Genomic DNA, 72,089 nt, shown 5'->3' with positions numbered 1-72,089 from the left:
GTGCCCATATGCACCCACTTGTGCTTCTTACCTTGGGAGGGTTAAATCTCTTCCATGAAGTGTCTGTCTGATTAGACTCCAAGACCCAGAAGATGGTTCACTTTCAGTTCAGAGGAATGTCTTTGCCTCTTACTAACTATAAGCCTATTCATCACTTGATTTTCCTTAGCTAATACTAATATTTGTGTTTTTGGTCAATAACTTTATTTTCTCAACTATATTGTAGGCCCCCTGAGAGTAGAAGTTATACGTCCCCTACGTCCCCTACAGCATTCAGAAGTAGGTCTGGACACTGTCAGTGACATTGAGAGCCAACATTTGATTTGGCCATTTTTGATGTTATCACTGAGAGGACGCATTTTGATGCAAACTATTAAATCATTAAAGTTTCAGCTTGTGAAAATGATTGTAATTGGCAATCCCATGGGATCAGGAATACAGTGAAGGAGGAGAAACCAAGTCAATAATGTTTTCATATTCTGTTTTTTCTAGGTCAGTCCTATTCTGCCAAAGGTCCCCTGGGGACAAGCACTAGAAGGTTCTGCCTAGAAAGAATGATACTATTGACTATTGGATCATCTAGCAGGAAGATCCTGGCCTGTAACAGAGCACCGGGTCCACCACAGTAGTGGTATGACAATGAGTGTCACATAACATCTGTGAGTGGAGACAAAGTAAGGAAGACACCTCTCTCCCCGCAAGCACTGTGGTGAGGGTTCAGTGGCATTGTGTGCATGGAAACCATTTACAAGTCACAAAGCACTCTAAAAATATTTTGTGGGACTCAAGCACAAAACAGAAATTTTGCAATTACATGCACAAAAGAAAACAACACTGAACCCTGGTTGGTGTGGCTCAGTGGACTGAGTGCTGGCCTGTGAACCAAAAGTTTGCTGGTTCGATTCCCAGTCAGGGCACATGCCTGGGTTGCAGGCCAGGTCCCAGGTAGGGGCACGTGAGAAGCAACCACAAATTGATGTTTCTTTCTTTTCCTTCTCATTTGTCTAAAGATAAATAAATATAGTCTTTTTTTAAAAGAAAGCTTTTGAAATTTTTTAAAAATAAATAAAACAACACTGAAATTGGTAGAGGGGTTACAGAATGGTGTTGCAGAAACAGCACAGGATTAGAAATCCGAGATATTTGTATCTTGTTCTGCCAGTGACTTGCTTTGTAGTTAGCAAGTCTGGTGACAACTCTCTGCCTCAGCTACCCTCCTCTCAGATCACAGGGTTCAGATGAAAGGTCTCAGGTCTCTTATACTAACCCCCTATTCTTCTGTTTTACAGTTGACTTGATGACACCAGGGAAAGAGGATAGATCTCTCCTGAGAAGAGGACATAGCCAGAAATTACAAATAAAATGGCTTAGCTTAATTCACATTCTAACTGCCTTTGAAAAAGGTGTTTTAGAGTCAATACCAATCCATGGCTGTGACTACCTAGGGACAGGAGTTCTCTACTCCGGGTTGTTCTAGGACATGATTTATGGGCTTCTTCAGATCTGCCTTTCCGGGAAAACAGGGGACAACCACATTGTGTTTTAAGTAACTCCTTTCAACCTAGTCACCGCATGAACTGAGCAGAGGAATAATGTGTCCACAGTCAGAATGTGTCTGGATTAAAAACCGTGCCCAGAGGTATGTTCTGGTCACCACACCCCTCCCCACCAACTCCAGAAAATGCTGTAGGCCGCACACCCCACTTGGAGCACACTTTTACCTTCCACACCACAGAGACCCAATATTTGCTTTCCCAAGCCTGGTGAGAATTACAATGCAATGCCATTGTGTGTGTTTTGCACACACTTGTGCACTTTGCAGGTGCTCAGCAGCAGGGTGACACGGGAGACCTGACATTCAAGCCTCCATGGATAGCATGAACCTCTGGGGTTAAGTTTCCTTAAATCTTATTCTATTAAAAAAGAGGAATCTTTTAATGCTTTTTCTCAGACTCAAGAAACAAGTCGTCGTTTCTTGTTTCCTTAAAAGAACACATGAAAAGAAACCCACATACCCTCTAGCTTAATGTTTAAATAAATGAACTCTACTTGGGAGAGTAGAATAGAAGGATTTTCTTTGTATATGAATAAAAGAATTTTCTTTGTAACAAATGGTTAACAATACCTACATATGTGTATATGTATGTTTTTTATTTCTAAGAATAGGGTGGATGAATGCATTCTCATTCAGTCAGGATTTCCTGCTTTACGGAGATCCCTCGCTGGCTGCCCTGCTGACTGCTCTCTGCTCTTTGAGCCTCACTTGTCCTCTTCAATTTATTGGAAAGAATTCCTGTTTGGAGACAGGAGATTTTCTTGAGACATTCGAAATGTTCTGCTCACTCCCACGAGTGTGCATTTCAGAGCCGCTCGTGGAGGTCCCGCAGCTGCAGAGGCCAGAGAAACCTGAAACCAGCTTCGAGTCTCTCTGCTGCTGTGTGAACTGGAAAGAGATGGTGAGAATATCGGGTCCTGGGTAGCAAACTGAGGCCTTTTGGGGCATGGCATGGGTAAGGTGCAGACATCACCCTGGAGATGCTCAGAGTGTGTTAAAGAGGCACGACAGAAACATCTCTGCGGTAAGGGCTCACATGGACATTATTTGCAGAGAGGGAAAAGTGGAAGTGTGAATTTGGATGAGAATGGCTGTGACTGAGGTGGAGGAGAGAGAACAGGCAAGTTCTTGGGGAGCAAGAGGCCCAGATGGAGGAGGAGTCAGCAGAGATATAGGAGGAGAGAGAAGAAGACAGAATGGAGAGAGGAGAGTGTAATAGGTCAGGCTGCAGTCTGCTTGTCCCAGCTAGTCTGTTTCTTTCTTTCTTTTTAAAAAAATATATTTTATTAATTATGCTATTACAGTTGTCCCATTTCTCCACCTTCATTCCCCTCCACCCTGCACACCCCCTCTCCCACCATTCCCCCCTTTAGTTCATGTCCATGGGTCATACGTACGAGTTCTTTGGCTTCTACGTTTTCTATACCATTCTTACCCTCCCCGTCTATTTTCTACCTACCATTTGTGCTACTTATTCTCTGTACTTTTTCCCCTTTCTCTCCCCCTCCAATTCCCCTGTTGATAACCCTCCATGTAACCTCCATTTCTGTGGTTCTCTTCCTGTTCTAGTTGTTCACTTAGTTTGCTTTTGTTTTTGTTTTAGCTGTGGTTGTTAATAACTGTGAGTTTGCTGTCCTTTCACTGTTCATATTTTTGATCTTCTTTTTCTTAGATAAGTCCCTTTAACATTTCATATAATAAGGGCTTGGTGATGATGAACTCCTTGAATTTGATCTTATCTGAGAAGCACTTTATCTGTCCTTCCATTCTAAATGAAAGCTTTGCTGGATAGAGCAATCTTGGATGTAGGTCCTTGCCTTTTATGACTTCAAATACTTCTTTCCAGCCCCTCCTTGCCTACAACATCTCTTTTGAGAAATCAGCTGACAGTCTTATGGGAACCCCTTTGTAGGTAACTGTCCTCTTTTCTCTTGCTGACTCTAAGATTCTCTCCTTATCTTTAATCTTGGGTAATGTAATTACGATGTACCTTGGTGTGTTCCTCCTTGGGTCCAACTTTTTAGGGACTCCCTGATCTTCCTGGACTTCTTGGAAGTCTATTTCCTTTGCCAGATTGGGGAAGTTCTCCTTCATTATTTGTTCAAATAAGTTTTCAATTTGTTGCTCTTCCTCTTCTCCTTCTGGTACCCCTAAAATTTGGATGCTGGAACATTTAAAGATGTTCTGGAGGTTCCTAAGTCTCTCCTCATTTTTTGGAATTTTTTCTTCATTCTTTTCTGGTTGGATGTTTCTTTCTTCCTCCTGGTCCACTCCATTGATTAGAGTCCCAGTCTTCTTCCTATCACTATTGGTTCTCTGTACATTTTTCTTTGTTTTACTCAGCATTGCCTTCATTTTTTTTCATCTAATTTTTGACCAAATTCAACCAATCCTGGGAGCATCCTGAGTACTAGTTTTTTGAACTGTGCATCTGATAGGTTGGCTATCTCTTCATCGCTTAGTTGTATTTTTTTCTGGAACTTTGATCTGTTCTTTTATTTGGGCCTTTTTTTTGTCTCAATGTGCCCGCTATATATAGGGGGCAAAGCCTTAGGTATTCACTAGGGTAGGGAAATCCAGTTGTTGCATTGTGACACTGTATGTGGGGAAGGGGTGGAGAGCGAACAATGCCACTTCCTCTGCTCTCTGCTGGATTTCAGTCACTTCCCCTGATCCCCACAAGCAAAGTGGGCTTTTCTGGTGCTGATTCCCAGGTGGATGGGCTTGTGTATGTTCTAGGACCCTGTGGATCTCTCCAATGAGCTCTCCTGTGAGGCTGGGAGTTTCTCTCACTGCTGTCTCAACCCTCACAGGTGTTTTTAATCAGTGGTTTGAAGCTTTATTTCCCTGCACTGGGACCCCGGGTTGTGAGATCTGTCTCACTCCCCAGGTGTTCCTCCCAGTTTATCTGCACGTGAGTGTGGGACTGCCTGCTCCACTAGCCACTGCCTTGCTGGTCTGCCAGCTGCTGCCTTGCCAGCCAGCCACCACCTTGCCTGTCCCGGTCCTCTACCACCACCTTGCTGTGAGTCCTCTCCACCTGGCTGCCGGTCTCCACAACTCCTACTGGTCTGGATGGATGTTTCTTCTTTAACTCCTTGGTTGTCGGACTTCCATACAGTCCAATTTTCTGTCAGTTCTGTATTTTTTTAATTGTTGTTGTCCTTCTTTTGGTTGTGTAAGGAGGCACAGTGTGTCTACCTATGCTTCCACATTCGCCAGAAGTCAGTCTGTTTCTTTTGATGTCTCATTTCCACTGCATTCTGCCTCAAACCCCAGTTAGGGCCTTCTCTGAGTTTGAGGCACTGGGTGGTCCCCTCCTCCGTTTTCCTGTCTATGCATTGCTTAGTCCCCAAGCCCTGTATGTCTGCAGTGTCATTCAAGGAACTAACATTGCCTGTCCCAAAACATATAGGTGTCGGGGCAACTTACAGGAGCTTCATCAAATGGAGAGGCCCCTGACTGTAGTCATATGGGTTATGGAGAGTTTATTGTTCTTACTTCAGAACACTCAAATCCCAGACAAGTGAGAATCTGACAAAGTCTATCTTGAAACCTGCACCAAAGCAGCAGAAACTGGCTGGATGACAGTACAGTTGGTCAGTCTGCAGCAGGTCGACCACCAGCAACCTCCCTGTCTACCTCTGGTTGTGATGGGCTGGTCCTGCTGTGGGATGGCGTGCAGACCATGAGGCCTGGTGCTTTGTGGCCCCAGGACTGGCTCCGGCCCTGTGAAGTCAGAGGTGGGGAGAGTCCCACTTCAGAGCAGCTCCAGGCCTGTGCCTGATGACAACTTGTACGAGGGAGAGGTCTTCGGTGATGTGCCCAAGACTCCATCCTCAGTGGAGGATGGAGGATTTAAAGGATGAGATGGCAGGCTGGCCACATTGAAGGTGGTCAGGGGCTTGGAGGGGCCACTGATAGGAAGAGTCAGGACCCTGGAATTTCCCAAAGCTGGAGTGATGAGACACATCTGACCCTCCCTACAATGTGAGCTCCACGAGGGCAGAGGTTCCTGTGTCTGTGATGATGAATCCTAAGAACTTAGAACAGTGCCTGGTATGTGGTAGGTGCTCAATAAACATTGAAGGTTGAATGAAGATGACCAAGTTTAAATGTTTGGTCCTGCACTTGGATCTACAAAAAGCCAACTGCATGTGTCTTAGCAACAGCCCATTTCCCAAATCTGTAGAAGTTTTCATTAACATAAGCTTGAAATTAATTGTGTGATGTGTCCCCAGAACCAATGCAGTCTTAGGGCATGTGGACAGGTGTGTGGGATGTAGAATGCTGGAGGTTTTGAACGATCACTGTGACTGCAAAGTCTACCTCAGAGAGCCTGGGAGGACAGGAGAACTGGCCTGGAGAAGAGGCTTGGAGGTGTTCTGGAAAGTTCTGGGGAGAAACATGGAGCCAGGGGCAAAAGCCACAGGGGAAATGCAAGGACTAACATCAACAGCTAGGAATCAGTATTTGAAAAGGCAGTGGAGAAGGGTGAGAGGTAAGGGGCCCCCACTGATTTGAGACTCAGCCCCAGGTAGGAGGCCACCCATATGGAGAGGCTGGTGTGACAGTTGGTTTGGGGACCTTTCTGAGCCTGGTTACAAGGAGCAGGCAACCACCACAGTGTGGGTGTGGGACAGCAGCTTCACATGTATCATTTATTCCTGGGAAAGAAGAACAACCTCTTGCTCAGTTTGGCTAAGAAGGAGAGGAGACACCCATGCATGGCCCATGACTCCTTGAATCTGGTTGTGATGGGCCAGGTGTCCCCACACTGACAACCTGGAAACTCCTGTGGGGCTTATAGCTGCTCCACCCGGGGACTGAGTCACCTGCTCTTGCAGAGAGCTGCTCAGAAGAAGTGGGTATCTATTGAGTAGATGCTCTACTGTTCTCCATACCAGTAAAGTAACCCCAGAACCAGGAGCCACTTATTTATTATTCTAGTTTACCTGAATATTTTCTAATATTTTCAAGGATTTTGTCCAGAACTGATAAATTTTCATTATGATCATTTTTTGAGTTCTTTGATTCTGTGGAAAAAAATAAGTACAATGATCAAGCTTTGGTAAATAATTAAAGCATAATTCCAAACATCTTTTCTTTTCAACTTTAGAAAACCATTAACTCTGAGAAAGCAGTGTCCTGTTCACAGAATACTTGATGGTGGCACAGCCTCAGGGGAGGCCCTGCAAACGTCTTTTCCTTCCAGGAGCCCAGAACCAAGAAAGTGTGGCCTGTGCTCAAGCACTGGGTGGAGACAGGCGTCTTCATACTGTCTCTCTGCTCTGTGAGGATATGCTAGCCTGCAGCTACTTTATTCGTCAGTTGTGGGCAGAGTCCCTCATTCCTAGTGGTGAGCACTGGTTCCTCCTGTGGAAGTAATATTAGCTCTTGATCACTTGTTTGGACCCCATCCTTGGACCTGGACACATTTCACAAGGCATTACACTCTTCAAAAATAGGTAATGTCCCATCCTTCCTCCTGTCAAGTTGTTTATACCAATAATTGTGTGGGACAAATCCTGCCACCAGGGAAAGTGTGCAGAGTGTGGGGTTGCACGGAGCTGGGCAAGGTTCTGCGTGCAGCCTGGCCCCAGGGCTGACTCCAGTTGGGCAGAGTCGGGGTGGAGGGGGGACCACTTCAGAGTCAGAACCACTCCTTCTCCTGTACTTGGTACGACCTTCACTCTGCCCTGCACTGCTCTCTCATCCTTCTCCTTCCCTCCCCTCCTGCTCTCAAAGGGTATGCAGAAGACCCACTTTCCTTCAGTCTTCCACAGCTCCATGTCAGTACAACTTGGAACCCCTAGGGAAAACCTTTAAGTTTAGCACATTTGTATTTGTTGAACACATGAATAATAACTAGTGGGTCTTCCACTGGCCTGTGGGTTCTTGGAACATAACAACCCATTGTTTACCTGTCAGCACTTAGGTGCTCAGTAGGTATTGAGTGAGTGAATAAATGAATCTTTTGTTAAAGCTAATGTTAACAGGAAATTAATGATTATGGCATAAAATTATATATGCCTCATGGGACACTTAGATTTTAACAGAGCCCAAAGTCTTGAGCTGAAGTTTTGGCACAGTCCAGATATCAGGAATGGTGTTGCAGGTGACGAGGACTTTCAGTCACACCAGAAACTACATAGGGCAGGCTGGCTATCCTGGCAACAATAAAGGGAAGCTGTCTGCAGATGTATTTTCCAAACTGTTTCAGGCTTCTAAGGTATTAATATAACTTATTTTAAGGTATCAAATTTATATTTTTTAAAAGTATTATAAGCCTATGATACATTTTTTAAGTTAAAAAAACCCAAAAACCATCTGTGAAAAGCAAAGCTATTGCCAATTATTGACCCCTCATTTCCAGTTTCCTCTTGGAGGTCACATTTGTTACTATTTCTGGTGCATTCTTTCAGGTATAATCTATACCATAGTGAGAGCTGTCAACATCATACTTTCACTGAATATTTAGAGACATACATATATGGCTCTATATGTCTAAATATGGCTATATATATATGTATTTATACACACACACACACAAATATATATATATATTTAAATAGCTTAGAAGATTTTGGTAGATAATTCAGACACGTAAATTATCAGATGAAACAAATAATTGATTTATGGAAACGTAATTCATCAGTAAATATAAAAAATTTGTATCTTAAGTTTGCTAATTTGTGGACTCTACTCTTTGGCCTTTGAGAGTCCCCAGTAAGCACACATCATGATAACATTTACATGGTCCGTATGTAGGTGTGGCTCCATGTGAGCTTATGACTAATGTTTACTTTCTACTTATAGATGAGACCCCTGCGAGGCAAAGAAGCCTTTGCCTAAGGTCACTGAGGCGGCACTTGGCTCAGCTGGGAGAGACCCCAGGGCTTTAGGGTCTCTGGGACCTGCTTCCTCCAGGTCCCCCTGAAGCTTCTCCCAAGATTGAAATGCAGCTATTTTATAGCTACAGAATCTCAGTAGAACTACATGGGCAAGAGTCTAATATTTGAACTTTTATGTCTGAACAAAATGAAGTAACAAGGACCAGATTTATCCTCCCAAGTTAATTGAAATACTAGAAAAAATATAGGAAACGATGACTCCCCATACATCAGACAACAGTCTTTACGCTGAACACTTAAAGACACTGATGAGAATCAAAGCAGACCTAAATATAAATAGAGTCATTCATAGGTTAGAAGACTGAATATTGTTAGGGTATCAGTTCCTGCCAAATTGATCTATGGATTCATAGTGATCCAAATAGAGTTCCATCAAATTTTTTGGTAGAAATTAACAAGTTATTTCTTAAATTTATATTGGAAGGAAAAGGAACCAGAATAACCAAAGTGAATTTGAAAAGCAAGAGCCACATGGCAGGATTCATCCCTGCCTGGTTTCAACCTGATTTCAAATCTCATTATCAACATACAATAACCAAGACAATGGTACTTGAAAATGAGTAGGTCTTAGATCAATGAGACAAAACAAACAGTTCAGAAATAGACTTAAACATGTACGATCAACTTATCGTCAACATCTGTGCAAAGGCAACAACAGAGAAACGAGAGTTGTTTTTTTTTAACAAATGGTGTTGAAACACTACAAGTCAATATGCAAGAAACCAAACCCAGACAAAATAATCCATACCTTTCACCATATACACAAATAAGCTCAAAATAGATGATGGTCCTAAATGTAAACTTTCAACTTCAAGACTATTAGAAGCCCTGGCTGGTGTAGCTCAGTGGATTGAGCACGGGCCTGCGAACCAGAGGATTGTGGTTCAATTCCCAGTCAGGGCACATGCCTGGGTTGCAGGCCAGTTCCCAGCAGGGGACACACGATACATTGTGTGTCCTCGGCAGAGGCAACCATACATTGATATTTCTCTCCCTCTCTCCTTCCCTTCCCCTCTAAAGATAAATAAATAAATAGAGGGGAAGGAAAGAGGGAGAGAAACATCAATGTATGGTTGCCTTTCGTGTGTCCCCTGCTTGGAGTTGGACTGCAGGGAACCAGCCTGCAATCCAGGCATGTGCCCTGACTGGGAATCGAACTGCGATCCTCTGGCCTGTGCTCAATCCACTGAGCTACATCAGCCAGGGCTAAATAAAATATTTTTTAAAAAAGGGAAAAAAAAAGACTACTAGAAAAAAAACATAAAAATATTTGCGATTTTGAATTGGGCAAAGATTTATTCTATTTGATACTAAAAGCATGGTCCATAAAATAAAAATTTATAAATTTGGCTTAATTAATATTAAGAATTTCTGACATTGGAGAGACACTGTTATGCAAATGAAAAAGCAAGCCATAGACTACTAGAAAATATTTTCCAATTAGATATATGAGAGAGGACTCACATCTGGAGTATATTTAATGCCTCTAATAAAAAGTGGGCAAAACATTTGAATAAACACTTGACTAAGGATGATATACAGGTGGCAAATAAAATAAATGAAAAGATGCTTGACATTATCACTCATTAGAAAAATGAAAAATAATACTACAATAAAATATTGCTGCAAACCTATTAGAATGGCTTAAATAAACAAACAAAAACCAAGAAAATATCAAGTTTTGAGGAGGACCCAGGTCAATTTTAATGGTGCTAGTGGAAATGCAAAAATCTGTTTGATAGTTTCTTATAAAGTAAAACACAATTACATACCTCTAGCCATTTACCTAAGTAAAATGAAAACTTATATTCATCCAAAAACTTTTATGTAAATGTTTATGAGGGCTTTGTTTGCAATTTTCAACCTGGAAACAAGTGAAATGTCATTCAAATGGTGAGTGAATAAACTGGTTACAGTGGAATACTACTGAGCAATAAATGGAAATGATCTACTGACAGACACAACATGGAAAAATCTCAAACTTAGTTATGCTACTTGAGGAAAGCAGACTCAAAAGTCGACATAGTTGACAATACCCCTTAAATAGCATTCTGGAAAAAGCAAAATTGTAGGCACAGGAAGTATGTTTAGGACTGGGGATGGTGGAAGAAACTGACCGCAGAGAGGCATGGAACTTTGGGCATGATGGGCCTTGCTACCTCTTGTTTGTGGCAATGGTGGCACAAGTCTGTGCATTTGTCAAAACTTGCAGAACTGCAGAACTAAAAAGGGTGAATTTCACTATATGTAAGTTATACCTTAATAAAAACAGAAAGTCTAGTAATAATAGTTAATACTTCTTATGAATCAAGCTCTGCCCCAAGTTCTTTATCTATATCAATTCGTTTAATCCTCATAATAATCCCACATGTTAAGGTACCATTATCCCCAGCTTACAGATGATGGAAGAGGTTCAGAGAGGTGAAGTAACTTGACCAAGACCACACAGTTAGCAAGGAGTGGAGCCAGGGTCTACCCTGGACTGGTTTTACCCTGCACTGTTTCCCACATCCCCATGTCCTGTAGAAGATTTTCCATTTGCACTTCCCTTCATCTGAGGAAGATATCAGGAGGGTTAATTGAATTTCCATCGGACTATGACAAGTACTATTAATAAGCCAGTTCAGATTAAACTAAAAATGACCAAGCATTAGGAAAAGGTGGTATTGCATGATCAGTGGCGTCTTGTCACTAGGCAGTGTAAAAGAACTAGCCCAGCCCAGAAAATACTCTGAGTGGTTTCCAAGAGGTTCTCCTGCTGTGTTGGCTGGAATTTCACATTAAAGATGAATTCCTTGGCTTCCTACTTTAAAACCTCTCCGCCTCATGAATCCAGGGAAAGTCTCATAAGAACAATGTTATGGAGCCAATACTTTTATATCTTTGGGGAAGTCAGTGGCAGAGAGCTCAGTGTAGTCCTGAACAATGAGTCCAAAAAACCTCGGGATGCCTGCTTGTGGAGCAAATGAACACAAACTGTCATGAGCTGGCCTGTGTTGGGTGTTTTGTGTGTCCATTTGGGGAGAAATGGTTCTAGGGATTGTGTTAGACCAATGAAATAATAGGTAGTGGACCATCTTTGAACTGCACAAGCAGTAATTTTAATGGTTCAACCTACTACATTGGTCCTCAAGGATGTTATAATCTACTCATTTCTTCCAATTTTGAGGACCCTAAATCCCTGAAACCATTGCTGGCCAGAGACAAATAGGATGACTGTCTTCAAAAGTGATAATTTGTCTACAAAGGATGTGGGTTTAACTTCTAATTTAGACCAATCACTGCAAACTTTGGGGGTCTTAGATGATGAAGGAGCAAAAGTCCATTTTGCACGTCACCCTGTACATTGAGGCTATCTCCTGGAAGAGAAAAGTCAGGAGAATTGAGAACCCAAGAGCACTGTAGCAGAGATGATTTTATCTTTGGCGATTTGAAAAAGTTCTAGATTAATCTGCTCACAAAGGCTGGTGGGAGTGCCTGTTCCAGGGAAGCCAAGCTCTGGGGGAGGGACTGGGGCCAAATGGGGAGCAGGGTGCATGGGGATGGGGTGCGGGGGCACAAATGCTGGTGGTCTCTTCCTCCTCACAACCGGGAGGCAGAAAGTGCTGCCTGCAGGCTTCATAGATGGAAATCATTTCACGCAGAGAGCACTTGAAAGATAAAATACCACCGCATTGTTCTCTGGGGGCGACGTTTCTCGCATGTTAACAGCAGCACAGGTGGAATCTCTGGCAGAAAGACAGTAAGGATGCAGGTAGACGTGCTGGGGGCCAAGGGAGTTAGAAAAACCAAGGACCCATTCTCAGAGCTGCTCCTTACAGCTCTGGGTGGCCTCTTGGGAACTCTGGTGCGGGATTCCCAGGTGCCTTGAAAGGGGCCTGAGTCACACAGTTTATCCCAGGTCCCTACCCTCTGACTCCAGGGCCCAATGGGGCAAATCACTGAGCTCTCTGCCTCAGATCCTGCATCTGTAAAATAGGCATAGCATTGCCGAGGGGCTGGCTCCACGGGCTAATTCAAACACAACAGTGCTGGGCATGTAGAGAGAGCTTCAAGGTGGTAGCTTTATCATTATAAATGGTTACTGCTGTTACAAAAGAACAATTGTTCATTATTCTTCCTAATTATGCATTATTGAGAATTATGCATTCTTTGTTCATCTGCTCACTCATTTATTTAACAGTTTTATTTAACAATTTTATCTGTGCCAGATACAAATATCTAGGCCTGAGGGGGCAACATTAAATTAATGCTTCCTGGTGTCTCTCCTGGAGGGGTTTACAGTCCAGTGGTTAAGTTGCAGATATTAAGTGTTGCTGTTTACTTTATGTCCACTTCTATTTACGTATGTGGAGGGGGATTAAGGGCAAATATAGAGAGGAAAATGGACAACCTTAAGTAAGATGATACTTTGAATGAAAAAGTTTGTAAAAAACCATGGGCTCTGGTTCCTCCCAAAGGAAGAGTAAGAATTACTCACTGGAAGAAACAGCTTTTCAAGTAAAAAGTTGTCTTAGACAATAAGCATTTTTTTCTCCTAAATTAAATCTATATTTATAGCCATGTCTATATCTATATAGTTATTATCTAACGATCTCATCTGTCTATCTGGATGTATGGCACATAAGTTCCAGTGGTGGATTTCTTAGTATGAACCTGCTAGAAGGGTATATATACACCCCTCTTTGGAGACGGGTATGTTTCCATAGGTCCTCAGGAGAAAGAAGGAAACACGGCAGTTGTTGGTTTTATCATCACTGATTTTCTCCCACTCACTTGAGAAGCCTTTATGGAGGAGTGCCTGCTGTGTGAAGCCACACTGGGCGCAGCACAGCACGTTCCTGAGCAGCGCTTGTCTTGGGTCCTACTTATGGCCCTTCAGACCTCTGGAGAGTGTGGGCTTTGCAGCTTTTCTAGAAGTTGTCATGCTCATCGTAGTCTGACTTTCTGAGTTCTCATGAAGGAGTCACCTTCTAGGATATGGCTGTTCTCTCAGGGACTGTCATGTGGATGCAAAACCTGTACTTTTGTAGAATAGAGAAGACTTGAAACAATGAGCTACTTGAATCTATGTATATTTTTCTGTCTAGAACAGTCAGGCTCAATGCAAATTAAATAGATGAATAAATAAAAACAACACTTTCAGCCCACGAATAGGAAAACTGAATGCTCTTGTGTTACAGCATAGAAGCAATCTGACAAAATCGAACAGGCATCAATCTTGGCTCAGAGTGAGAAGAGTCTGAAATGTCACTTTCTCTACCAGACCACAGCCTCTTCAGAGAAATGCTGGGGTGATGGATTTGATGCTGTAATGGGCTCTGGACATGGGTCACTCAAAAATGACCTTCTGACCAACTAGGTGGGTCTTTCTTGTGGTGGCAGCAGCTGCCATCTCTGCGGAAACCATATTTTCAATCTCCTCAAAGATGTGGGCACCACCCACATTGAGCAGGACTGGGATGTCAGGGGCACATCCGACCACAAGAAGAGATAATACAGGAAAGAAGATAAGGCTGCCTTGATCCTCACTCCATTTCTTAATTAAATAAAATGTGAAAGTATTTACTTTTACTTATTTTGTTAATGCCGTCAACATTTAGCAGGGAAGGTCCCAACTCTTTCCCAGGAGGGCAAAGGGTGTTATAGGCCGCCCTAAAGTTCCTTCGTGTGTTGAAGTCCTGACCTCTGGTACCTGAGAATGTGACCTAATTTGAAAAGAGGGTCATTGCAGATGTGACTGAGATGAGATTACACTGGAGTAGGATGGTTGTAATCCAATATGACTGGTGTCCTCGTTAAAAGGGAAAATTTAGACACAGAGACAGATACGCACAGAGAGGACACCGTATGATGACAGGGAGAGAGATCAGATGGTACAGCTACAGCCAAGGAATGTCAGGGACTATGGGGGAGCCTCAGAAGCCAGGGAAGAGCATGGAACAGATTCTCCCTCATAGTCTTGGAGGAACCAACCTGCCGACACCTTGATCTCAGACTTGTGCCTCCAGAGCTGGGAGATAATCAATCGATTCCTACTGTTTAGCCACCCAGTCTGAGGTACTTTGTTATGGTAGCCCCAGGAGCAAACACAGATGGATAAACTGGTTACTGCTGCAGGTGATAGGTCTAATTTTTGCTGAAAGCTAACAGTTCCCCGGGAGCACTGATCAGCTGGCAAGGAAGGGGGCTTTCTGTGGGGGTGGAACACCATGGGCTGTGCCCGCTGTTATGTCAGCCCCAGCTCCAATGCCAGTGCAAGAAGACCAGCTATGCACACAGGTGACCTGCAGCAAACTGCAGGGTTACTTTCCCAGATCTCAGAGACTTTCAGAGATGAGTGAGTCACCTGAAGCAGCAGCTCCATATCCTTTAGCTCTCCAGCCTTTGGAAGGGAGTTACATTATGTTGTAACCAAGTTTGTCTCTGGATCTCTCTCAACAAAAATTTCATCAACACACTCTATTTTTGCTGATCTTCTGTTTTAAATGTTGGTGCCAATCCAATAAACTTATTTGACAACTTGCTCACGGGTAGCCAACCACAGCATTGTTAAAAGCCACAGCCTTGCTGAAGCCCCTCCTTCCTTTGGAAAGGTGCCTAACTAACCAAGCCAGCCTGAGGGCAAGCCAGCTGATGTCCAGACTCCCAAGAAGAGGATGAGCTTCTTTCTAGTTGTAGTCATTTCATCCTCTGATATTTTCTCTGTTTCTGCCAGAGTTTATCTTTGCTAATTGCCTTCCATAGACATTGAGAAAACATGTCCTTATGTTTCCTTCAAACATTTTTTCAGTTCAGTTTCTCCATAACCATACTTCTCTTGCTAGTGTATTATTTTCCTGGCTTGTTTTCCAACAAGATTCTGTGCACCTCAGGGTGAGGTGTGGACCCCAGATCCCAGCACCTTTTGTGACATACAATAACCCTGTCAAATTGCATTTCAGCTGCTTGTCAATTTAGGACAACGTTATGGAAGTTTGCCTTTTCTCCATGTTAATGAATTTGAGTTTTCTCCACACAGTTCCATAGAAATATCTTCACCAGTGTTTTGCTCATATGAGTGCCAAGGTTTCATGTTCGCCTTTAGTTGTGAAACTTCATTCCTTTGTCCATCCATTTACTCATTCATTCAGTTAACAAAAGTCCTGCTCTGGACAAAATGTTGGGTGGCATAAAGGACACAGTATTCCCAGGAGGCCACATTCTACTGGGGGTGGCAGTGGACATGCAAAAGGACTTTTGCAACCCAGTGTGATAGGCACTAAAGCAAAGCACCGGCAGTGCTGCTTCCCTCAGGAAACTAAGGCCCCCACCAGCTCCATCTTACATCTTTCCCTTAATTTTTAGGAACACTTCTATTTAGTTTTTTCTAAAAATCAAAAGGTCTGATTCAGGCTGTTGGAGGAAGTAAGAGGAAGCAAAGTAGTAATTGTAGATAAGGCCCGTAGGGGGGCCTCTGGTCAAGACTCAGCCTCTGTTTCTTTGACCAGTCCCCCAGGAGGGAGAGGCGGAACTTCACTGAGCAGTTTCGTGTTCAATAAAAGGGCCAAACCTCTAACATGGTGTTATTAGCTCTGCCTCAACTCTGTGTGCTACTCTGCCATTCCATTTAACTCAGACAACTAGCCCATTCTGGGGGATCTCTAGATCTAGAGAGATCCCTAGATCTCTCCTGGCTCTGGTATTTCATCACCCTTGATGCATTAAAATCCAAAATGGACTGTTGCAGAGCAATAGGAGAGGGAGTCAATGTCTGACTAGGAAGTAGAAAACATTCTATTAGCATAATCATATTTTTCATTACAAAATGGTGGTGGTGGAAATGAGGAGAGGATTCCCCACCAACTGACCATCATGCAGACGGACTTAAACTTGTCCAGGCTGTTTGGCCAGCGTACAGAAACACCTGTTTGGAATTAAAGGAAAACCAGCACTCATGGTATGTTGGATAGATTGCAGTGAGGTAGAAATTGCTTCACTATTATTGTTTGACTCAAGGGATCTTCATTTGCATCTACCCCCATAGTTACCAGGATTTTTTTTTGTGTGTGCGTGTACTACTGATTCTTACATTTCCTTTCTGCATTCCTCCTGCATTAGATCCTTTATGAATTTTTAATAAACTTTTATCAATGTGTAACTCACATTTTTCTAGCTAATGTCAGTCACATAGTGACATAAAATGGCTTAACTTACCCATTACATCCTTTTTCTTTTTTTTTTTTTGCCATTGNGATTGCAGTGAGGTAGAAATTGCTTCACTATTATTGTTTGACTCAAGGGATCTTCATTTGCATCTACCCCCATAGTTACCAGGATTTTTTTTTGTGTGTGCGTGTACTACTGATTCTTACATTTCCTTTCTGCATTCCTCCTGCATTAGATCCTTTATGAATTTTTAATAAACTTTTATCAATGTGTAACTCACATTTTTCTAGCAAATGTCAGTCACATAGTGACATAAAATGGCTTAACTTACCCATTACATCCTTTTTCTTTTTTTTTTTTTGCCATTGTCCTTAGAGAAGAAGATCCAGATATAGGCTGTATACTTACAATGATGTCAAATGATTAAAAATAAAGAAATAGACAAAGATATGTCAGGTAAATTGAAGTAATAAGAAAGCTGAGAATAATGATCCTTTTACCAGAGAAAGTAAATTTCAAGCTCCAAAGCATTAAACATATTAAAGAAGCACTCTTTCTAATACTAAAAGCTAGAGTTTGGAATGAAAACATAACAGTCATGGAAATCTATGCAGAAAATAACACAAGAATCACATTTATACAGCAAAAACTACCAAAAATGCAGGATTACATATACAGAAACATTTCTAATAGGAGACTTTTGAACATTGTTCTCAAAAAAATTAAAAGGATAAAATATAAATAAGGAGAGAGGAGACCTAAACAACAAATCAATAAGATAGATACTATAAATACACACTAAGTACCCTTTACCTCCTGGTAGTAGGGAATATATCTTCTAGAATGTTCACGGAGTATTCACACATTTGATTATATATTAGGTTAAAAAAAGCATAAGGCAATTTCACAGTAGAACTATTAAAAACAATATTCTCTGATCACAGTATAAAAAAACTAGAAATTTTTAACAGAAACAAAAACAAAAGCCTCTACCTACCATGTGGGAATTTAGGGAACATTTTATTAGGGAACTCTTGGGTGAAAACAAAGTACAAATAAAATTACAGAATTTCTGTAAAATAATGTTAATTAAAGCACAATGTATAAAAATCTATGGAATATGTTTAAAGGAGCAAAGCACTAAACACTTACTGGTAAAACAAAAAAATTAAATTAAAAAACTACTCAGAAAAACTAGAGAAATGGCAAAAAAGTAAACTATAAGAAAGCATAAAGAAGGCAATATTAATGATAAAGACAGACATTAAAAGGGACGGCATGGATGGAACTGGAGAGCATTATGCTGAGTGAAATAAGCCAGGAGGTGAAAGACAAATACCACATGATCTCACCTTTAACAGGAACCTAATCGACAAAACAAACAAGCAAGCAAAATATAACCAGAGACACTGAAATAAACAACAAACTGACAGTAACCAGGGGGAGAGGGGAGAAGGATGGTGGGGATAGCAGGGGAAGGGTCATCTAGGAACGTGTATAAAAGGCCCATGGACAAAGCCAAAGTGGGGAGGGATTGAAGGTGGGAGGTGGAGGGGTGTGGGGCAGAGGAAAGTGGTGGTGGGAAAATGGAGACAGCTGTGCTTGAATAATTAAAAAAATAAAAATAAAAAATTAAAAATTAAAGAGGTACAGGGTGGAAATACAATGAAGTTAATTAATTTGTAAAAATGCTAGATTTTAGAGAAAATACATAAACTAGAGCAAGTGCTAGTTTACCTAGTGAAGGTGGGAAAAACATAAATTTACAAAATGAAAAATGACAAAAGGGAAATAGCAATAGAAACAAATAATATTTATAAAAACCACAAGACAACTTGAAGATCTCTATGCAAATACATTTGAAAACACACAAGAAATGGGTATTTTTATAGGAAAATAAAGATTGCTAAAACTGACTCCATTTGATTAAAAAAGCTGAAATTAATCACTCTCCCTAGAAAAAACAGAGAAAGATCTCAAGGGGAAAAACACCAGGACGAGATGAGTTCACAGAGCATTTCTAACAAGTCTGAAAAGACCAGATGGTTCCAATGCTCTATAAACTTTCTAAAAGATTCAAAAGGAAGGAAACAAATTTAATTCTTTGTTATAAAGCAGCAATAACACTGATACTTCAACCCGATAGAGATTGCACACAAAAAAACTATACAACTAATGTGACTTTTGTATTTGGCTGCAAAAATACTTAGTAAAACACTGACAAGGAGAATCCAACACCATTTTGAGAAAATGATCGACATGACTAAGGGGCAAAATGCAAGGTTGGTTTGATATTAGAAAATCCTGATACATCATATACATTTTTAAATATTAAATTTAATTTGTATTTAAAAATTTCTATGAATAAACATTTTTAACCAATTGAGTAGATTCTTTCCTGCTGTTTTAAATACTTCTTTTCTTTGTATGAAATTCCCAGGGACAGTTTGTTCTTTATACTGAGAGGTTTTTTAAAATTTATTTTTTATTTTAAAATTTTAATTGTTGTTCAAGTACAGTTTTCTTTTACTCCCATCCCAGCCCACCCCTGATACATCATAGTAATAGATCTAAAATAATTATTATCTCCAAAGATGATGAAAAAGACTTTGAAAAAATGTAAAAGATTAATGGATACTTTCTTTACAAGTGAAAATACTTGTATCTCTGTCCCACAGCCAGAATCTTACTTATTGGGTAAACACTAGGGGTAATTCTGCTAAAATCACCAGCAAGGCAATGATGCCTACTAACTCTACTGCTATTAAATATTATTCTAGTTATAATAGTCATTGCAAATAGATAAAAGACATTTATGAGGTGTATAAACATTGGTAAAGAAAAATAAAATTGTGGGCCAAGATGGAGGTGTACGTAGACGCATTGTGCCTCCTTGCACAACCAAAAGACAGACAACAAATTTAAAAACAAAAAACAACCAGAACTGATAGAAAATTGAACTGTATGGAAGTCTGACAACCAAGAAGTTAAGGACAAAACATTTATCCAGACCAGTAGGAGGGTTGGACACAGGTAGCCAGGGCAGAGAGGACTTGTGGCAAGGCAGTGGCAGATGGACCAGGCCGAGACGGTGGCTGTCAGAGCAGGAAGTCCCCCATTCATGTGCAGCTAAACCAGGAGGAACAACTGAGGAGCAAGACAGACTGCACAATAAGGGCTCCAGTGCAGGAAAATAAAGCCTCAAAATCTCTGAAAAAACCTGTGAGGATTGAGGTGGTGGAAGAAATTTCCAGCCTCATGGGAGAATTCATCAGAGAGACCCACAGCGTCCTGGAACATACACAAGCCCACCCACCTGGGAACCAGCACCAGAAGACCCAATTTGCTTATGGGTAGCAGTGGAAGTGACTGAAAGTCAGCAGGGAGCTGAACAAGCAGCACTATTCTCTTTTGGACCCCTCCCCCACATACAGTGCCACCATGCAGCAAAGTGGGTTGCCCCACCCTGGTGAATATCTAAGACTCTACCCCTTACTCCTGAACAGGTGCGCTGAGACAAAAAAAATGGCACATGTGAAAGAACATATCAAAGCTCCAGAAAAAATACAACTAAGTGACAAAGAGATAGCCAACCTATCAGATGCACAGTTTGAAAAACACTGCTAATCAGGATGTTCACAGAAATGGTTGAGTATGGTTGAAAAATAGAGGAAAAAGTGAAGCCTATGAAAAGTGAAATAAAGGAAAACGTACAGGGAACCAACAGTGAAGGGAAAGAAACCAGGACTCAAATCAATGATTTGGAGCAGAAGAAAAAATAAAAATCAATCAGAACAGAATGAAGAAACAAGAATTCAAAACAATGAGGAGAGGCTTGGGGAACTCCAGGACAACCTTAAATTTTTCAATATCCAAATCATAGGGGTGTCAGCAGGAGAAGAAGAATAGCAAGAAATTGAAAATTTATTTGAACAAATAATGAAAGAGAACTTCTCCAATCTGACAAAGTAAATAGAATTCCAGAAAGTTCAGGAAGTTCAGAGAGTCCAAAGAAGTTGGACTCAAGGAAGCACATACCAAGGCACATCATAATTATACTACCCAAGATTAAAATAAAGGAGAGAATCTTAAAAGCAGCAAGAAAAAAGGAGAGAGTCACCTACAAAAGAGTGCCTGTAAGACTATCAGCTGATTTCTCAACAGAAACCTTGCAGGCAGATGGGGGCTGGCAAGAAGTATTTGAAGTCATGAAAGGCAGGGACCTACATCCAAGATTACTCTATCTAGCAAAGCTATCACTTAGAATGGAAGGCCAGATAAAGTGCTTGCCAGCTGAGGTCAAGTTAAAGGAGTTCATCATCACCAAGCCCTTATTATATAAAATGTGAAAGGGACATATCTAAGAAATAGAAGAAGATCATAACTATAAACAGTAAAATGACAACAAACTCACAACTATCAACAATGAAACCTAAACAAAAGAAAAACAGAAACAAAAATGAACTAAGCAACAGAATCACAGGAATGGAGATCATGTGGAGGATTATCAGTGGGGAAGAGGAGGGGGCAAATGGGGGAAAAGGTGCAGGAAATAAGTAGCATAAATGATAGGTAGAAATAGACAGGGGGAGGTTAAGAATAGTATAGAAAATGTAGAAGCCAAAGAACTTATATGTACAACTCATGGACATGAACTAAGTGGTAGGGGGGAATGTGGGTGAGAGGGGTGTGGAGGGTGGAGGGGAATAAAGGGGGGAAATGGGGCAACTGTAATAGCATAATGAATAAAATATATTTTAAAAAAGAAAATTAAAATTCTATTTCTAAGTAATAATACAGTCCATCTGGAAAACCCTATAGAATCAGTGATAAAGCAAAGTCAATCAATAAAAGAAGTTTATAAGACAGCACAGAATAAAATATTAACCTACAGAAATCAGTAGGACTCATATACACAAATAACAAGTTAAAATACATAATAATAGAGACAATCTCATTTGTAATAGGAACGAAAAATGGAGTACTGAAGAATAAATGAAACATACAACAAGGAATATTTAAAAATTACCCTCAAAGAGACGACAGTGGAGCTGGACAAATGGGAAGATGTCAACTCTTCTTCGACAGAACAAGTCAACGTTATTAAGACGCCAGTCCTTCCTTAGTTATTTTAGAAATGTAATGCAACCCCAATAAAAATACAAGTTAAAAAACAAAACTTAGACACGTTGACAAAAAAATGCAAGAACAATCAGGAAAACACTGAAAAAAACCCCAAAGTGTTACTATCCTCCAAAAGTTTAAAATACGCTTCAAGGAAAACAAAAGCGGGGCTGGCGCATTAATGATCAAGCAGGGCACTTGGATCAGATGCATACCTGAGGAGAGATATCCATGCATATGGAAATTTAGTATAAAACAAGTGTGATGTTGCCTGCCGTGGGGCCAAAAATGAACTTTTTAAACAAATGGTACTGGCATGAGTGGGTAGCCATGCGCAAAAAGATAGAAATTAGAAACCTACCCTAAGAAAACTCCAAATAGGCGAGGGATCCAAACGTTACCAAACAGATGAAGTCATGTAAGCAGTAAGCGAAACATAACATAATATCCTTAGTGGCAGTGTAGGGAAAATTTGTAGCAATTTAAGATGGATAATTTTGACTACACAAAAATTGGATTCGTTTGCATGAAAAAAAATCAGAAACATAGTCAAAAGACATTTGACAAACTCCAAAAAGTATTTGTCACATATATCTCAGACAAAGGTGTAATATTCTCAAAGTATAAAGATCTCTTACATTGAGAATAAAAGACCCACAACATAGTGGAAAAAATGAGGAGATGTCATGAACAGAACATTCACAAAAATGGTATCAAAAGAATACTAAGAAAATGAACAAAAATGATATAAAAAGCAATCAAACATGTGATAAACGCTCTCCTAACTGCAGACCTGCAAATGCAAATGACACTGGAAGACCGCTCCTCATCCGGAGGAGTGGTTGAGAGGTCCACACCATGGCAGCACGCATTGCAGGGCCGTGGGAAGTGGACTCACACACCCTGCCTCTGCCACTTCCTGTGCAGTGGAGGCAGGGGAACTGCCAATTCGCATGTACCATTATTGAAAATTCCATCCTTTCTGCTGGAAGAAAAATGTGACTCACCCGAAGCCTCAGGACTACTGGCTTGGTGACTGTCTTTGACACTGGATCCTTTGACAAAAAAACATGGAAGAAAAAGAAAACGAGACACATATTCTTGATTACACACTTATGAACATTTTGACCCATACTTTGTTTTAAAAAGGTTAAACTGAGCACTAATATTGTTTCTGAGTTTTATTGGAAAATGTGTTTTGGAAAACTATGTAAATATAAAGTCAGGTGCCATCTGACTGTTAAGATTACATACACATTCTCTCATTTTTTGACCCAGCTGTCCCAGTTCTAAGAATTTACACTGGAGGTACATCAACGATAAGAAAATACGCTGGGTCAGACCCATGGGCAAGGGTGGGAGCTGGTGGGCCCTGGGCCCTGACAGAGGCAGGAAGTCCGCCTGTGCTGGTGAAGCCGCTGGGCTCTCCAACCATGGTCCCCGCCCTCTACAACCATCCTCCGTCAGGACCTGCCTGCATCCCCATCTGTCTGGCCCCTCTGTGCTCCTCACTAAGCTCTCAGCTCAGGCAGGGGAATTATTGGGTTGCACGTACCATTATTGAGAATTGTGTCCTTACTGCCAAGAGAGAATTGTGAATTATCTGACAGTTCATGATAACTATTAGGACCACCTTGATAATTCTCATCTGTGCCGGCATCTTTGAAGAAGAACACGGAAAACATGAAGAAATGTTTTCTTGATCACACACAAAAACATTTTGGTCCATACTTTATTTTAAAACATTAGGGTAGAATGCTAATAGAGTTTTCAAGTTCCACTGGAGATGTGCGTTGGAAAGTTAACGTGTAAACAGAGAGTCAGGCATTATCTGACCGCCTTGCACCCAGCACTTTGGGTCTCAGCAGATGTTGGGCGAGCTGATCCAAGGACTTGGAATTTACATCTGGATGCAAAATTTCAAGAAAATGCTGAACTTCCCTGCTGCCTTATGCATTTTCATATCCTGCATGTAGATTTTTGGTACCCAGCACTCTCCTTAGCAAATGTCAACCAAATATTCTGTCTTACTTCTAAGTGTGCTACTCTATTTAGGTACATTTTGGGCAACATGAAGCTGCATTTTTCGAAAAGCACATTCTTTGCTTTTATTCGCCACTAGTAGCGTGTGCAGCCTTGGGCATTTCCTTTTTCAGACCTGAGTTTGCTCCCCTCTAATGGTGCCGTGATCTCTGCCTGCTCTCTTAGGAGCTAAGGTGAGCGCCACACTAGCTGGCTTATGGAACATTTCTATTTTCCCGTGTCTGTGTTTCTACAATAGCTGAACCCACTTGCTTTCATGTGCACCCCAGAGGCCACCCCAAAGTGAAGGGAATTTGTCTAGGTTTGACCTCCTCAGTATCAAGCAGATGATAGAAATTGTTCAGTACAATGGCTTCTTTCACATTTCCATTTGCTTTTGCCACAAAAGTAGCTGGCCTTAAGTGATAAAATGATGGAGTTGTGCATTTAATACTACAGAGCTCTTAGGGATACATGCAATTATAGGGTTAAAAATGTATACTTGCTTTTTTCCTTGAATATTTTTGTTGATAGCATTGCTGTTGTCCTGTGTGTTCCAGACTTGGATGATTTATTTGGATTCAATATATCTTGGACTAGAACTTCATCTTGGGAAAAGATACAAGGTTATGTTAAAGCCAGTGATGTAGGACCCACACCGTTTTGCTCTACACAAGCTAATGCAGTCTGTGATGCAGTGACTGGGGACAGGACCTCAGGGACTCCATGGACACGGGAGTTGGCTATTTGAAGAACTTTGTCTGCTATGGGAAGACCACCATCTTCCTAAGTAATTTCCGGAAACCTGAGAACATTCAGACTGCTTGGACAATAAATATTGACCCCAAAAGATATGACACTGGAAACCTGGTGCCAGGTGTAGGCACAATTCTTTTTGCTCCTGCTGTCATTCTGCCCCCTTCAAGACTTTCCCCAAGCTGTCCCCATGTAGGCACTAACGTAGTGCCACATCATGTGGCATTGTTTTTCTTTCTTTACATCCTCTGACCTCTCCCAGGAAGATCATAACATACAAGTCCAGGACTTTGTGTCAAACAGAGCTGAATCACATCCTGGTTCTGCTCTCACCACAGTGTGATTTTACTCATGTTTCTCTCAGACCTTCAGTTTTCTCTTCGGTAAAATGGGGTCTGTATTTCACTGGGCTTTTTATGAGGCCCCAATAAAGCAGTGAAATATATTGCAAACATATTCCTTAACTGTAGCGGAGGATAAATGCACAAATGAATAAGTGGCAGGTGTGAGTTCCCCCATTCCTACAGCACAACGCTTTTGGTTTTTCCCTGGTCACGCTTTTGGTTTTTCCCTGTTGACTATGATGTTAGCAATGAATTTGCCATATATGGCCTTTATTGTGTTGAAGTATATCCCCTCTATTCCCACTTACCCAAGAGCTTTTATTATAAACGAATGCTGAATTGTGTCAAATGCTTTTTCTGCATCTATTGATATGGTCTCATAATTTGTATCCATTTTGTTTATGTAATACAGCAGGTTAATTGAGTCATGGATATTAAACTAAACTTGCATCCCTGGAATAAATCCCACTTGATCTTTTACATGTATTGCTGATTTTGTTTGCTAATATTTCATTGAGAATTTTTGGATCTGTGTTCATCAGGCATATTGGCCTATAATTTTCTTTTATTATAATGTCTTTGTTTGGGTTTGAAATGAGGATAATAGTGGCCTCATAAAATGAGAGCCTTCCCTCCTCGTGAATAAGGATAGATGTTAGTTGTCCTTTGAATGTTTGGTAAAATTCACCCTTGAAGCCATCCAGTCTAGGACTTTTGTTTGTTGGGTGTTTTTTTTTTTTTGGATTACTGATTTGATTTCATTGGTAGTAATCCATCTGTTCAGATTTTCTACTTCTTCTTGTTTTAGTCTTATTTCTAGGAATTTATCCATTTCTTCCAGACTGTCTGATTTGTTGGCATAGAATTGTTCATAGTATTTTCTTATTAATCCTTTGTAATTTTCTGTGATGTCAGTTGCCACTTCTCTTTCATTTCTGATTTTATTTATTTGGCTCCTTTTTCTTTTTCTTTTCTTTCCTTTTAAGTATTTTTTACTGATCATGCTATTATAATTTCCCCAATTTTTCCCCTTTATCCTCTCTCTGCCCTGCACCCCCAACCCTCCAGCATTCCCTTCCACTTAGTTTGTGGCCATGGGTTGTACATAGAAGGTCTTTGAGTTCTCTGTTTTCTATACCGTTTGACCTCTTTCCATCTATTCTATGCCTACTAATTATGCTTCTTCTTCCCTCTACCCTTCCCCGCTATTCCTCCCTTTTCCCTCCCTGGTGAAATTCCTCCATATGGTGTCCATTTCTCTGATTTTGTTCCTGTTCTAGTTGTTTGCTTAGTTTTTGTTTTTCTTTTTTTAGGTTCATTTGTTGATAGTCGTGAGTTTGTTGTCATTTTATTGTTCATATTTTTATCCTCTTTTCCTTAGATAAGTCTCTTTAACATTTCATACAGTAAAGGCTTAGTGATGATGGACTCCTTTAACTTGACCTTATCTGGGAAGCACTTCATCTGCCCTTCCTTTGTAAATGAGAGCTTTGCTGGATAGAGTGATCTTGATTGTAGGTCCTTGCCTTTTATGACTTCAGATACTGTTTTCCAGGCCCTTCTTACCTGCAAGGTTTATTTTGAGAAATCAGCTGATTGTCTTATGGAAACTCCTTTGTAGGTAACTCTCTCCCTTCCTCTTGCTGCTTTTAGGATTTTCTCTTCATCTTTAATCTTGGGTGACTTAACGATGTGCCTTGGTGTGTTCCTCTTTGGGGCTGACTTCTTTAGGACTCTCTGGGTTTCCTGGACTTCCTGGAAGTCTGTTTCCTTTGCCAGATTGGGGGAGTTTTCCTTCATTATTTGTTCAAATATGTTTTCCACTCGTGACTGTTTCTTTCCCCCTTCTGGTACCCCTATAATTTGGATGCTGGAATGTTTCAGGTTGTCCCAGAGGTTCGTAAGTCTCTCTTCACTTTTTTGAACTCTTGTTCCTTCATTCTGTTCTGGTTGGATATTTATTTTTCCCTTTTATTCCAAATTGTTGCATTGAGTCCTGGTTTCCTTCCTGTCACTGGTGGTTCCCCGGATATTTTGCTTATTTCATTTTGGACATCTTTCATTTGTTTTTTTTTATTTTTAGACCAAGCTCAATCAGTTCTGTATTTTGATTACCATGGCTTTAAACTCTCCATCAGATAGGTTGGCTATGTATGTCCTCATCACTTAGGTCTCTTTCTGAAGTTTTGCTCTGTTCTTTCATTTGGGCCCTATTTCTTTGTCTCCATGCACCTGTTGAGTTACAAGGGGGTGGGACCTTAGCTATTCACAAAAGGGCAGGGCAACCCTCTTTGCTGCACTGAGGCACTGCCTGTGGGGGAGGGGCCATAGAGGGAACAATGCAGTTTGCCTGCTTGGCTCTAGTCTACTTTCTAACAGACTCTGTGTGAGACTTGGAGTTTCTGTCACAGAGGAAACACCGTAGTCCACAGTCAGCTCTGAGTCTCAGCTTCACCTTCTCCATCCCTGCCCACCTGGTCTGCTGTATCACCACCAGTTCTTACTGGTCTGATTGTTCTGGTTGACTTTTTCTTTCATCCCTTGGTTGTCGAAGTTCCAACATTAAAATGAAGTTTAATTTTCTGGCACTTCTGGTTGTTTATTGATTTTAGATCAGTTGTTATCTTCCTTTTGGTTGTGTGAGGAAAAAAGGGTTTTTACCTACACCTCCATCTTGCCTGGAATTCCATATTTCTTTTCTTTCTGATGAGTCTGGTTAAAAATTTATCACTTTTGTTTATTTTTTCAGTGAAGCAGCTCTTGGTTTCTTTGATCTTCTGTATTATTTTCTAAGACTCTATTTCATTTATTTACACTCTGATCTTTATTATTTTCTTCTACTCACTTTGGGTTTGTTTATTGTTCTTTTTCTAGTTCCTTTAGGTGTAAGGTTGAATTGTTTACTTAAGATTTTTCTTGTTTCTTGAGGTAGGCATGTATTGCTGTAAATTTCCATCTTAAGACTGCTTTTACTGTAACACATAGTAAGATTTTTCTTGTTTCTTGAGGTAGGCATGTATTGCTGTAAATTTCCATCTTAAGACTGCTTTTACTGTAACACATAGTTTTTGGGTCATTGTGTTTTCACGTTAATTTATCTCAAGGTATCTTTGATGTCTTCCTTGATCTTATTGCTAACCCATTCATTATTTAGTGACACACTATTGACCCCTCCATATATTTGTGTTTTCAGTTTTTTCTTGCAATTAATTTCTAGTTTCATACCATTATGATAGAGAAGATGCATGATATGATTTCAGTCTTCTCAAATTTATTCAAACTTGTTTTGTGTCCTAACATGTAATCTATCCTGCAAAATTTTCCATGTACACTTGAAAGAAATGTATATTGTGCTGCTTTGGGGTGAAATGCTCTAAAAACATCAATTAAATCCTTCTGGTCTAATTGTCATTTAAGGTCACTGTTTCCTTGTTGATTTTCTGCCTAGAAGATCTAGTCATTGATGTCAGTAGGGTGTTAAAATTCACTATTATGGCCATATTACTGTTGATCTCTCCCTTTATGTCCATCAATATTTGCTTTATATATTTAGGTGTGCCTATGTTGGGTATGAAAGTGTTTACAAGCGTTATATCCTCTTGTTAGATTGATTCCTTTATTATGTTATGTCCTTCTTTGTCTATTATTATAGCTTGTGTTTTAAAACCTATTTTGTCTGCTATAAATATTGCTACCCCAGCTTTATTTTCATTTCAATTTGCATGAAATACCTTTTCTCATCCCTTTACTTTAAGTCTGTGTGTATCAGTCATTCTGAGGTAGGTCTTATAGACACTATATATGGGTGTTTTTTAATGCATTCAGGTACCCTATGTCTTTTGAGTGAAGTATGTAATCCATTTACATTTAAAGTGATTACCGATTGATAGATAGTTATTGCCATTTTATTATTCACATTTACGTTCCTTTTCCCCCCTTCTTCTTAAAAAAGTCCCTTTAACATTTCTGATAATACTGATTTCATGAACCAATGATGAACTCCTTTAGCCTTTTCTTTTCTGGGAAGCTCTTTCTCTCTCCCTCAATTTTGAGTGATAGCCTTGCTCAGTAGAGTAGTCTTGGCTGTAGGTCCTTGCTTTTCATTACTTTGGATATTTCACATCAATCCCTTCTGTCCTGAAAAGTTTCTGTTGAGAAATAAGCTGCCAGTCTTATGGGAATTCCCTTGTAACTAATTTATGTTTCTCTTCCTACTTTTAAAATTCTTTCTTTGTTTTTTATCTTTGCCATTTTAATTATGATGTGTCTCAGTGTGGGTTTCTTTGGGTTCATCTTGTGTGGGACTCTGCACTTCTCAGACTTGTCTTTTTAAAAAATTTTTAAAAATTTTTGTTCAAGTACATTTGTCTTCATTTTCCCCCTGCCACCCCAGCCATCCCTACTTCCCACCCTTGATCCTACCCTGCTTTGGTTTTGTCCATGTGACCTTTATAGATGTTCCTAAAAACCCTGCTCCCTTCCCCCCCTTTAATTCTCTCCCACCTCCCCTCTAGTTACTGTCAATTTGTTCTTAATTTCAGTGTTTCTGGATAGTGTGGATGGATCTGGAGAGCATTATGCTAAGTGAAATAAACATAAAGTGAAATAAGCGGTGAAAGACAAATACAATGTGATCTCACCTATAAGTAGAACCTAATCAACAAAACAAACAAGCAGCCAGACCTGTATTTTTTTCTTTTCCAAGTTAGGGAAGTTTTCTGTCGTTATTTCTTTGAATAGGTTCTCAAGCCCTTGCTCTCTTTCCCCCTCTATACTCCTATGATGTTCTGCTTGATGTTGTGCCCCTGAGACTTCTAAGGCTCTGCAGCAGTGTTAGTGTCACACTTCCCCTGGTGGCCTGAAGTGCTCACTCCCATGAATAGGTGGCAGGGAACATGAATGTCCTGACATAAACTGGGGCTCAGGAATCCATGCTCTGATTCCCGCTCTCTGCTCAGAGGACTTCTCTAGGCCTCAGTTTCCCAAATAGAAAACGGTAGGTTGGACCCAAACTTTGGGCATTGTGGCTCTGGTCACATGAACTCATGCAGAATGTGGCTGGTCCAACTGAGATGTCCTCTAAGTGTGAGGTACACCTGGATTTTGATGACTCAATGAGATAAAGACTTAGAATATCTCAATGGTAAGTTTATATTGGTTACATGTTGAAATAATATAAAAATGTTATTAATTTCACTTGCTTCTTTTTTTTTGAAAACCGGGACCACTGTAAAACGGAAAATGATATCTGTGGTTGCACTGTACTTCTCTTCAACAGCCCTGGGTGAGACCCATGCTTCCAGAGGGGGGAATTTCCAACAAGTTCCCTAAGTGATGCAGGCACTGCTGGCTCATGGACCTCACTTTAAGAAGTGAGGCTCCAAGACCTTTCTTAGTTCTAACAACCTAAAATCCTACATCTTTCTTAATTTCTCGGGAGTCTGACTCTTAGATGTAAGCATTCAAGCTATGGGACATGGGAATGTGATTCCAGCCTCAAACCAAACCACCTGCCCCTTGTGCAGTATGCACCAGGTTATCTGGGAAATGGCCACTGACAGCCACCCAACCCCATTCAGGCACAGACCAGATGTGTGATAACAGGAGGCTCCTTACCAAATACTTCAGGCATATCCTCCTGTTTTATTGATCTGGGTGGTATTTTGGTAGCTGGACCTAGTTGGGAAATGAAAACCCTAAGAGTTTAACAATTTTGTTGAATTGGCACTGACTTCTCTTTAAATAGACTCAGTTTTGCAGAGCCCTGCACAGAGTTCCTGGGTTTGGTCCTCATCTGGGCAGTGTCAGGCAAAGTGGCTGTGAGGATGGTGTGACACATTTGCCAGTGTGCTCTGAGCTGATGCCTGTGCTCCCGGGAAGCACTCACTGGTGCTGTGCTCCCTCTAAATGAATAAAACCTGTCCTGGCTCCAAGAGTGACTGCCCTCACAAGTGCTCTGAGGAGAGCAAATGATGTGGGCCATGGCAATCCTTTTGTAAAAAGCACACTTTTATGTCTTTTATGAATGGTTCCAACAATGAGTGCACCTGAAAGCTTAGGCATGTGATGTGAAGAAAGTATGGGATGCTGTGGTGCTTTGAGGTTCTCTAGCTGGGAGGGGAAGACCCAGAGGGACTGGCCACCCTGGTTTCTCCTCTTTATTAAGTAGAGTGACACTGAGTGGTCCCGTTTACAGGTAAGAGCAGAGTCTCACGGGGAGCCGACCAGACCCAAATGTCAGTCCTTTGTAGAACCCCTGGACTCCTCATCTCAAGCCTTCCTGGCCTCACTGACCTGAGCTAACCCTGTGGGGGCCAAGGCAGTGCGTAATGACTCTGAGCACTGGTTTTCCCTCTGCATCTCCCACCAAAGGATTCATCCCACTCTTCTTTCTTAGAGCTGGGTTGTCTTCCTATTCATTTCCTTGGCTCAAGGTCAGGGTCACCCTCTTCCTCCACCCCCCCAAGGCTGACCAGAGAGCTGACAACACCCCCAAGACTGGGCAGGGCCACCTTCTCCTTGCTGCAGCACAGAGCATTCAAGTGGCGTCTGCAGACGCTGAAGCTCTAACACTAAACCAATGACAACGCTGATTTTCAAATGGGTTTAATGATGGACAATCTGCATACCAATTGACTCATCTGCGCACGGAGGGCTTAGAACAATACAAGAAAACGATGTAAAAAGGTCTGTGCTGCGATGACAATCGCTTCCCAGTGTGCTGACCTTCGGTAAATGAAGCAAACAAAAGTACAGTTCTCTTTGGAGGAGACATTAATGCGTCATTAAGAATGGGTACAGCTGCATCGCGCAAGCACTTTGTTAAAAATATTCTTTTCATTTTGTGTCTGTCCCGTAATTATAATGGAAGTATTGTGCAAGTCAGCCAGTAAGCTTATGCAGAAAAATATTTATGTTTTGTAATATCCGCACAGATTCCAAAGTGTATTGTCAAGTGTAGCTGCTGTATCGGATTTTGTCGGTTGTCACCTCTTACTGACAGTTTTAAACTGGCCCATTGCCTGTGTTATCACGATTGTCGACTGTTCTTGCTCTGTATTTGCATGATGCACATCCTGGCCTTCAGGAAAGGCTCACTGTTGAACTCTGTAGTTAGTTTGGGGAAGATGAGGCTGTAACCTCCTCCATCAGGAGGCCCATGGTTGCTGCTCCCCTCTTTTCTCATGGTCAGCCCAACTTAGTGGCCAGTGGCCAAAATGCCCACCGCTGCAGAAAGGCCCCAAAAGCATAGTTAGGATACCCAATTGTGTTCGTCTAAGAAAATGATTTAGAAACTGCCCCTAACTTGTCTTCCATGGTGGGGTGGATATTGGAGGGGACCTAAGCTTTTTACTGTCTGACAAAGAGACCAGCTCTGAGGAGGGGAGAGTTTGGCCCAGGGCTGCAGCAGGAGCATCCTCTTAATCCCTGGGCTGCACCTGGGATCAGGAAAGGCATAAATAGGAATGAGCTGGTTCAAGGGACAACAGCAGCATGGAGCAGGTAGACCCTTTGGCACCCCAACAACGCAAAGGACACTGTCTTTGGCAAACACCTCAAAACTAAGTTTCCTTAAGAAAGAAAGCTGGAATGTTAGCTTCTTTCAGGACATTGTCAGGCCAAGGGCACCCCCTACCTTCTCACCCAGACCAAGGTCACCTGATTCAGGGAAGAGCTTGTTTTCTACCTGCTGCTTGCTCCACTGTGACTATACCTGAAGACGCGTTAATCGGCTGCTCAGCTTTGTGGCAGCAGTACAGCAGCAGGACAAAGAGGGTCACTCCTTTATTCGCTGCCATGTTCCCTCCAGCTGAAGGAGGAGGACCTTCTCCTGAACACCCCTCGGCTTCACTCACCTTGGTCTCCAGGATACTGTGGAATGTCCAGGGACTTGTGATATCACGGCAGAGAGTGAGCTGGGTCCTGCGCTGTGTGGGGGAGGGTTGTGCCCAGGGTCTGTGACATCATGACAGGAAGTGAGTTGGGTCTTGTCCTGCATGTGTGGGGAAGAGTTGTTCCCAGAGTCTGTGACTGGGAAGAAGGGGGAGGTTGGTGTGGCCTAGGATAATAGACATGCCCTCTACTTGTTTCAATTGCCTAGTCTGGTGCTTTCCTTAATTATGCAGACCCTGAGGTCTGAAGGGGTAGGATGCTAACCAGGACTCTTAAGTGCAAGTGGCAGAACCAAACAAAATCTGCTTAAGTGGAAAGAGATGCGCCGGAAGGAGGCTGGAGAAATGAGTGAGTTATAAGACAATGCTGGAGCCATCAGTTCCATAGTGTGCTTGAAGAGCAGGAGCTGATGCTCCAGGTCTTCCCATCCTCTCATCAGACTCCTCTCTTCCCCTTCTCTTTTCATCAGCCTCAGCCCCAAACTCTTCCTGGTAGTACGCTTTCATCACAAGATATGAACATGATTGCATGTCTCACAGTATCATCCAGCTCCATCCACTAGAGAGTCTTGAGTTTTCTCCAAAAGCACCAGTGAGAAAGCCACAAGGGAAGCATTATAGTTGAGTCATGGATCACAACCCATCCCAGGACCAAGTTCTCTGTCTGGAGCTCAGAGTAAGGTACCTGGTCCACACAGGTCAGGGCTCTTCTGTGGGCAAGGGTGAGGTTCCAGATAGTAAATCTTCAAATCACAGGGAAGTGTACAAGAATACTAGCATTTTCTAAATTGACTTAAGGACTGTAAAGACAACTGGCTTAGTAGGCATCTTTTGTCTTTTTAATTTTTTTTATTGCTGATATGGGGAACTACTGCAGATTTTTAATTTTCTTCCTAATAGATGTAGTAGAATTCAATCTACCTCTGAGAATGATCATGGAGGACAATACAAATATTTGCAGTGTTCATTAGTAATATTAAGTAAGCTCTCCATTCTTTTCCATTGATTTATGTGTCCGTTTTTATGCTGATACCATGCTGTTTTGATTATTATGACCTTATGGTATAGTTTCATATTAGCTAATGTAATTTCTCCAACTTTGTTCTTCTTTCCCAGGATGCTGTTGCTAGATGGGGCGTTTTGTGGTTCCACATAAATTTTTGAAATATTTGTTCCAGTTCTTGTGAAATATGTTGTTGGAATATTGATAGGAATTACATTGAATCTACATTGCTTTGGGTAGTATAGACATTTTAATGGTGTTAATTCTTCCTATCCATGAACATGGTATATACTTCCATTCATTTATATCGACAGTTTCTTTCCTCAGTGTCTTATAATTTCCTAGTAAAGCTGTTTTACATCCTTGGTTAGGTTTATTCCTAGGTATCTTATTTTATTGTTTATTTATTTATTTTCAATGAACTTTTTATTGGCCTTCAGCCCTACCAAGGGATGCCCCATTTCTTCTGCCTTTAATGCCTCAGAACTTTGGTGTCATTGACCTCAAACACCACTCTGCCATCCACAGTCCTGTGGGTTGTAGTCTTTTGGATGGTTTGTAAAGAATGACTCTTATTCAGGGTGTCAACAAGATTGAAGTCCTCTCCTTCTTCCAGTAGGCTGTGGTAGGTGACAGTCTCAGCCTCCAGCTTGACCTTGATGTTCAGCAGGGCCTCATACTGCTGGGATGGGCACTGCCCCTCTGCTGAGGTCGAGGCCAGCTCTGACTCCAGGTGCAGCAGGATCCCATTGAGTTGTTCCACCTGCATGGCATAGTGTGTCTCTGCTTCCCTCAGGCTGTTCTCCAAACTGACATTCAGATTCCTCATTGAGTCCAGGTCAATCTCCAATGACTGGACCATACATTTCAGCTCCACGAATGTCATCTTAGCAGCACATATCTTAGTGGTCTGTGAGGTGACCACTGTGGTGCTCTCTTTGACCTGATGGGACCAGTACTTGTCTAACTCCTCTTGGTTCTTTCCAGTCAGCTCATCATACTGGGCCTGGATGTCTGCCATGATTTTGCCAAGGTCCTGAGATTTGGGGCATCCAACCCCACAGCCAACCCAGAATTGACAATTTGGGGTTGACCATTTACTTCCTCCTTGTGGTTCTTCTTCATGAAGAGCAGCTCCTTGAGAGCCTCAATCTCTGTCTCCAGATGCAGCCAAGTGATATTGGTGTCACCAATGACCTTTTGGAGCCCATTAATGTCATTCTCCACAGACTGGAGCACAGCCAGCTCCAGCTCATACTTGACTCTGAAATCATCCGTAGCAAGACAGGCATTGTTAATCTGCAGAATGATGCTGGTGTTGTCCACAGAATTTGCAAAGATCTGAGCCCTCAGGTCCTCAATCACCTAGAAATAACAACCTCAGTCTTTGACCTGGGGTCCCTTCTTCTCTGAGTGTTCTGAATTTTCTTCATTCTCTGATTATCAGCCTCCAGGCTTCTCACCCTCTCTAGGCAGGTCATTTAGGCAAGGAGACCATTGTATAGTCTACTTCTTGCTCTGGATGCCCCCTATGCCCACCAGGCCCCCAGCCATCTCTGCAGCCAGGTCACCAGATCCCCAACTGCCCCTCACACTGGTGGAGTGGGACACTGAGATCCCAGAGCCTGAGGCCTTGGTGCTGCTGGGTGGCTGGACCCAGTAGCTGGGCAACTGCATGGAGCCCAGTGTCCAGTAGCTTGTGGAGAAGCTGGAGCATGTGCTGAAGCCCATGTTGTTCAGGGGGGAAGGTGAGAAACCATGACTCAGGTTGAAGCTGCCTCTTTTTANTATGCCCACCAGGCCCCCAGCCATCTCTGCAGCCAGGTCACCAGATCCCCAACTGCCCCTCACACTGGTGGAGTGGGACACTGAGATCCCAGAGCCTGAGGCCTTGGTGCTGCTGGGTGGCCGGACCCAGTAGCTGGGCAACTGCATGGAGCCCAGTGTCCAGTAGCTTGTGGAGAAGCTGGAGCATGTGCTGAAGCTCATGTTGTTCAGGGGGGAAGGTGAGAAACCATGACTCAGGTTGAAGCTGCCTCTTTTTAAAGCAATTATAAATGGGATTGTTTTCTTAATTTTCCTTTCTGTCAGTTGGTTATAGGTGTATAAAAATGCAACTGATTTCTGGATATTAATTTTGTATTGCTACTTTGCTGAATTCATTTATCAGTTGCAGTAGTTTCTTGTTGAAATCTTCAGGGTCTCTATGTGCAATATCATGTTATCTACAAATAATGGCAATTTTACTTCTTCCTTTCCAATTTGAGTGCCTTTTATTTCTTCTTCTTGTCTGATTGCTGTGGCCCACAACTTTATAGTCAATTAATATTTAATAGAGGAAGCAAGCACATACAATGGGCTAAAGATAGTTCACTCAATAAATGAACTATCTTTAGCCCATTGTATTCTTGTGTTGGGAAAATTAGAGAGATACATAAGAAAAATTAAACTAGAGCACCCTTTTATACCACATACAAGAATAAATTCAAAATGGAGTAAATACTTAAATGCTAGACCCCAAAACTATAAAAATCCTAGAAGAAAACATAGGCAGCAAAATCTTGGACATAGCTCATAGTAATATTTTATCAGGTATATCTCCTGGGCAAGGAAAACAAAAGGAGAAATAAGCAAATGATACTACATTGAATTAAAAAGTTCTTTTGCAGCCCTGGCTGGTGTAGCTCAGTGGATTGAGCGCAGGCCTGCAAACCACACGATCGCAGTTCGATCTCCAGTCAGGGCACATGCCTGGGTTGCCGGCCAGTTCCAAGCAGGGGACTCACGAGAGGCAACTGTACATTGATATTTCTCTCCTTCCCTCCTTCCCTTCCCCTCTAAAGATAAATAAATAAAATATTTAAAAAAATAAAAATAAAAAGTTCTTTTGCAGAGTAAAGGAAATCAACAAATTAAAAAGACAACTCTCAGAATGAGAGAACATTTTCACCAATGCATCTGATAAGGGGTTAATACCCAAAATTAATAAAGAACTTAGAAAAGTCAACACCAAAAAGCCAAACAACTCATTTAAAAAATGGGCAAAGGAGCTGAATAGACACTTCTCCAAAGAGGACAAATGGATGGCCAGTAGATGTATGAAAAGATGCTCAAAACCACCAATAATCAGAGAAATGCACATTTCTCTGTGAAAAGGAAAACAAAGACATCAGGGGAGAGGCTGTAGGTGTGCAGGCAGTGTCCCGATACTCTGGTCCCAACATGGATCTTTCATGTCAGCATCTGGACTTGGTCCACGCCAGCCAGATTCCTGCAGATGAGCGATCCGTGTCGCCTGAAGTCATGGTCAGGGCCATTTCTTGTACAAGCAGGAACTAGAACTGCTGCTGCCTTCAATATGTTCATAAAGAAACTATCAGTGTGTAAGTTCTTTTTATCAGTTTGTTGGTAGATCTTATTCTAATTCTATTTCATGGTATGTCAGAGTAGTATAAAGTTTTTATTCTATAACATGATGACATACAGAGCAGTGACCTGGACGCTTGCTATTCAAGTGTGATCCTTGGGCCAGTAGCCTTAGCACGAGGCAGGGAAAATACAAATAAACAATGGCACCATACATGAGAGCAGAATTCTGACCCCACTGCAGTTACCACTCAGGAAACGAAAGTACCATCCACAGTAACCAGTCCAGGTAGTGAAATTATTTTCCATGGTAACCAGTCAAGGAAGTGAGACTGCCATCTCTGGGGGAAGAATAATTTTTTTCTACCTTTCTAGGGTCTGGTAACAGGTCTTACAATGAAATATACATGATATTAACAAGAGAAAAATAACCAAACTTAATTACATATGTACATGCAGGAATTCTACATACAGGAGAGTTGAGACCCCACATCCATTAGAGGTTCAGGGACAGAAAGGTAAAATGAGGTATATATGGTATATATGACATCCTGAACTGAGGAATAAGGTAAGGTGCCTGAGGCTACAGAGTGTAGGAGGGTAGCTCATAAGATGTAGCTTGTTTGGTTAGGGAGTTATTTGTATATGCCAAGGTTGTGGGTTTGATCTCTGGTCAGGGCACATACAAGAAGCAACCAATTGCTCTAGCTGGTATGGCTCAGTGGACTGAGTGCTGACCTGAGAGCCAAAGGGTTGTAGGTTCAATTCCTAGTCTAGGACACATGCCTGAGTTGCAGGCCAAGTCCCCAGTAAGGGGCCTGCGAGACACAACCACACATTATTGTTTCTCTCCCTCTCTCCTTCTTTTTCCCTCTCTAAAAAGAAATAAATAAAATATAAAAAAGAAGCAATTAATGAATGCATAAATAAGGGCAACAATAAATTGAGGTTTATCTCTCTCTCTCCCATTTCCTCTCTCTCTAAAATCAATTAATTCAATAAAAAATTTTAAGACCCCATTTTAAATTCTTTAAGGGAAAGGTAAAATTTTCTCTTGTGCCTGCAGTGTCTTAATTTCCTTCATCTTAAAATAATCCACATGTCAAAGTAGAGTGTCTTGGCCACCCTGCTCTGAATCCTTTCACCTCCGTGGTTACCAGCTCAGGAGATGAAACTACCACCTACAAAAATCATCCGGGAAGTGAAACTACCATCCACAGTTATTACTCAGGAAGTAAAATTCTTTCAATAATAAACAGACCAAGAAGTAAAACTATCTGTAGTAGCCGCCCAGGTAGTTAATCTACAACTCCTGCAGCAATTGGCCCCAAATGCTCCAAACCTGACCAATAACTGTAACTTTTCTAATTTTTATCTCCACTTTTAACTTAGGACCAACCAGAGAGAGCCGGGTGCTAGTGGAAGGAAGCTTTGGGCCTTTCCCTGTAACGGTGCAGGAAACCAAGCCAGAGAGATCTTCCCTGGGCAGGTGTGTCCCAAAGACCCGTGTAAAACAACATGCATTTATTATTTTACCAGCTCTGGAGACCACAAGTCCAAATTGAGTCTCAATGGGATACACACACACACATACCCTATTGGCTCTCTTTCTCTGAAGAACCCTGACTAACGAAGACATGGATAATCCAGAATAATCTCCCCACTTCAAATTCAGATAATTAACAATCTTAATTCCATCTATAGCCTTAGTTACCCCTTGCTATATAGCTCAAAGTATTCACAGGTTCTTGGGATTATAGGCCTGGGGATATAAACCTTTTGGGGAGACCACTATTCTGTAGACAACAATGTCTTTTGCCCATTTTCCAATTAGATTTTTTTAACTGTGGAATTTGAGAGTTCTTTATATATTTAAATATAAATACTTTTGTTAGATATGTGACTTGCAAAAAATTTCTCCCAGCCTTGGAAGAAGTTTTAGCTTGTCTTTTTATCTTCTTGATAAAGTCTTTGGTAGAAAAACAATTGTTTTTAATTTTGCTGACATCCAATATATTGATTTTTCAAAAGATGGATTATGCTTTTGGTGTCATATTGACAAACTCTTCACCAAAAGCCTTAGGTCTTGAAGATTTTCTCCTATCTACTAAACACTTTGTAGTTTCACATTTCAATCTATGCTTGAGTTTGCTGAGGTGTGTGGTTTAGTTCAAAGTTTTCTTTCTTCATCACTAGATTTATACTTACTCTCACACCATGTTCTGAAATGGTTATTCTTCTTTCAATGAATTGCTTTTGTCTTTTTGTCAAAAATCAGCTGGCTGTAATTGTGTGGGGCTATTTCTGGGTTCTCTCTTCTGTTTCATTGATCAGTGTGTTATGCCTTCATCAATACTACACTGATTTCTCGAGCTATATAAAAAATTGCTGGGATTTTAATGGGAATTGTGTCAAACCTGTACATAAATTTGAGGAGAATTGCCAATCCTTTTTTGTGTGAATGGAAATGAGCATGCAATCTTTTTTCATTAGTTTGCTAATATGGTCAGTTACATTAAGGAATTTCTATTGTTTTACATTTTAAAATATTTTATTTATTTATTTTTAGAGAGAGGGGAAGGGAAGGAGAAAGAGTGAAAGAGAAATATCAATGTGTGCTTGTCTCTCATGTATCCCTTACTGGGGACCTGGCCCACAACCCAGGCACGTGCCCTGACTGGGAATCTAACTGGTGACCCTTTGCTTCACAGGCTCGCGCTCAGTCCACTGAGCTAGGGGTTTTACATTTTACCCACCCAGCCTGGGCTTTATTGTTTTACATTTTAAACACTGATTATTTTCTGTTTTCTTTATTCCACTATTGAGTTTATCTTGTGAGTTTTAAAATATTTCAGATACAGAATTTTTTATTTCTAAAATATCCATTTGGTTCTTCTTTCTATTTTCTATTTATTTGCTGAAACTTTCTTTGTCTTTGTTGAGGCTTTCTATTTTTTTTCATTTGTTTTGAGCATGTTTGTTAATGCGTCTTGAAGCATTTTTATGATTACTGCTTTAAAATTCTTATCGGATAATTCTAACATTTGTGTTATTTCAATGTTGGCATCTGTTGTTTATCTTTTCTTGTTCCATTTGTGATTTTACTGGCTCGTGCTGCAACAAATGGTTCTTGATGGAAACCGGGACCCTGTGTGTATTGTAAGACTTTGGGTCTCATCTGGAGCTGCCCTTCAGCAGGCTTCTGCTGTGTCACTCTGGGATGACGTCCAAGCTACCCTGCTTTTATGCGCTACCACAACCCAAAAGGCGGGGCTGAGGAACAGTTTTATAGCCCAGTGATGGTACAGTGTAAGTCTAGGTTCCCCATTCAACTTCTGCTTGTGGGCTGGGAACAGGTGTGCATCTTTTTCTGTGGTGTTTGGTCACTGTAAAGATGTTGTTGTATAAACGTTGTCTATCTCTTCCTTGTTCTTGGGCTGGTGAGAGCAGGCTTTTCTCCTCTGGGTCCATGGGCATTTCCAGGTTGCCAGCCTCTTCAGCACCCTGTTGGGGTTCATGGGGCAATCCAAGAAGCTAGGAACTCACTGTCATGTCATTCTTTGGCCTCGAGTCCCTTGTCCATCTGCCTTCTCTGTACCTTCTGGAGACTTCTCATACTTGCTTTGTGTGGTGTGTCCAGGGTTTTTTGCTGTACTTAGCCAGGAGAACAGGGAAAAGTGCATCTGCTTCAATTTTGCCAAAGTAGAAGTTCATGCATGCTCTCTTAAAGAGAACATTTTGGGGGCATTGTGTCTAACTTGTTTAAGCTTTGGAGAGACAATGCACACTGTAGTAAAGAGATAAGCTTGAGCCTAGCTCGGGCTGTGTAGCTCAGTTTGTTGGAGTGTTGTCCTGTACACCGAAAGTTGTAGGTTTGATTCCTGATAAGGGCACACACCTAGGTTGTGGGTTTGATCTCTGGTTCTGGCCAGTATGGGAGGAAACTGATCAATGTTTCATTCTCACATTACTGTCTGTCTGTCTAGCTCTATCTCTCTTCTTCTCTCTCTCTAAAAAATCAATGAACTTACCCATCAGTAAACTTATCCTCGGTGAGAGTTAAAAAAAAAAGAGGTCAACGAGACTCAGATAGGCTGACTTCCTAGCTCAGCCATTTACCAGCTGATGATTTACCCTTTGGGTGTCAGCTTCTGCACATTTGCAGCTGGTTCTCGGCCCAGTGGTGTTTTCTCTCTGGGTCTCCACTCTTTGCTGCTATACCTTGGCCCCTGACGTGTTTAAGTCCAGGAGAAGATTCTGTGCTGGCCAGATGCTGAGCAGGTGACGTTGACAGGATTTGGGGGTTCTGGTAAGAAAGATTTATTTGAGGCACGTTTGGCCACAGGATAAATCCATGGAGTCCCCAGCTCATGGTCTTTCAATGTGGTGTGATGGCTTGGAAGGGCTGGGTCTGCGGAGAGAACCCAGAGGCTGGTGTTGGGGGGGGACTGCAGCAGACACACATTTTTCAGGTTTCCAAGTTCATGAAACATCTGCTTCCAGAGAACCTGAGAGGCAAATGTGGGACGTTTTGATGCACCAGGAGGCCTTAGCATGGCAGGACCAGGTGACTGTTGGCACATCTGTATGTCACCAGATGCTCCAGTTAAAGGTCATTTTCAAAGCACATATGTAGTTGTTTTCACTTATGAAAATATCCTGGAGACCCATAATTTGGCAATATACATATAATCAATTGTTTCAAAAGCAGAAGTGATGCTGGCTATTATAATGTAAACTGTTCTCTAAATGAAAGAATTAAAGGAACATAATTGGAGAAGTATACAAACAGTGGTTAATATGCTGCTTCTTGCAGAGACATAGTACAACTTATAATCTTCCTCTATGGTGTATGTTGTCAGTGTTTAATCAGGCGTGTGAATGTAGTCAGGTGTTAAACTGTTCTATTAGCTGGGATGTTGCACTATTATTTACTGAGATGTTTATGTTATGTTGTTGTTGGCTCTCTGAGCTTCTCTTTCTCTTGCTCCTCTTTCTCTGGTCTCTGCAATCTGTATAATTGTCTTCTTACTTTTGTCTTTAGAAAGCTTTAAATAGAGTTACTGAGAACGATTAACTGTGTCAGAATCACAAAGTTCTGGTGCTTTACAGATTAATTACAGGGACTTGTTATGCTGGTGCTTTAAAAAGTGAACTGGGACCTGGGTCTAGCATGGAGGTCACATGGGATGGCAGCCAGTGGCCTTTTGTACCCACCCTTGGGGACATCGACCTTGACCTCAATGGGCTGTAATAACTCCACATACCCGAGATCCCTCTACTGGGAATTTCAAAGGTTGGTGACAGGTGAAATGTCAAAGGAAAGTGACAACTTTTCTTTTTTTTAAAAAAGATTTTATTTATTTATTTATCTTTAGAGGGGAAGGAGAGAGGGAGAGAAACATCAATGTATGGTTGCCATTTGTGCATCCCCTGCTGGGAGTTGGCCGGCAGGGAACTGGACTACAACCCCAGCATGTGCCCTGACTGGGAATCAAACCTCAATCCTCTGGTTCGCAGGCCCGCGCTCAATCCACTGAGCTACACCAGCCAGGGCTGGAAAGTGACAACTTTTCTGAGGAAGCAACAGGAAAAGGTTTGCCTGAGTAAGGAAATTCCCTAAACATTGCTATATTCATTCATTCATTCATTCATTCATTCATTCATTCATTCATTCATTCTTTGTCTTCTTACGAAGTGCGCTTTCTGGGAGGATTGTGCTTCAGTATTGCTGCTACAGGCAATCAGATTGGTTGTAAATTTCTACATGCAATAAAGTTCAATCTCTCTGTGTGGCCAGTTGGTTTAGTTGCCCAGCTGTGAACTCCGCATGATGTGTTCACTGAGGCCAATGTCATATTTTTGGGGTTCTGTTTTATATCAATCTCTTAAATTCAAATGAAGAATCTAATATTGTTTTAAAAATGATTTTGGCAAGATTAAATAAAATATACAAAATGCATTGTGGTGTGAAAATGGAATCACCTTACAATTAAAGAACAAAAGCTGCTTATTTAAGATTAAGTATTAATTGAAAAACTAGGAGAAAAATTGACCAGGGGTTAGATATAAAATTGCACTAAAAACGTTTTTCCAAATCTACTTGCAAAACATAATGCTATGGAGTAGGATCTCTGTTAGCTGTGTTTAATTTAAAGAATATCATTAACTGGAGGAAATGAACAGGGAAACAGGGCAAAGAAACCTTAAAGACACTCACCAGCAACACCCCACTAATACATGTGCTTAAGTCTAACTGCTGTTTTCCCAGTCACAGCTGAGACCAGACAATGGTTAAAACCTCTTGCATTCTCCGTGGAGTGCATTAATAAATTCACAGTTGTCAGTCCTACAATTATTGGGACTCGGAGTGACTAAGGATTAGAACAGGGAATCCTGAATGTCTAGGCCACATGACCATCTTTAAGGTTCTAAAATCACGACTTAAGATGAAACAACTCTATTCATACCCATGGCCCTAACTGCTGTGTATATTGAATGGTATGAAAAGAATTTTTTCCGTTACTTGACCATTTCGGGCACTTATTGCTGCTGCCAACAGACTCAGGAGGTAACAGCATCCTCTTGGTAAACCTCTGAAATACGGCAATAGGAATAAAGCTCAGAGGACCCTCCATGAGCAGAGCAGAATCAGGGCACACTTTGGGTACCATCTCATCCAGAGGTTTGCTCCATAAAAGGGGGATAGTGTTGGCTCGTGACAAAGAAGAGAAAATTGGTGCTGCACCCCATAGTTAATGTGACAACATGCAGCTAATGAGCACTTAATGATCCCCAGACTGCTCATTTTTGTCACCCATTTGAGGATGTCACTTGTTTTATACTTAGCCCTGTGGTGTAGCATTAGCTTCGTGCTACAGTGAATTTGTCAAGGTTTTTTAAAAATCTGAACAAAAGTGCTAGAAAATGTGTACAGATACGAAGAGACAGAACATATATACACCTGTTCAGATAATGTATAATTAGCTGAAGAGAATTTTTGGTTGAATGTGTAAACTGGCAGTAAAATTTTACTTTACATTTGGTAAGATGTAAAGTAAAATTTTACCTTAACACCGAACATATTTTCTAGCCTGAAATCATTCTTGCAGATTAAAGATCCTGAGAGATCAATTGCCACTTTTTGCCTGGACACAGAAAGCACATCACTTTCGAAATGGGATTAAGGAGTTCTATCTCAAAACCTGCAGATCCCATAATGTATGTATTTGTTATCTATATATACATATATATACTTAACTTGACATACAAATGCACATATACACACATTTCTTAAAAACACCACTTCTCCATTCGTTCCTAGTCTGTCATGTCTCGCCATTAAAAGTTCTCTTCTCTGTTCTTCGTTTGGGTGAGTGCATCCGAGGACTCTGAGATGCCAGAAAAGAAGTAGAACATGTCAGTTTTGGGGAAAAAATGCAAAGAGTTCTTTTTGTCATTCTAATGTTCTACAGGTAAGATCAACTTTGCAAAGACGTTCCACTCTGATGGCTGTTAAATATTGCAATAAATGAGTGAAAAATTTTTCTTGTTCACTGATTTTCTTAGAGAACACCCACAGCCTTGATATAATCATGGAGTTTACTGTTTCCTTTCACATGGAAATTTCACATCTCCAGCCCCTACTCACCAAAGTTTATGCTTTGTTGTAAGTAATGATTCATGTTTCTTCAAAACAATGCAGAAAAAATAAAAGTCTACATACTTAGGAACTATAGTAAATGGTGGAAGTAAAATGTTTATCTTCTGATTTATAAATGTTCAGAACAGAATAGTAGTTTTGCTATATCATTTATGGGCTCCCCTAGGTCACTACAAAAATTCAACAGAGAATCTGAAGTTCACAGAACAAACCATAGATGGCGACACAGTACACAGCTCCTTAAAACCATAGAGGTACAAATTGTCTTCTTACTGGCTCAGGTGGCTGAATTTTTACCATTAGAGAGTTCTTCCTTTGCATCAAGTATTATGACATTGAGGTACCATTTAAAAATAAAATGTTTTTGGAAGTTATAACAATAATTTACCCCACTGATACTCAAGAGCTAATAATTTAGAAAATGTCTTCCCAAATGCAATAAAGTGTTGGCAAGTCTGAAGGCAGAGATCTGGGTGGAATAGTAAAGATGGATAAAGGTCCCTAATGAAGTGCCCTGATGGAGGACAATCTATGGGAGAAGTTGTCTTGGAGAGAGGAGGAGCTGGCTCCCTAAAGACACCTTCCACTTAATTCCGAATGTGACTGTGGGGCTTTCTTATAGCTCCCCTGTTTAGCTGAAAATGCAGCACATTTAAAATTCATATGCACATGAAATTCTATGGTAATCTGAGTCAGGAAGCAAGGAAAGGCAGCGAGACTATTGCAAGTGCAGCATCTCTTTCAATTTAAAATTGAACACTTAGAATTCAGAATTTTCTAATTTTGTTATCTACGAGCTCTTGGAGGTGAGTGCACCAGATTTATAATTTCATTTTAATAGATCTCATCATTAATGGCTGAGTATAGAAGTTGCTTCATTGCATTAGTATACCTGAAACTGGAACGCAGAGTTGTTCTGGGGTCTCCAGGTGGCCCAGAGGTTCAATGCAAAGTTGTTTTGCACAAAGGGATCGGCAAAAATAATTCTGGCCTTTTAGTTTTGATTTCCTTTCTATTGATTACACTAGGTACATTTAATTCCAAATCTTGGACATGGCTGACATGGTCATTCAATTGAGGTTTTGTAGTGGAGAAACCATTAAGAGAGTGCAGAGGGAAGACCATGCAATTTCCACTGGGATGGGGAATCAGGGCTAATTTATTCTGAGATCAAATTCGTGCCAAAAGCTTAGCAGGTCACAGACCGATGCCATCACTGAAGTATAAAGGACCTGATGTTTGGAGCGTGCATAGAAAGATGCACCCTCTGAGTCTCTGTTCAGGCAACATACACACAACTTGGGGAATGTAAATCTATAAACAACAAGAAATGGAATTTGGGCACCTGCGGCCTAAAGTGCTATCCTTATCTATTGCAAGTTGAACAACAACCAATTTTTCCACTTGTGTGTGTCTTCCATTTTTATTTGAAATAATTGAATGTAATTTTTAAATTAATTTAGATCTTTAAAAAGATACTATTTCCTCAGATGGAAACAAAACTGACAATCACGTGATAAATGCTCTGCTTCCTGTGACGTCATTACCTCCGTATGGAGAAAGAACATCATAAAGACAGGAGCCCAAGTGCCCTGGTGGCGCTTACAGGCTCTTTCTTTGCAAAGGCCAATTTAAGTACATTGCAGATAGCTCTCCTGAAAAGGAAAAATGACTTGGGCTTGGCATAATGATGCAAATATTTCCATTAATAAAAGCCTAGACTATCTTACAGGGTTTGCGGGGAACTTGAAAGCTTTCAAGTTTATTTCACTTTGAAGGAAGCGAAAACTCACCAAAGTTTGGTGTTCTGATGTTTTCAGATGTATTTCCCTGCAGTACAAATTTCACATTAGGGTTCAGTGCCAAGGGTACAGTGTTTCCCATGAGGATCCATTGGGCCACGTGTGCCAAAAGCTGCTGGCTTCTAACACCATTGGCTTTAGAGAAGCTTCAAGTGGTCCTGCCTGCTTTGGGAGGGGCAGCCTCTGGTACACCTGGGACCTGAGGTCAGGCGATCCCACCCTCAGAAGGCCTGCCTCACTTCCAGGCTAGTAAGCACTCCATGTCATGGGGGTGGCCTGCCCTCTCTCACTGTATGTCAGAGATAGGGAAAGGGAGAGAAGGCAAAAGGGGGACCAGGAGGCAAAGGAGCACTGAGAGGGCAGGAGGCAGAGAAGGTAGTGACCAAGGTTCCTTGGCTCAGCAGGCACTGTTGAACTGGGTTGCCATGATGTCAGAGCCCCAGTGGTAGTGGCGATGATGTTTCCTCCTATCACATTAACCTTGACTAACACATCTGATTAAGTGCTTTGAAGTAAAAGCACCTGCAGCTTCTTTGAAAGCCTACACATCAGACCCCACAGCCCAGAATATGCGCTGGTACATCACCCCACCTTCATTTTCCTGCAGCCCTGCCTCCTCCTCCCAATCTGTACCCCTCAGCTCTCTGCATCCTTTTCAACCACACACTGCGTCTGTGTGGGTGGAAGAGGCACGGGGTGTGATGTTCAGGAGCCAGACTGCCAGGTCAAAATCCTTTGTGGCCTCAGGCAAAGACCTGGGCTCCTCGTGCCTCAGTTTCTCTACCTGCACAATGGGGCCACTGACACACATACCCCTGGTAGGTGTGCAGATTAGAAACTCGGGTCAACTCGGGTGTTGTCATGAAACAGCCATATGATGGGGAAAATGGTGGGGTCAGAGGTCAGGTTACTTCCCCAGGCTCCGTTTTTGGCAGCTCAATGAGCAAAAGCTGGTTGAGCAATGCCCCACTGAAGCTTGGGACTGGTACTCCCCGTTGGGCTCCTGGGTCAGGGTCTGTCTTTTTGATTCCTTCTACCTCTTCCCAAACAATCCCTGACGCCACCCTGATTTCAGGCTGGCTCTTTGGAGAGGCTTCAGTGACCCCGGCCAGAGGTTGTCTCCACCCTGCTGCCAGGCCCGCCCTGCCTGCACGGGCTCCTTCAGATCACAAGCCAGGTATTGGTGTCAGGCCTTCTCCTGGCACAGCTCCCTGGTGACACCAGAGACAGGTCACTCTTTCGAAGGACTTTTACAAAATGTTTGAGGCTTTCAAAGAGCTGGATGCCATCCACCCTCCAAGATCTTACCATTCTCTAGAGAGATGACATGCTCTACTGGTGGCCTAGAAATTGTTACTCCCTGAGAGTATTTCAAATGAGTTTTTGTTACTTTGTAACTTCTCTGTTTTTTTTATTTAACTGAAAACATCTTTTCTCCTATCCCAACTCTCGTCACTCCCCTCCCCCTCATTTTATTCTCTATTCCCCACTGATTTGACTTCTGAAGGTGTTTCAAGAGTTTCTCCTCTGCAAGCATGACCCAGAATCCACCTCATTGCACCACTAAGATCCGATAGCCAAACAAGGTCCATCAGGCTCCTCGTGAGAAAGTCAATGGTATTTTCCGAGGTGAAGTGTCCTCAAGAGGAGAGGCTAATAAGAGTTTTTGAAATAATATTTGTTATTGTTTGGCTGAAAACAATGAATGTTTGGGGTGTTAAGCAACAAGATTGAGCCTCCTTTACAAAAAGCAAGTAGACCTGACTAAGCTGCTATCTCCAATGCTCAGCAAATGCCTCAGTTCCAAGGACGAGAGCTGCAAGGTCCGGTTCCACTGTGAGACCTCTGAGAGCTACTTGTTCTGAAAATGCTGCAGCTTGTATTAAAAATCAAAGTTCTAGCTATTTACTGTCCTTGTCTGTTAGGTTAGAATGCAAAAACCCTGATGGCTTTATTAAGCTAAGGGCTTTTCGGTGTAGGCGTTAGCTAACTGTAGATGGCCTTCTCGCTTTATCGAAAGGGTTATTTATTTATTTTTCATGGAAAGCATGTGTATTTTCTGCTGAGAGAATAGAGAGCTGCCTTACTGAGCACACCATCTATTAGCTAGTAATTTGAAAGTGTTACAAAGCAAGACTGTGCCAACCCTCCTCAACACCAACACCACTATTTTTTATAAACGTGTTGTCACTTCCCTGTGCCTGGAATGAAAGTCATCACTGATATGACTAGCCAGCACATCTAAAACACAGTATTATGGTTAACCTTAATAGAAGAAAATTATCTAAGTACACTGTAATAAGAGAAAATAAATTTATAATAACATGTATTTCAAAATGTAAATCCTTGGACAAAATGAAGTGGACAAACCCTTGCACCCCCTTTAAATGAATTTGTTTGAGTTTAAGAGAACTGAAGTAATATTCAGCTGACACTTGTTAGCACTTTTTCTTTGATATTTGAGGGGCTAACCAGTGGATTTGTATTTATATAAACACGCCTAGAGAGAGGCCCCTAGGAATGCACACGGTACACGGATGCCTTCCACTGGTGCATCAGAGAGAGTATTGGGGGCATTGTCCTGCCTGCAGCGTGAGTTTCCAAATTGACAAACAACTCTTGATAAAGGCCTGAAAAAAACAAAATACCACCTCCTTTGATTTACAAAGTCATTGCATCACTGGGAAATTCTGTTGATGCTAAACCCATGCAACACATATTTTGTGTTTATAGAAGAAAGAGAGAGTTGGGTTTGGTTGATAAAATCGCAGTTTCTGCCCACCAGCTGATCGAAATGAAAGTGTTCAGTGGGCCCTAGACCCCTGCAGCCAGAGGCCCTGAGCTGTCACTGGCTCAGAAAGTGCTTCACAGCCAAAATATTTCTCATGGTTTGTGGATTTTCGAGCTGTAATAAAATCTTCAGAAAGTAATACCCTAAGACTTCTGCAACTCAGAATGCTTCCCAGATGTGTAGGTGAAGCTGTCAAGCTGACATTGAAGCAAAGTGGTCACTCAGGAGCCCGGGCAGCAGATCTCCTTGCTCTGCTCCTTGGGGACTCAGTGGCTGGGCCCAGTGCAGACTGAGCACTTTGTCAGGAGGTGGTTAAACCCAATGGTGAAAACCCGTCACTCCGCAGTCAGAGCCCATCTTTCCAAAGCACACTCCGTCTCTCACTGGCAGTGCAGCTTGTCTGTAGCATCTTAGGGCGCCTGCCTCCCAGGATTGTGGGGATTAAAGGAGAGAATCTGAATGAAGTGTTTAGTGTGGCCCTAGTCCCTGGTAAGTGCTCAACGCACATTAGTTACAATCCCGTTTATTTTCCTTCTGTCGTTGACAACTTTATCAATACAGAAACCATCTCTAGCAAGAGTTCTTTTAGCAAAAGCACCTATTATATAAAATTGAACAGGAGTGCACAACGTCTCTGCAACCTGGCCAGCATATATCCTCTGAGACAGAGCTTTCACTGAGTTACATAACAGGGTACAAATGCTTTCTGTTTAACGTTGAGATGCAACTTCTCGGCTTGGGCAGAAATATAGCAATGGTTTAATAAACTCTAAATTTCCATGCCACATTCAGTTAAGGTTTGACTTTTACTAACTGACATGAACTCGGAAAAGCAGCTGGGGTTTTTCCTCAAATCTGTTTGTGGTCAAGACTCAAAGATGCTGACATCCATCTTTCTCCCCCTGTGTTCACAAGGTGGAATTTATTCCTCCACCCCCATTAGTCTGGCCTGGCTTGTGACTTCCTTCACCAATAGAATATGGCAGAAGTGGCAGTCCCTGAAATCCGAGGCCAGCTAAGGAAAAATACCTGTCTCTCACCTGGTCTCTTAAAAATGCTTGTATGGAGACTGCCATACTATAAGGAAGCCTAAGCTAGAGGTGGGGAGAATGAGGGAGGAGGGGAGGAGACCAGTCCAGCTTTTACACATTCAGCCTTTGGACAACTCCAGCATTAGCCACCAGCTGATTAAACTGTGGGAGGGAGCCCAAGTCAGAACTGCAACTGAGTCCATCCACCCCAAGACCTTGGAAATAGCAGTGCATTGTTATTTTAAGTCACAGAGTTTGGTACCATTTGCCATGTAACACTAGATTACTGAGTTCGTGCTGAAGGCATGCCATGAATATTATGGCCAATGTGAGATTATACAGTGTTTGTAGAGGATTATTCATCTAAAGTAGGCAAGATGAACCCTACTCACACCAGAAAAACTGTTAGGACCATTTACAACCATGCCCAACCATTCCAACTCTATACAACCATGCATAACTGTTGCAACCATATTTAACTATCGACAAACTACTATAATCATTTACAATCACCCACAACCATTTGTAACTATGGACAAGTACCCACAACCAAATGAAATAAGCCAATGCTCCTCCTGGGTCTAGTGGCCACACTTGTGGGCTGAGACAATTCATGAACTTTGGGCATCAATGGTTGTATTTGTCTCTGTCATCAGAACAACAGAACATCTACCAAAGACCGGTATGTGCCTGTGGGCATGTCTGGCTGTTATACCAGCAGAGTGGGCAGGAGCAAGCACCATGAGACCAGGAGTGTTCCAGAAGCAGAGTCCACTTTTTCCTACATTTGAATATCCTATTTCTATGTCTTTCATTCACAAAGAGCCAGCAGCTGCGCAGAGCTCGGCTTTTCTGCCTGTCAGGCACCATGTGACTGACTGCCCCACTCCTCTGTAAGAAGGTTGAAATAGCGTCTGTTTGCATGGCTCAGAAATTTAGGATCCAGTTTGACCAAAGGATGCATCCAACCCCACAAAAATGATGAAAATTTCATAGTCCAGACTTTATTCCTTATTTGCTGCTTGAATGGCATATAATAGGTAAATAGATTGTATTCCCTGAATTACACATTTTAGGTTAATAATTTAGACTCTTTAATGACTACAGTTCATAACTTATTGAAGCAGATCATATTCTGACATTTTTCTTCAAGGTCCTTGAAGGTCACCAGAATAAAGGGGCCATTGACACATGTAAAATACAACTGTAACTGTTGTTTGTTTTCCCTATTAGCATAAATGATATGGTTCAGTTCAATAGAAGTGTTCTATAAACACCTTCTACTAGAGCCAGAGAAAATATTGCTGATCTGCTCATGTGAAGCCTGAAGGTGTGGAATGTCTGGTTAGACTTTTGTCCCAGGGGTCCATGCAGGACGGGATGGCTGCAAAAATGTTAACAACACAGTAAAAGAAGTAAGGAGCGTGTTTCCCTTTAATGCATAGTAAGAGATATTTGAGTTCTATAAGACAGAAAATACACCTATATGGGGATAATTTATTTTAAAAATTCTTAGTTTTGTAACATCAGGAAGCAGAGCAGTACCTGTTCTACAATAATTATATCCACTGGTGCTATTTTGCATTCCTTTCATTTGAATATGAACTAAAGAACCCTTTTTACTATGTCAACACAGTTTAAATGACATATTACTTTTAATTTTCCCATTTGAATTTAAAGTTTTCTTTTGTTGAACATTGATTTGTCAGTTATTGCTACATGCAACTTTTACTAAAATACACAGCAAATTCCGTCACGGTTTCATGCCCCCCAGTGTGGCCGTCGCTGACGTCATAGCTCTGTCAGTAACAGCCAGGAAACGCAGAGGGTTTTTCTTGGCACCTTATTTTTATTTATAAATTCCACTTCATTACTGCAACAAGACACCACAGGTAGTGCATTTGTGTGGAATTACTGCCTCCCTTTCTGGTTAAAGTCTCTGAGCCTTTAGCCACAGAGTGCATAATACCCCCCGATGTGTTCAATAATCACCCAGAAATGCACGGCATGCTGGGGCTTATCGCTTCCATATATTTAGTGGGATCATTTTAGGGGAAAAAAAGACTATAATGAAGATTGTATGCGGGGGAAAAACTCACAAAAGAATTAACTGTGAAATAATGTAATTGCCTATAGGGTCTTGAACTTTTGTTTTTAATATGCAGGAAAATTTAAGAAACTATTGTATCTTGCTGCATACACTCTCTCAGGAGATATTAAACATAAGCTTAGAAAATGCATTTCAGCTTGTTGCATTGGCGAGCCCTGGGGCTAATTTCTTAAAAGGGTTAAGCTGGTATGTTCCGCATTAAATTACCACTGTCATTCAATTCATTAGAAGAGTTTATGGAGTTACAATATGTCTGTAATTTATAGCCTGCTTACTGACAAAGCTTAACGTTAACATATGCCTAATTTGCCAAGGTTATCTCAAGTTCCATTCATCTCCCCCACTAACAATACGCCTCTGATTCCATGCTTCATGGATGAGGTACATGCGGTTTCATATTTAGCGCTATCAATCACAGGGAATTGCCTGGAGCTCCTCGCCTCAGTGTTCAAAGTGATTTCTCCACAGCCTCTGATGAGTGATGAGAGGACGTCTCCGCCAGTGGAGGGCGTCATGCTCCACCATCCCCAGCGAGGGTGCCAGCTGAGATCCATGGTCTATTCTGGCCTGGTGCTCCAGGAACCCTTGGAGCCTCCAGGGGTGACTTAGGAAGCCATGTGTTGTCCTGAGTGGCACACTTGTGGCATAGAGTGAATGTCCTGGCACCACCAAGGTGTCTCTACCTGGTGGGAGATGGCAACTTGTTTACAGACTGTCTGCACACACTTCACAATTTGGATATGAGAAGGACCGGGGTGAATGCTCCTCGGCAGTAAGATTTCCAAACTTCCCTCTGTGGGCCTTGGCCCCTGCTACTTCCACTGCATGCAAAGCTCTCTGCTGAGGACACTGAGACCTGAGCTCAGTGCTGAAGTGTCTGCCCAGAACGACTTTCTCCTGGCTGCCGTGTTCTCCCGGGAGGAGCGATTTCGCCCAAATGTCTGCTTCCCTCGTGGATTTCTTGGTGAGCAGCATCAACCAGCATTAACCAGCATCAACCATTTCTTTGGTACGAGAACTACACAATGAACATTGTTGTTGAGTTTTTGCTATGTGGAAAGAGTAACAAACAGCATCACATACCTTCAAATTAAGAAACAAGTCTGCAATTTAAGGTCCCATGCTGGGACCTTCAGCATGTGACATGGTCACAGTTGTGTCTGTGCTTCTGAGTGTGCACCTCAAACTCACCAACAGGATCTCAGGCCAAGGGTGTAGGTTTGTGAACCTGTGTTATCCAAATGCCAAATGTTTCAAGTATCAGCTCAAGCCTGTGAGTGGTGTGCAAGCAACTCAACAAATAGAAGAAAATTGTTCTACCAAGTCCCAAGCCTGTGGAGAGTGACCGGATTTAATGGAAAATATGAGTTTATAAGTATTTTCACCTTTTATGCAGAAGACCAGCAACAATAGTCATGAAAGATGAGCATACAGGGTAAAAAGCTCTCAAGTCCAAGGACAGAGCACACATTAGTCATGCGGCTTCAGCTACATACACCCTGAGCTTGCTGCACAGATCCCAGGACCCGACCTGGGGACTTCCTTCCCTAGGAGGGACACTTGTTCTTTTTCATAGCCCCCAATTTCTTTGATTAGACTTTTAATTGTTTAGATATTCTTTCACTGGATTCTTATTGATAGTTTCAAAAACCAAAGCCTGATGTGGTTGCTAGGGGCTAGGGAGGGAACAGGAGATGTTCAAGGAGTGCAGAGGTCCAGATTTGCAGGATGAAAAAGTTCTAGAGGGCTGATACCCAGTGATGTGTGTATGGTGGACGCTACTGCGCTGTGCACTTAGTGGTTGGTGACTCTCCTGAAAACATGCAGAACCTACGAATTCCAGGGGACTTATGGATAGGAAACTCCTGCTTTGAAATGAAATTGGTGATTTATTGTGTCCTGAGGAATGAGTGTCAAATTTCCCCCAGGAAGGAAAAGAGCGTTTGTTGGTGGCCTGATAGAAAAATCAAAGTCAGGAGACATGAGGGATGTACAGCACAGAAGGCTGGAAGAGACTTTTACGTGTCTTTTTAATCAGAAGTTGGGGGCATTTTAGATTAAAAAAAAAACTTATTTGTTCAAGGGCCAGAGGAGCTTGATTTCTTCCCAGCATCTCTAATACAGGCGGGGGAAGAGAACAGTGCTGAGATCCAGTTTGTGGGAAGAAGCTATTTTAGTTCTGGGTTATTACATGGCTAATTAGACAGGTCACTGAGCTCCTTTTAGAGCCTGTCAAGAGAAGCATCAGTGGTACGTTAACAAATCGGTTTATTAGCTTGCAGGCTCCTGTAATGTGAGGCCGACACACCTGCAGCAGCTTGCTCTGCATGGAGCACTCTCAGAAGTTTCTGTTTTTGATACACAGTGGGTATGAGCTCAGTCCAGTCCCTCTTCCAATAAGCAGCTCATCCCTGGAGAATTGAATCAGCAACAGAATCCTGAATACACACAGGTGGCATCTCCTCCTGCTTTTATAACATGATACCAAAAAATAGTCTTCCCATTTGCACAACATTTGCTTGGGACTATAGAAGGACATGTGTCCTAAAGAACTCTCTGATCTTTGATGAGACCCTGATTCAGGGGTCTTATCCCAGGAAGCAAGCAAAAGAAGGTGTATGCATGTCTTGTGCAGGCTTGTGTTTTAGATGTTTGAGGATCTAAAAGAAAAAGAAAAAAGAAAAGAATGCTTTGCAGGTGACCTCAATGGCAATACAAATCCCATTCTTTCTGGATCCTAAAATGCAGAAGTTTTTAGTAAAATGGGTAAAATAAAAAATGCACGTTCATCAAGAAAAGAAATTATGGCATGTCACGTGAAAGAAAGGAATCCTTTAGAGGGTTTACTTCTCTTAAGCCACATCCAATAACTAAGAGATTCTCTCTTTTGAAAGGTAGAGAGGCAGATAGAAATCTAGGTATATGCATAGATATTGAATTAGTCAGGCTTCTCCAGAGAAAGAGAATTGACAAGATATATAGAGATGTATGAAAAGAGATTTATTGTGAGGGACTGGCTGATGAGATAGATAATGGAGGTCAAGACGCCCCACAATCTGCCGTCTACAAGCTGGAGACCCAGGGAAGCCGGCGGTTTTGCCCTAGTCCAAACTTGGAGGCCTGAGAACCACGGGCCAATGGTGTAGCCAATGGTGTAAGCCCCAGTTTGAGTCAAAAGGTCCAAGAACCAGGGACACCAATGTCAGGGGGCAGGAAAAAATGGAAATCCCAGCCCAAGCAGAGAGCAAATTTTCCCTTCCTTCGCCTGTTTGTTCTATTGAAGCCTCAACAAGTTGGATGATGCCCACTTGCCCTGGTGAGGTTTATCTTCTTCACCCAGTCTACCAATTCAAATGCTAATTTCTTCTGGAGGCAGCCTCACAGACACACCTAGAAATAATGATTTACCAGCAGTTTTAGTCCAGTCAAGTCCACACATCAAATTCACCATCACAAGTACAGATACAGTTATTTATTGTCTACACTCCCACCCCATGTACACACAGGTTGGTAACAGCAGGTGACCCATTGTGCTAACTATTTGGCCAGCTGACAAAACACCCACAACCACCATTTACTAAACACACATGAAGAACATGGCACTATGTTATTTCCTTTACATGTATCATTTCTAATTTCCATAATATTCCTGCAAAAGGTTTTTACAAACGAGGGTGAAACCAAGCTGCAGAGCTGTGAAGCCACTTGCTGAAGGTTGTAGCTCTTTAATGGCAGAGAAAGCCAGCCTGTAGAAGACCAGGCTGCTGTGGGTCTCCAGGCGGCTGCCTGGCACAGTGCCTGGAGCTCTTCCACAGCTGTTCCCGTGTGTGTTCAGGGCATTGTGGGTGCTGCCTGACCATCAACCAGGCCATTCCTGTCTGGCTTGTCCTCCCTGTGAAGGTGCATGCAGGCAGCTAAGGGGATGGTTCCCTTCAAGGCAAGCAGATCTGAGGCTTTGGGTCCTTGAGGTTTGGGCATCTTGGGATACATAGCTGAGGACCTGGGGCCCTGGCCTTACCAGCTTCCTACAGGGACCAGCAACTGAGATAGAGATAGGGCTCATCAGCTCAAAGGTCTCAGACACCAAGGAGTTTAGAATTTAGCCTGGTGGCAGGGGGTGTCATCAATTGGGACCCCATCAGCCCCCTGTGTCTCAGGGAGATTGCTCCAGAGTCCAGAGTATCAGCAGGACTGGCAGGGTAAGAGCATGTGGAGGTCAGTTGGCAAGGATCTATGCGAAGCCTGGAGAGAGAGCATGAGGCCTAGCGAGGGGAGAAGCCATTGGATTGGAGAGAAACAGTTTAACAAACAGAAGCTAACGTGGAAACCAAATCTACACGACTTAAAATTATCTAGATAGGGGCACAAAAGGTGATAAAGGGGTAAATAGGGTTCTAAGATGTCCACACTGGGTAATTGGAAGAGAGTCGTGCTATTTAGAAATCAGAAAGCCAGAAGGAGGGTGGGTTTCTTAGGGAAGACAAGTGGTCTGGGATACACTGCAGCGCAAGTTGTTCATTGGAAGGGCTCTCTCTTGGAGGGGGCGACTAGAGACTTTGGGATGAAGATTTTGAATCTAGCACCTGATAGTTCTTTCCCTAAACCTGCCTGAAGGGTTTCCAAGTGGGCAGCGTGGGAAGAAGGATGGGCGTGGAAGATGAGCCCCTTGAGGAGAATCACTGGAGGATCCCACTGGATCTATTGCAGTCAGTCTGAAATTCCTGAGGATCACCTGGAGGGTCAGAGCCTCCGCAGGTGGTTTTAATAAGGACGGTGAGTGGGGTGGGGAGAAACGTGGGGGTGGAGGCGTGTGGGTGGAGCCAGGGCTCTAGGCTGTGTTGCACTGAGCAAGGTGGACAGCTGATTCTAAAGCCCTGATTTCAGGTCGTATGTAAAGCTCTCTTTCATGGTTTTGTGACCAAGCATCTTAGCTCTAATAAAGAGGGGAATGTTTTTAGTTATGCTTATTTCGCAGTGCATAAGGGCTCAAAGCTAGAATTTCAGCATGTCTGGGCTGCCCTTCTCAGAACCAAAAGCACAGTTTTTCCCACAAATGGCCTTAGCGATCGATGCTAGATGTTTTCTCTGGGACCATCTCATCCTTTAAGGACAAAGAGGGGAGCGCAGTGTGTTAGTGGAGCTGCTGAATGGGGCGAGGGGTAGGTTTTTGAGAAGATGACATTAGAATGAAGAGGCAGAAACTTCGGAGGCCTGGCGCTGAGTGTGCTGAAACCCAGAAGCTTCAGAAAGCCCCGCGTTGGGAGTGAAAGTTAGTGCAGAACTTCTTTCCACTGGCAAATCGTAGCCTTCAACCCAGCACCGAAAACACAGCAGCCATCCTCCACAAACGATGGTTGAAAAATGCAGCTCCCTGCAGAACGAGCTACATAACACCTTTCACTTCTGCTTGAGCAGAGAGAAGATTCATTAAAAAGAAAAGAAGATTAAAAAAAATCCCCATCCAGTGCCTTTAACCAAGCAGCCCCTGATGACAAAAGGCCGCCTCTTGTTTCACTCCCCCGAGGGTTAGGGCCTAATCTTGGGCTGGGAGGCCGGCTGCTGGGTGCAGGCTGCCAACTTTGCAGCGAGCCCAGTCACTTAATTATTGGTAAATTTTCCTGCTCACTCGGGGCGTGTTCTTTGGCAGCCTCATGCCAGCACCTGTGCGCTCAGACCTGGGGCCCGAACGTCCCAGCAGATGTCATGGCTCTTTTGTTGATTTCCTATTAGTGGCACTTAATCGGCAGAGGCTGGACAGCTTTGCTAAGCACCCCGCGATGGACAGCAAACATTGTTCCTGCTGTGGGCAAAGGGTCAGACTGTTTCTCTTGCCTCCAAAGCTGAGCCAGATAATTGCTGGTGATTAGCAATTTTAATTACCAGGTGCGAGGGGTCGGGATCCCCCCTCCTGTAATTGGGTAGGTTGTGAACAATCATGTAGATGTGACCGGGGAGTGTATTTTCCCAATATGCTCCTGGTCTTTTAAACTTAATTAAATTAGAGCAACTCAAATCACCAGAGGAGGCCTGGAATCTGATGAGCCAGATAAAACAAGTTTTTGGTAAAACTTGTGCTTTCAATGAATCTTGAACACAACTCTGTATGGCAGAGCTGAATCCCCTTGTGAATACTGTGGCTGGAGGGACAGTCTTCCCTGCTGTATCAGTCCTGTTGGAACTAGCTCACCTGTTGTTGCTGGCTTTTAGGTGGTTCTTAGGGCCATGGTGAGCAGGACCCTATGTCTTCCTAGTTCAGCGTGCTAGGTTGACCCTACGGCCCCCAGCAGGCCCTTTCCCTGTTGCTTCTCCTGTTTGTCTCATTAATACCTAACTGATACAAGTGCTTATTTGAAGTTGATAAATCGCCCCCAGTGCCTCTCACAGAGGCCTGGAAGCCTGCTCACAGATTTCATTCTCTACAGAAATTTTCCTGGGGCCTATGGCCCCCAATGTCACCTGTAGTGAACACCTCTCTGTCTCTCCAGGTAACACTTGGATTTAAAAGCAGGAGATAAAACTTGCACTTATAATGTTGTTTTCTCATGGTGGGTGTGGCAACAGGGAATGGCTTAGCCCAAATGCTCAGGAGACAGAAATGGTGCTGCTAAAAGATCCCTTCGCTCAAACACTGAAGGGGGAAATTGGAGAGAAGGTGAAACACACTTTGGTAGTAAATTGAGAACAAGAACATCCACAATAACGGAGCCTCGTTTCCCGACCTCTTTAATAGGGTCTCAGGAGGGAGGAGAGAGCACAGCCATCCCAACCCCCAGTCCAGCTATGTGGTCGTCCCTGACCACCCCCCCCGCCCCCCGTCAACCAAGAAGTCCTTTGGTCCCCACACGGATTCACTCCAACTGGGAGAGAGAAGGCAGGTGTGATTCGAGCCTTGAGCCCATGTACCACTCCAGCCTTGGTTTTCTTGGCCCTGTTTTTAGTAGCTTTAATTAAAGCTATTTTCCTTTCACAGTACACTTATTGTGCTCCTTGGCCGCAATACAGAACACTTGCTGCAAGTGCTAACAGGAGTAATTCATGAATGACAGTGGGACTGGAAGTGCCCTCCTTCAACTTCCCACAGAAGGCTTTGTGATTTCCAGAAAGTAATGGCTGGTGCCCCAGCATGTATGGGAGGAGCCCCCGGAGGGTGGGGGCAGGCTCTTGGAACACTGAAAGGCATGGGACAATGACCCAACGCAGGTTTGGAGGTGTGGGGGACACCACTCAGCGGAGCTGACATGAGCAGGGCCAAGAGGTGTGTGTGGCAGGGTAGGCTGGTCCCAGGAGGTGCAGGGGAGCAGCCCCCATATTGTGCATGTGCATACAATGAAGAAGTGACAAAAGGTATGTGCATTACATTGTGTGCATGTTATGCCCGTGCATGACACATTGCATGTATGCATGTTATTCTACACATGTTACATAGCTCCATACATTTGCATCATGTGTTAGGTTTGTGTTGTGCATGTCTCTATGTTACACATTTGTTGTGTGTACACAATATGTTGTGTGCATGTATTATTTACATGTGTGCATTATGTATATTGTACGTGCACATTATGTGTATGGTGAATATAATGTTTATGCTTTATAATGCTGTTTGTTACACACATATCTGTTATGCTCTGTATGTCTGTATGTGATACAATGTGAATGCATATTATTTACATACAAATATTATGCATCTTGCACATGGATAATATGCATGTTATATTTGTACATTACGCACACTACCTGGATCTGTTATATGCACATGTCATGTGTGAATCATATATGTACGTGATGTTATGCAACCATTGCATTAATCATGCATGTTATACATCACACATGTATATTATACATGTTGTGTCGTGTTGTGTTATGTTAGTATTAATGTTAGTTAGAGGCCCAGGTTTATGGTCCTTCCGTAATATTCATGAGGCTGAAGAGGGGATTGTAAGTTAACGATAATTAGTGAGGTACCTACTCAGCTGTGTAGAAAAATGAAAAATTCATCCCTATTTATGTGTCCCTCACTCCTTTAATTTTTGATTAAAAAAAACATGTCTTTGTGGGAAATTAAATTTGTGCACATTCAGCAGCAGTGGTTTTCCTGGTGCGCTGCCCCTGGCCTTTGGAGGTGCCAGGACCACAGTCTGTCTCTCAGGTGGCTGTGCAAGCTCAGGGCCCCGCCCCTTCCCCAGCAGTCTCCCGGCCTGAGCACTGGCTGGGCCAGACAGACCTGCTCTGTGGCTCTTTCACTTCCTTGTCAGAGAGGAGCCCCAGCTGGTCCACCCCTCACTCCAGGAGCCAGCGGGGGAGGGTTTTAAGTGTCACTCTGGGTGTATGCCTCTGGCAGGCTGAGTCCATGTGTTGGGGGCCCCTTTTCTCTATACCTGACCCTCATCCCCTGTCCAGCTCTGTCCTCTGACTATTCTGGCACAATTTTATGACTGACACAGCCTGAAAATCACACTAATGTGGTCCTGTGAGGATGCTTTTTCAAAACAACCTAAGATCTTGCAGCTTCTATGGGAGTTTGCATTTCAGAGAGAAAACTCTCCAAATGTCACTGGGTGCTATGGGTGGGGGATCATAAAGACGGAAGGGAGTGCAGATTTTTAGATGGGGTGTCTCTCTTCTACCCTAAAGTTACAGCACAAGCAGCCCTGCACCTGAGCCGATGTTTGGGCTCCTGCAGCCTGACCCAGGGCCACTCTGCAGTAGGCCTCACCCACCAGGGGCCTCCCACTTACCCTGAGTCAAAGCACTCTGTGGTGGAGATGAGAAATTTGAAAACAACAGCCTGTTAAGTAACTAAAAATCTCTGTATGTTGTATAAATACAGCCCAAGCCATCTGCTGCTGTTGTGCATCTTTTCATGGACCACAATATGGTAGAGAATCGTCTCCAAGGTTTCCATAAAAAATAGCTTTTGTCTTTTTGTAAAACGAGAAAAAACTATCCATTCACATAAGGAGCACTTGTATTCTGTGCAGCACAGGTGAGGTCTTGTGAGGAATGAAACTGAAGCAGCAGAAAGAACCTAGAGGGGTTTGAACCCAGTTGGGCAATGAAAGGCGTTTCTGGATACATACTCTTAGGAGAAATTGCCCGCAAGTGTTTCAGTGCCAGCATCAGGCACTGTCTAGAAGGTTCTCTGAGATAAAATCTGGCTGAGCCCACACTGGGTGGTTTCAGGGAGCAAGTGTCAGAAAAGGGGGCTTTGCAGGGACTTGAGGCTTTGCCAGCAGATGTGATAGGAAACGGTTCCTAGACACTGTGTGGCGGGGGTGAAAACAGGAGCAGCGGCAGGTCCCAGGGCAGGTGCGGCGTGTTGGGAAGTAGGTTGGTATTGAGGAGGTCACTTGGGGTCTAGTGTGAGCAGGGAGGGGAGTGCAGGTGCCATCCCAGGAGCATCAGCATGCCTGGCTGGAACGTGGAGGGATGCAGGAGCCCTCCTTCCCTGGTAATTTGCAGGCACATCAATGTGTTGATGTGGTTTTCCAGCAAGGGATGAAGCTCAGGGAAGTCTCTGTTCAGGGACAGACAAGCTAAGATAGGACTTGTGACAAATCTGGAGTTTCAGGTATGGAGCAAAAGGAAAGCCTGGCACTGTGGCTGTGGTCCCCACGTAACAAAGGAACTTCTGGGCCTTAAGAGTGGTCTGTTGATGGGGGGGGGACTCGAGTGGGGGTGCAAGTCCCTGAACCTGTTTGGTCCTCTGACCTCCAGCTGGAGGCCTTGGCTGCATTGGCCCCACACTTTCCTGTGTGGCCAGAATTTCCCTTGGGGTGATCACTCTACCTTCACCACACCCAGCAGACTGCCACGTGGGTGATCAGGATAGCGAATGTGTCCGTGGTCTGGGCTCTGTCCCAGGATGCAACTGAGGCTCCAGCTGTGCTGTCTCATAGGCGGACTTGATGGTTTTGGAGACATGTCCCCATGGCTAACAGGCCAAGGCAGAGATACCGCCTGTGACTCATGCACCGCTGACTGATGGTAATGGCCTGTAACGCGGGGCTCGGCCCTGCCACTTAGCACAAGCCCACACACCAAGACTGGTTCTTTTAAAGAAATATTATAATGACTCACTCATTTGAAAATAGTGTCTTGACATTTTATGTTTAATTTCATATTTTACCTTAAAACATAAAATTAAATGCTCGTAACCTCTCATGACAAGGGCATGGGACTTAGGACCTCCTCTGCATGAAGTCACTGAGTCTGCAGTGGTGAGTCTGCAGGGACAGTCTGCAATCTGTCCCTGTGGTGGCTCTGCATGGTCCGGCTCATGGGAGGTGGGATGAGTGGCGATGGGAACGAACACCTGTGTGCATGTGAACACGGCGCTTTTTTTTATTTTTTTGGTCTGAGAATCAGCCAATGCTTACTTGAACAAAAACAAAATGTTCTATATTCGGCGGCCTTCTATTGACTCATTGTAGGAAACTTAGCATAATTTTATAATCAAAATGATAAAATTTAGCTAACTTAGCATAACTTATAATTTAAGTCCCAGAGAGAGCATTCTCTGGAAGCCAAAACAGACATAACATTTACATTCAAATTACAGTATATTAAGTACATTCAGAAGTGTCTCAAATATTGTAAAGTATTGCTTTACTTGTGTATGATTGAGGTCTACTTTACTGAGTTATAAAATTGTTTCTGGAAAAAGAGATCATGGAAAGGCCAAGGCCATAGCAGAGATCAGAGGCAGAGAAGGAAGAAGGAAGAAGGAAACAGCGGGCTAGGGTGTCGGAGTGAGAGCGGCAGGGCGGAGTGGCGTTTCAGCCAAAGGCTGCCTGAAGCTGTTTAAGTTATGTCTGTGTCTGGTCACCTGTCCCTGTCCCAGATATCAGTGTGCCTCTGTCCCTAAATGAATTCTGGTCTTTCTGTGGTGGAGCCACGGACACTAGCAGGTGATGTGGGGACATGACCCCACGAGGCAGTTTATGCCCAAGCTACGAGGTGGGCTTAGGGGAGGACTTTGGCCTTAACTCTGCTTTTCATCACTTTTGTGGGTTGAAGTTTGACCCCTACTCTTTGTTGGAAGACAAATCTGGGCTACTTTATTGATATGAGTTACCTGCTGGGCCTCTGAGCACCTACCAGCTTCCTTGCTGTGCTCTGAAAATGCAGGTATTGTGCACCTGAATTATAATCTTGCTGTGATAATACCCCTGTATTGATTCAACAAAATGAGTTGTCTATTTTGTTTTCACTCTAACATCTCTAAGAAGTGAAGACTGACAATCAGGAACATAAATATTTTGGACTTCACGTATCTTGTGGCATGAAGGAGACTAAAAAAAGTGTAATAATTGCAAAATAACATTTTCCTGGGACATGCAGTCTGTTTGAACCTGGGTGACGAACTCCTCACAAAAGCATGTATTCCAGAACAGTGTTAAAATGTTACAATCGTCTAAGCACCTGAGAGGCAGAAAATACAGCGTTGCATGAAAGGTACAACAATCCAAATGTAAATATGAAGAAACTGCTGCCTAGAGTCATGATTGTTTTCATGTTTTATAAATTATATAAAAGGTATTTCTACATTGCTTTATTCTAGAGATTTTCTTGGGGCTCCGAGGGATTTCTCTGATTTACCTGGCTTCATTCTAAACAAGGCCTCCAAGGCAGCGATTTTCAAGCCGTGTGCCACGGCATGCTGGTGCGCCACAAGAATTTTTAAAACACGCAATACCTGACTGTTTAGTCAGAGGACTTAGTTTACATGCACCATGAGGCGAAAAGGTTGAAAATTGCGGCTCTGAGGGATCATGGAAGGTTCTAGCCTCACATTTGTGCATGAATTTAATGTTTTCTTACATGTTTGAGTTCATATGTAAAGGTTGGTTTGGGCTGGATTTTAGTGCATAATTATAGTAACTGATCGCTTTGATAAAACACACCCATTGACTAGGCTTATTTTTTAAAATTTATTTATTTATCTTTAGAGGGGAATGGAAGGAGAGAGGAAGAGAAATATCAATGTATGGTTGCTTCTCGTGCATCCTCCGCTGGGAACTGGCCTGCAACCCAGGCATGTGGCCTGACTGGGAATCGAACCACGATCATGTGGTTCGCAGGCCCGAGCTCAATCCACTGAGCTACACCAGCCAGGGCCTAGGCTTATTTTTATTTTTAGAGAAAAATAGCTATTTTTGTAAAGCAGTGGGAAGATGATTTTCTTAAAAATATGTGACTAAGTTTTTTAACTATTATCACCTCTTTCTATGAAGAGGTTTCATCAGTGGTTTGAAACATGTTTCAGAATCACAGATTTTTGTTTATCTCATGATTTTTGAGTTGAAATTGCAATTTTGTTTTGCTTCTGATAATCATGGTCTGTTGGCTTTTGCTCAGCAGACCAGGAAAAACATATGAAAGAATGACAGGCCCTTGGGGTAGAATTTCAGGAACAAGATTTTGGGGAACTCTTGCTGTTATCTATGGCCAGTATCTGTGTCCCCTCGTTCTCACAGCAGAACTCCAGTCTCCTTCTGAAAAGCCACCCCTCCTCCACTGCCAGCCCCGTGGGTCTGGTGACGTCCACCCCATCCTGGCTCCAGGGTGTGCAGGAGGCCAGCAGACCCCTGCACAGCCTCGTGGCTTCAGCTGACCCAGGAGGGGCCCAGGACTCCAGGCTGCCTATGAGCCTTGCTGGGGTGCTATTGGAACCACCAGGAAAGATGCAGCTTTAAAATCTTCACTTCAGTCTCACCAAAAATTTGCAAGAGGAGTACAGTAAGTCTCAAAGTGCTTCACCTAGACCACCCAGGTTCCCCAAATGACATTCTGCCACATTGCTTGTTTCTTCTCCTGCTCTCTTTCTCTCCACGTATGTATTGTATGATATGCACACATGTATCCACATACATATTTTTCCTGAACTATATAAGAGTAAGTTAGACATTCTATTTTTCTGAAAACTGCTATACGGGGGCAGGGGGGCCGGTTAATCCTAGAAAATCTGGTAGCAATGTTTCCTCCAGCTAGGGCAGCCTGCCTGAGAATGAAGCCGACACTGATGAAGGCAGAGCAGGGCACAGTTATAGAGGTCGGTGTGGTTTGAACACGAAGACCCATCCATGCCTACAGTGGGCTTTGTAATTACATGAGTCAGTGCATTACAGTTCTTTCTTAGCCCAGTTTGAACTGGATTGCTTTTGCCTACATTTAAAGTTCTGCAGCCCAGGAATTGGGACCCTATGGTGCTTTTATCAGGCAGAGAGTTAGGAGGGCAAATTCAGGGATGATATTGAATCCTTGGATGACTTCAACATACATCCATTTCTATAAACTACCACTAATAATGGGCCTCTCTAGGCAGACAGGTCATATCTGTCATATGATTTCCAACATCCAGCCTGGAGCAGAAAGACACTAAACCTTTAAACCAGTTTTTCTACTGGACAAGCAATTGCAATATGTCCATCCCTGCCTATGTTCTAGCATGGAAACTTTCACCAAAATAAATAAATAAGTAAGTTTTTTCTTTCCACTAAGTCTTTTGACCAAAAGAGACTCATTTTCTAGACAGATATAACTTAGCCAAATTGTCATTTTCCTGGCATCCTGGCTGGCTGGCTAGATATAATCATCACATCAGGAAGACCCTTGCCTTCCACACTCTGTTTCATTCTAGTAACTACACCCTCAGTGCTACCATTGAGGTGACCAAACTTCTCACAGTGCAGACCCCACCTGAGGTACCTCAACAGTCTCCTCGAAGGGTGGTGAGTTGGCTTTTGCAACTGACTCCTTATGGAAGCAGTGCCACAGTGAATGTTGAGGAGAACTCATCTGACAAAAGGAGTGACTCTCCATGCTTTAGACACATTTGCGTTTGCTTGTATAATTTCTGAATAATTGCCCTTTTCCTTCTGTGAGGTAGCACCCCCACGGTTGTTCATCCAAAATATGAACTATTTAAGAAGGGTAGAAGGGAAAAAAGAAATAAATGGTCCCCAGCTCCAAAATGGAAAATACTCTATTTATCTTTTAAGGAAAGTTGAAAATTGATCTGTAAACTATGTGGGCTTCTGTGGTGGTGATTACTCTGTTCTTCCAACATGAGTAACTGCATTATTACCCACGTTATCATCATCCCGAGCGGTGGAGGTACAGAGGTACATGGGCACATGTGCAGATATTGTGGCGATGATGGAAATGAAGAAGAAATGTCAGAAATCATGAGGGAAATGATCTTCTGTTGGCTCTGAGTCCTTAGGTGGAGATTGACTTAGACTCAACCTCTTCTTTTCTTTGCCCACATCCATGCAAACTGAAAATCGGACACAAAAACCCCACAGAGAATCTTATTGACCAAGATCTTTCTCAGCCATCAATCACTGGGCTGACCCATTGCTCTTTGTGCATGGGCACCGGTGATAAGAAGGCCAGGCTTTGTCACAGACACTTCATCTATTCCAGAAAATGGAGCTTTTCTGCATTTACTGAGAATAGGGTTCTGCCCCCTCTGCACCTGCACAAAATATGGCTCATCATGCTCATTCACCTTTGCTTTGATTGTGATTCCAGACTTTCCTTTGTAATAAAAGCCAGGAACACAATTAATTCTCAGACATAGATAATATCTAACTCAATGTTGTTGACGAATTAACATCTAAAACATAAACCAGTAGGTTTGGTTGTTGTTTCGGGGGGCATGATTTGGAGGACAGGAGGGACAAGAACACATTTGCTGGTCTAGTCAGTGGAGGGAGTAAGCAGTATGAGCACTCAGGTTCAGGCACCATTTGTGTGTGTGAATGTGTGTGTGTGTGTGTGCAGCCTAAGCCTTCAGTAAATGAAAGAAAGATGGGAAGGTGAGTTAAGAACAGCAGACAAACAGGCAGTACCTCTCCCTGATGTCAACATGATGCACATCTGTGAAAATAAAAAGGCCATTTGGGTTTACAAATATGGAACCACAAAATATATGTGCAGGCACTTCCTAAAGACTGGCCTGGACTTGTTAAAGGAATGATAAAGTTCCTTTAGATATTCTTTTTTGTTTCTTGAATTTTAATGAAAAGATTGATTTCTAGTCATTATTTATCTATTGTCAAACTTTAACAAACAGCTGTAGTGATAATTGCTGAATTTCTACTCTATGTTTAGAGGAAGCTGTCAGTTCACAAACATGGAATTGTGCTATTATCTATGTCTAAGGCATTTTTCTGTAAATATACAGATTTAATGTTGGATTTCAATAAATATACAAAGATGCTAATTATCACTAGAACTATTTGTTAACATTCAAAAATACATAAAAAATAAATAAAAGAAATGCCATTCTTCCATTAGAAATTCAAAAATATTTGTATTGAGGCGGCCTCTTACATAATATTTGGAGATTGCACTATCATTAGGCTGTGTTAACTTTACCTTTTGTTTTCCAGTCCTTGGAAACGGATTTCCTCATCCAGTCTTCCTTGGTTGTCTCTCCTCACTTCCTTGGGAGAACTCTTCTCTCTGCCTGTGGCGCTCTCTCCGAGGCCGCTCAAGTCTTGGTGGGTAACAGCAAGAATGAAAGTACTATGAGAGCCCCATGTCTCTTGGATTTGAGGATCGTGGGACACTGCTGTCTTTTCACTATGTTTCTTCCCTGAAGAATTCAAATCAAAGGAAACGCTAACTCTGCAACAGACATGTTAACTGACCCTGAGAGGATTGGTCTGGAAAGCAGTCCCTGGTCAGGATGGAAGGCTGCTCAGTGTCTCTGGTTTCTGAGCTTAGTTTCTGAGGGCTAATTAAGTGAAAAGTGACATTTTTTAGTGATTTTTGTCTTTTTTTTTAGTATTTTATCGATTATGCTATTACAGTTGTCCCATTCCCCCCCTTCATTCCCCCTTCACCTGGCACACCACCTCCCACCCACATTCCCCTCCTTTAGTTCATGTCCATGTGTCACAAGTTCTTTAGCTTCTGCATTTCCCCATACTATTTATTCTTGCCCTCCCCCTGTCAATTTTCTACCTACCATCTATGCTACTTATTCTCTGTGCCTTTCCCCCCTCTCTCCTCCTCTCACTCCCCTGTTGCTAACCCTCCACATGATCTCCATTTCTGTGATTCTGTTCCTTTTCTAGTTGTTTGCTTAGTTTGCTTTTGTCTTATGTATGGTTGTTAATAACTGTGAGTTTGCTGTCATTTTAGTATACATGTTTTTTATCTTCTTTTTCTTATATAATTCCCTTTAGCATTTCATATAATAAGGGCTTGGTGATGATGAACTCCTTGAACTTGACCTTATCTGAGAATCGTTTTATCTGACCTTCCATTCTAAATGAAAGCTTTGCTGGATAGACAGGGGGAAGGCAAGAGTAAGTAGTATGGCAAATGTAGAAGGTCCTTGCCTTTCATGACTTGAAATACTTCTTTTCAGCCCCTTCTCGCCTGTAAGGCATCTTTTGAGAGATCAGCTGACAGTCTGATGGGAACTCCTTTGTAGGTGACTGTCCCCTTATTTCTTGCTGCTTCTAGAATTATCTCCTTTATTTTAATCTTGGGTAATGTATGTATGCCCCGTCTCTGTCATATTATTAGAACTAATCAGTGTGGGTTGTGTGTGCCATGGGTGCCGTGCATGTTGGCTCCAACCCGTACCTCGTAGCAGGCACAAAAATTAATTCAAAATGAACAGGATGTTCTAAAGCAGTTGTGTTATACCTTTCTTACCATTGTGTATGTTGTGTGTGGGGGGGGGAGGAGCAGATAACTTATTTTTCCTTTGATCTAGAGGAATTGTACTCACAGTCCTATACTTAAGGAACTATATGCCGAAGAACTGCCATCGATACCTGGACTTGGTTTAGGTGATGAAATTTTGAACTTTAGCTGAATCTATAATGGACCTTGGAAGGAAATGAACAAGTGTATTTTGTAGGATGATGTGACTCCTTAGGGACCACAGGGAGACTGTGATTGTCAGTTTCTAGGGTGGCCCCAATAATTGTCCCTTCTTCCCCCTGATACTTTCTATATTTCTCTCCAGTATTGTAAAGGGCTGGCCTGAAAACTTGGGAGCAACCAACAATTCCTCTAGTGGATCAATGGATAAATAATATGTAGCACATCATACAATGTAATATTATTTAGTGCTGAACAGAAATGCGCTTTCAAGACATGAAAAGACATGGAAGAACCTTAAATGCCTATTACTAAGTGAAAGAAGACAATCTGAAGGGCTACAGACTATGTGATTCCAACTCTATGACATTCCAAAAGAAGTGAAATTACGGAGACAATAAAATGATCAGTGGTGACCGGGTTAAGTGGGGGAGGGGGAGTAAATAGGCAGAGCATAGGGGTTTTGAGGGCAGTGCAACTATCCTGTATGGTGCTGTAATGGTGCACACATGTCACGATACATTTGTCCCAACCCCTAGAGTGTGCAGCACCAAGAATGAACCCTGATGTACGCTACGTACTTGGGTGATGATGACATGGCAGTGTAGGTTCTCGGGTCTTAGCAGATGTACGGATCTGGCAGGGGTTGTTGATAACTGCGGGGCCTATACATGTGGTGGGGGGGAGGGGTAAATGTGAAATCTCTGTACCATACCTTGATTTTGCTGTGAAACGAAAACTGCTCTAAAAACTGAAGTCTATTTAAAAAGGGGAGGGGCTGGCCTGTGTAGCCAACAGGAGATTGCAGAAACAATGGTGTGTCACTTCTGAATCTAGGTCATGAAAGATGTGTGATGTTTACTTTGTTGAGAGCCTACTCAAGGAGCCCAAAGAAGAGGGCCATGGGCAGGGACCAGAGGCCTCCTGCCCACAAATGAGCTTGGGGAGTCATCCTTCAGCCCAGTCCACCCTTCAGATGATGTGGCCCCAGCTGAAATTTTGACTGCAATCCTCTTGAGATTTGTCAAGCCGATCCAGCTTCCCCTTGTTTAAGCTGCTCTTTAACTCCTTGCCCACCAAAACCCTGTGACATAAATCAAGTTTATCATTTAAGCCAATAAGTTTTGAGTTATTTTGTTTCTGAGCAGTAGATAACAACTATAGATAACATTTAAAAGTTCAAATCTTCTTTACTCAACCTTTCTTTCCAGGTTAATGTAAGGAGTGTTTACATCAGCCTGGAAAGAAAGTTCACTTACCTACTTGCAACATCAACAGATCCTGCAGTGGTTCATCTTTATTTTACGTGGGTCATTAAGGGAAAGCATTGTAGTCAAAGTGCTCATGCACCTGGGCTTGCTCAGATGGCCCTTCTGTCCAGTATTGCCTTCTATGTGCATGCATGTCCTAACATTCTGCATGGCACTGCAGGTTTACAGAGATCAGTACAAGGGTGTGGTTCTCCGGGCCTAGAGTTTTAATCAACTCCAAGTGACGTCATTTCCCTCACTTGCACAGTTGCAGCCCCATTCTTCAAACCTTGCACATAGCAGGTGCTTAATATATACTAGTTAAATGAATGGTTTTGGAGCTAAGGAGAGCTACAAAAGGACATGATTTTCCTTTTGAGTAGAAATCAAATATGCAGACATTTTAGAAAAATCAACTCATAGTTTTCCATTTATGTGAAACAAAACCAGAAGCTATTGAAGCTCATGACTGTATGGGTACAGGTTGGGCACACTCTCCTGTCCTGTCGGGTAGAGTAGGGGAGAGTGGGCTGCGGGCTAGACAGTAGTAAGGACAGTTTGCCTTCCCCATTGTCCTTTGACTTGCCTTTTTGAGCATTTCAAAAGCAGGCGAATACAGACTACGTATCTGAGTCACTTACTGGTATGTTCATTTATTTTCTTCCTGGCTCCTAGATTATGCAATGAGGACCACTGGGGGCCTGGGAGAATTTCCCCACACTGCCCACTTTGTCACTTGATCTGGCATGAAAGTAGCAGCTCTCCTCTAAGTAATGCTGAGTGAGCAGGCAGGCCAGCACTAGCCTTGGCTTTCAGCGTGAAAACTAACTTTGCCTTCTCTCTGGGTATGGCTAGTTGAAGCATCAATGACATATTTCTCACTTGAACTCTAGTAATGGCAATAAGCAGGGCAGACATAGGTTGTTTTACAGTCAGCGTCAGGTAGAAAAAAAGGGAATGAAGCCATTGCCTTTTCAGTCTATTTTCAAGCAGGTGTCCCTTTAGGACAATGTTGGCATTGCCTGCAGCCTTCTGGGGAGGGCAGTAGGAGGTGGAAGGCAGTGGGTGGATGTTCGGAGTGGTAGGATAGGAGATGCTGACTTGCTGGTGTGTGACCAGCAGCATGGTAACATGTACTCATTTTCATTAATGTAGTTGACAGATGAGGAAGATGAGTGTGAGCTTCTCCAGGCAGTGAGAGCTTGCTGTCCCTATTTAGCCAGAAGAATAATGCAACTACCGAGCTGGTTGTTGTGTAGGCTTAAGTAGCTTCTGCCATCTGGGACCACGCTGACTTGTTAATCTTGATTTTAGCTGGACACGATCACAGCCCCTGTCTAAGTTCACCAGGGATGGGCTTACTGCTAATTGGCAGAGGTTGGCACCGTGAGGGGCCTGGCAGAGGAGAGAGTGGAAGACGGCAGTGAGCATCACATCAACCTGCTGTGTCAACCTGCATAAACTGCTTGT

General features: G+C 42.4%; 1 pseudogene; it reads right to left on the bottom strand.

Annotated features, from left to right (window-relative positions):
* Positions 1-34,182: 34,182 nt before the first annotated feature.
* LOC118984295 (keratin, type I cytoskeletal 18-like) lies at positions 34,183-50,209 on the bottom strand (annotated as a pseudogene).
* Positions 50,210-72,089: the final 21,880 nt, after the last annotated feature.

Source organism: Sturnira hondurensis, unplaced genomic scaffold, assembly GCF_014824575.4.
Source record: "Sturnira hondurensis isolate 20B ecotype Veracruz unplaced genomic scaffold, ASM1482457v3 Scaffold0003681, whole genome shotgun sequence".
NCBI classification, from domain to species: Eukaryota; Metazoa; Chordata; class Mammalia; order Chiroptera; family Phyllostomidae; genus Sturnira; species Sturnira hondurensis.
The sequence above is the reverse complement of the archived record's forward strand: the minus strand, read 5'-3'. Positions and strand labels throughout refer to the sequence as shown.